The sequence below is a fragment of the Haliotis rubra genome, unplaced genomic scaffold (genome assembly GCF_003918875.1).
Source record: "Haliotis rubra isolate DU_JTF1 unplaced genomic scaffold, ASM391887v1 Scf20, whole genome shotgun sequence".
Lineage (NCBI taxonomy): Eukaryota > Metazoa > Mollusca > Gastropoda > Lepetellida > Haliotidae > Haliotis > Haliotis rubra.
Window position 1 is genome coordinate 692,724 of NW_025766003.1, and position 72,089 is coordinate 764,812.

The window sequence follows — 72,089 nt, forward strand, 5'->3', positions numbered from 1 at the left end:
ATAAATGGAGCATTAATCTAAATTACTGTTCGGGGCGGTGGGGTAGCCTAATGGTATATATTATAGCGTCCGCTCGTCACTCTGAAGACCCGGGTTCGACTCCCCACATGGGTACAACGTGTGAAGCCCTTTTCTTGTGTTCTCCGCCGTGATATTGCTGGAACATTGCTATAAGCGATGTAAACCATACTCACACACTATTACTGTTCAAAGCAAACCACGTTAGATCTACAGCAACATTGTAGAGGTTCTACCGATTGTTCTAATTACATGTGAATTCAGCTAAGGGCACTCCTTGCGAAAATCGACTCAAATGACCAACCCACAAAAGTTCTCTCTCTCTCTCTCTCTCTCTCTCTCTCTCTCTCTCTCTCTCTCTCTCTCTCTCTCTCTCTCTCTCTCTCTCTCTCTCTCTCTCTCTCTCTCTCTCTCAATATATATATCTAACACCTATATTACACTGTATTTAGACACCACTCGACACCACTGCTTGGTGAACAGAGGCATATTTCATGACAAGTCATTAAGGAGACGTATGCAGGGTAGGACCGAAGCCTTTAAAATCCTCGAGTAACCCATCACATTATTCTCCCATACCAAAGCTGCTTATGCAACTTCGCCTGATTTGTGACCCATGCGCCTCAAACGAGACTTTGGTCATACAAAGTAATAAATATGTATGAGCCATGCATAAATTACGAGCAGTTTTTACACAACGTCGTTCCTGTATTAATTTAAAAGACCCTCTCGCTAACGTGCTCAGTCATCCATTTCATGTAACCTGGATCATTGAAATTACCCAATCTAAATAATACATCTCGGTCGCTTAGCAGGAAATATTTGAGTTAATGTCGATTTGACGAGGATCATAATCATAGCGAGTATGTGATCCCCACCCACGATCATGTGATCTTGGCCCCAGCAGAAGGAATACATGGGAGGAAATGTTGAAGTGGCGGAAGTCAAACCGAGAAACATAAATTGGTTTTAAAGGATGCCTCTAGTCCATTAACATGAATAATAAAATATAAATATGACACACTGGATAATCTAAGAGCATACAATGATAAATGCCATAGAGTTTGTAATTAGGTAAATGGCGTTTTGAAATATTTGAATCAAACTTGCAAAAACAATGCTAATCAGAAAGTGCTTAAATGTAACATATGTATGCTTGGGGTAACACTTTCTCGGTAAATCACCTAATCGCCAGCACACAAAGCCATCCATCTAACCCACTCAGCCACCGTACTTTCCACAAACAAGGGAGTTGGACAACTGGTAGTCTAGAATCACGGACTTTGTGTACCCCTGTGACAAGTGTAAATTGGCACTGCTCCCACGGCCGATCCCGAAAACTATGAAAACACAATGCAATTTTGAATCAAGTTTGCTTTGTAGTGGAGTTTCCCAAATTAAAGGTAGCCAGAGTGCTCTCATTCCAAGTGCTGCTTATTCCAAAATGTTTACGTCAACGGGTCGTCAGTGGCTGTTATCGCAAGTGAGTAAGTATAGTTTTACCCCGTTTTTAGCTCTGTTCCAGCAATATCATCGCAGGGAACATCAGAAAGGGGCTTCACACATTGTACCCATGTGGGGAATCGAATCCGGGTCTTCGGCATGATGAACGAACACTTTAACTAACCACTAGGTTAACATACTCACTCACTCACTCGAGCTTCAGTCACCTCGACCAGTGTTTTACGTATTCAACGTATGGACGAGCATTATCCGGTGACAACGATTTGTTAATCCTATCTAGGAGTGAGTGAGAGAGTGAGTAGGGTTTTACGCAGCTTTGGGGTTTTTTCGTTCCACAAAAATATCTTATTAAGGTGATCGTAAATCACATACATTAACATAGGTTTACGGTCGTCTTAGTGCTAAGATCGCTGTTTGGAACGAGGAATTGTCAAAACCATTGCTTGTCACATGGAAACTAGCCTCGTCCGTAATTTCAGCGCGAATAAAACGTGTACTCCCGAAAATAATAAGCGACGACCAAAAAGGCTTCATGAAAGGTAGATACATTGGCGAATGCACGAGATTGGTCAGTGACATTATGGTATATACAGACTATATGAATATACCAGGATTACTGATAATGATAGACTTTGAAAAAGCTTTCGATTCCGTGGAATGGTCTTTTGTTGAGAAATGTCTTAACTTCTTTAATTTTGGACCATCAATCAAACACTGGATTAAAACATTTTACAACAACATAAATTCTAGCGTTTCAATAAATGGTTTTGCATCAGACTTCTTCCACATTACTAGAGGCTGTAGACAAGGTGATCCTCTATCGCCATATCTATTTCTCATAGTCGCAGAAATCCTTGCTCACATGTTACGTCAAAATAACAAAATAAAAGGGATACAAATGTTTGACTTAGAATATTTGCTAACACAGTTCGCAGACGATACAACTATAATCTTAGACGGGTCTGAACGTTCTTTTCAAACAACATTAGAAGTGCTTAAACAATACGCATCCCTCTCTGGTCTTAAAATAAACATTGATAAAACTAAAGTATTGTGGATAGGTTCTAAACAATTCTCAAGTACACAGTATTGCAGAGACTATAATCTGGACTGGACGCAAAGACCTTTCAAACTGCTAGGTATCATATTTCAACATAATAAGGCAGAAATGGTGGAAAGAAACTATAAAGATAAACTAAAGAAAATGGATAGATTAATGAAACTTTGGTCACTTAGAGATCTCACACCATTCGGCAGAATAACTATCCTGAAAAGCCTAATATTGCCCACACTTAATCATCTATTTTCCTCACTACCAAACCCCAAAATGAATACAATTCAAATGATCCAGAAAAAGATCTTCGCATTTATTTGGAGAGGCAAACCAGACAAAATAAAAAGATCTCTGATAATCAGAAACTATAAAGAAGGCGGCTTGAAAGTTCCAGATATACTCGAAACTATAAAATCTCAAAAAGTATCATGGATAAGAAGGCTGTTTACAACAAATTCTAAATTCAACAATATCTTAAATAACATGGTAAAAAATACAAACCCAATAGAAATGGGCTCAAATTACTTGAAAACACACATCATCCCAAAACTTAAAAACCTTTTCTGGAAAGATGTTCTGGATGCTTGGGCTGATTTACAAGAACGGTATCCTTACACGAAATCTGACTTTGCAAACAGTATATTTGGGCAAATAACAATATAAAAAATGGAAACAAATCTATACTATATGAACACTACTTAAAAGCAAATGTAAAATTTATAAATGACGTACTAAAAGATGATGAATCCTTTCTGTCTTTCACTGAGTTTAAAGAGATGTATAGAGTAGAGACAAGTTTCTTAGAATATGCGGGATTAGTATCTTCAATAAAACAATATTCAAAGCAAGAAGCTACGCTATTGACAAAGCAAAGACATTTACCCTTTATTCCCCGAATGTAAAAATACTCTATGAAAATAAGAGAGGCTGCAATATTTTCTATACAACGCTACTAAACAAGGCTAAATCTATTCCAAGTTTAGGATATCAATGTAAATGGGAAAACGACCTTCATCACAGTTTTCCACCTGACTTATGGAATACCTATCACTTTATACCATTCAGAGCTGTTCATAACACTAATGAAAGATGATTTCAATATCGTATTGTCCACAGAATTCTCACAACCAATAAAGACTTATACAACTATAATATATTAGAATCACCACTATGTACATTTTGCAAGGCTGAAAAAGAAACAATTGTTCATTTGATGTTTGAATGCAGATACGTAAATAGGCTGTGGCAAGACCTTTTAAATTGGATTGAAGATAAAACATATACTATAAACCTGGATCCGAAAACAATCCTTTTGGGCTTTCATGAAAAACGTAACGATGTTCTTGAACTTGATATTTATCATAACAAAGGAATATAAACTCTGTCAAAAAAGAAACGCAACCCCTGTATTTTAGAGATTTTGATCTGAAGTTTTAGGACGACACGGCATTTTATTATTTAAGACAGAAGTCTGAAATTTGGCAGAATAATAACCCAGATGGGCATGTTTAAAATTGTCATTTCAAAAGTCATCTCACAGACACCAGTTTGTCACCAGGGGGCGTCTTTCTCAGTATCTCGTATGAGCACCACGCGCTGCAATCACTGCACGGCATCTCCTTGGACAAGAACGGATAAGACGCCGGATTCTTTCCTGGGAATGGCTCTCCACTCCTCCTGCAGTGCAACGGCGAGCTGTTGCAGCGTCTGTGGCGGCGGCTGACGTTGACGTACGCGTCGATCCAGAGTATCCCACAGGTGTTCAATAGGGTTGAGGTCTGGTGATTTAGAGGGTCATGGCAAGACACTGACGTTGGAATTCTGCAGAAAGTTCATTGTTGCACGTGCAGTATGAGGCCAGGCGTTGTCCCGTTGAAAATCTGTGTCTGTTGGTCAATAATCGGGAGAAGGTGAAGCTCTAACACGTGGTTGATGTAACGTTGGGCTGTCAGGTTCCCTGGAACGATCACCAAGTCTGATTTCTGGTTGTATGAGATGGTTCCCCAAACCATGACGCTTTCTCCGCCAAATCTGTCCACCTGTCGGACGCAGATGGGCGCAAAACGTTTATGACGTCTCCTATACAGACGCTGTCTTCCGTCGTGACGTTGCAAAAGAAAACGTGATTCATCAGAAAACCAGATTCGCCTCCAGTTTTGTAAAGTCCGTATCCTTACGTTGTTGCAACACCTGAGTCGTCGGCGTCGATGTAGGGGCGTAGTACAGGTCCAACAACTGGTCTACAGGCACGTAAACCCGCTTCTTTCAGACGGTTCCTAATCGTTTGAGCTGACACTCTCCTCAAACCTGGTATTTGTGTGGCAGTCACGGTTGGTAGGGCATGCCGATTACGCAGGTGATGGACCCGGATGTACCGATCTTGAAGGGGGGTCGTGATTCTTGGCCTTCCACTTCTCGGGCGATCGTTGGTCAAATTGAAGTTGTTGTAGCTGCTCCAAAGTCGGGATATCGTTGTTTTGTGAACATTTAGGTGCCGTGCAACAGTTCAAAACTTTCTACGGCTTGAACACGACCAATGGCGATATTTCGGTCGGCAGCACTCAATCGTGGCATTTTAACACAGCTTTTCGGCGACAAATGAATGAATATAATACGGAAGCACATGGGCTTTTATACACCCCACATTAACTGCCATTTCATGATTTGCATGTGTTTTTTTGTGCGAAGTCACCATGAGGTCATTTCATGCGTTGTGACGGAATAAGCAATAAAATACACTTATGCGTACAAATGCAGTTGTTTGGATGGTAATCTTCATTAATTACGTGTATCATTTCAATACATTCGAATAAAATTTTAGTTTGGAAGCAATAACTTCATTCAAACGAATTTTTCATATCTGAGGACAGGGGTTGCGTTTCTTTTTTGACAGAGTTTATATATCCAGAAAACTAGCAAATATACGTCCAACCCTTGAAAGTCTCAAAGCCAAATTAAACCACAGTTACAATCTCCACAAATATAATGCATACTCTGTATGCAAATATAGCAAGTTCACGACTTTCTGGTCATCATGCCACAACTTATTTACATAACCTACTCGATCTCACTTATGCTTGTTACTTATTGTGCTGTGTATTTGAAATAATGTTGTGTATGAATGATAAAACTGTACCAATGGGTAAAAAAGAAATAAAGTGAAAAAAACCAAAAAAAACACAAAAAAAACAAAACATGGAAACCTCAGGCTCGGTTACCCTCACGTGTGAAGTCCATTAAAGTTGAATACGGCGTAAATAGAGAATACTACACGAGGTCTTATACATACGAATTATACGAAACGAGTGTCCTTCCAATGGTATCTGACCCACGCTTTCGCTCGGTCAGATAACATAGGAAGGTCACGAATTTCGTATAATTCGTATGTAATGAGACCGAGTGATTTTATTTATTACCCACGTCTTACATGCATTAAATTGACAAAATAGCGTATTTTTGTTATGTTTTTGGTTTCAAACCGAAACCGGTTTCATAAAGAGGTTGCGGAAGAGTTTTGTACTATAGTACAATATTTGCATGACGTCACACTGTAATGACGTCACTGCCTTGGTAACCGACGTCACGATGCATGTCAGTTGTCATCGCCTCGTACAGCCTTCTACAGTAAACTACTCTGTAGCACCTCGTTTCTTGGTTTCCAGTTGCTTCATTCGGCTAACATCACTGGTGGAAAAATTGCGTTTATGTTTTTCGACGGATATATTGTCTCAGTTCACGGCAACGTTCGCAATGTTTACATTCCCACAATGCATTTAAGTTGTAGAATGAATGAATTCACGTGTTTGTTATGAATGAAAAAATAGTTACGTCAGAATGTGACCTAATTGAGAGGTCATAGGTTATCCAATCAAATCGTTAGAATCTCAGGTCAAGTCGTTACGACACAGATCAACGCCATACGACACTCGTGTGACGTACGAGATTAGTATGCAACTACCCATACGTTGACCTCGTGGGAATTAAACAGTATATATCCACTCCTCAGTTCAGCGGGAACTGTTTTAGGACAGATGTACAAGTACATTTTCCTCCAGGGCAATTTCCTTTCATTGTTCTACACTAAAGAAGTCTTGATCGATGTCTGAAGATCACGTGAAACTGAACCATTAATTTAAATCTGTTATTAAGCTGATGTAATCGGTTATGGAAAAATAATGCTTGGGGGATTATGGATGAGGTCTGGCGACGTACGTGATGATGATGATTATGATGATGATGAAGAAGAAGCAAAGCGTAGTTAACTACGTGACAATATGGACTTAAATGTTACAGCGTCTCTTTCGCTACATTTAATTTTAACGGTTGTAAGATGACTGATCTAATTTGAAGAAAATATGACTAAGTGCATTTCTTGTGAGATATCTCCCCGACCGCGTCATACCAAAAGACGTTAAAATATGGTACTTGTTGGTCCCTGCCTGGCGCTCGGCATTAATGGGTACAACAAGGACTGGTCGGCTCGGAGTCAGTATAATGTGTCTGAGTGGGGTATTCATGCTTCACTGCGGCATGGTATCTCAGTGGGCTAGCACTATAAAACCAGCTTCAGTCTGGGCTAGTACAAGCAGCCGCACATACACATACACACGCATGCACGTCGTCATATGAGCGAAATATTCTCAAGCACGACGTAAAACCCAATTTCACCTCACCTCTTGTGAGATATTGTAAAGTAAGTCTTATTCGGTTAGCTCGATACATCATTTAAAGGGGGTTATGCTCCACAATCAGTAACCCAGTCACCAAGGCTGACCACTCAATTTTCATTTAGACTTGAAGAAATATGATGTATCGTCATCATGCTTGGGCAGATCCGGTAGACCCCCAGTAGATATGCTTGTAAGCGAAGGCCCCGTGATGTCGCTGATCTTGACTCGACACGTTACTTGATACCGCAGCGACGTTGCAGACTGTAGTTGTGGTGTTGAACAGGTTTTACTCACTCATCCATTAGGATATCATATTTCACTATTTACAAGCCGCCATAATCTATCTGGAACATCCCATTTGCGTAGATCGATGCTCTTGCTGTTGATCACTGGATTGTCTGGTCTGGTCAAGACACGATTACTTACGACTACGATGGGATACGACTACATGTGTCAACCAAGTCTGAGCCTGACCACCCGATCCCGTTATTCGCCTCTGAGCATGAGTTGCTGAAGACCCGGATCTTCACGGGTTGGCGAATATAGGGATTTGGATGATGCTTGTAGCGTTGATTTGTTTGATTGTGGAACTTGTAAAATGTGGCTGCTACGGTTTGATTTCATTGTATTTGAATTGCCCTTTAGGTGGGTGAGCTCTACACACACAGGCATGCGCATGTATTTAACAACAAATCAGCATTCGCTTTGTTTACCTTGGTGTATAACTTGTTTGAGTGGCATTTAGAAGTTGGTGTGATGAACAACGAGGAGAGTTCTATGGATATACAACTTCTTTAATAAAATATGAGCGACGTTTCGGTGTAGCTACTAACGGCGTTGACAACGGTGTTAGTAGCTACACCGAAACGTCGCTCATATTATATTAAAGAAGTTGTATATCCATAGAACTCTCCTCGTTGTACCTTGGTGTATGTTCGTATGTTCGAGTGAGAGACTATATCATATCTGTATGAACTGACCTTTAATCTACTCGTAGCCGGCGTAGATAAAGACAGGGAGAAACATCACGAACACAGGCACAGACAACGCCAGGCTGATTCTCACTAGAACTGTACATGTAGGTCGGCATTGCTTACCACACCTCAAAGCTTTGATATGGGCATTCAGGACAATTTTTGCACACGACTGAATGACACTAACATGGCGTGGCGTGCGTGCGTGCGTGCGGGATGTGTGTATGTGCGTGCATGCGTGCGTTGTGTTGCTTGTTTGACTTGTGTGAGTTCTGTTTAAATTCACTTTGAACAGTAGTGCAGCTTATTGTAGGAAGAAATCGCGACTTGAAGATATTTACAACGTAATGTTAAACCCATGAACACTGGCTGTATCAGAAATATAGTGGGGCGACAGAGAGATTTGAACTCACAAGATGGGTGCCCCGGCACAGCGTATTGCGACGCTTTAAATAGACAACTGCTACCCCCTCATCCTCTACCCCCACCCCCCTACTCCCAACACACATACACAACGCCACCACTACTATTTCTTACCAAAACATCATCTTTGTATGATTGTAAACAGTTTAAGCGCCTAAACGCGGCGATTTTGACTTTACCCCTTGTTTTAGAAGCGTTTGAAGAAATATTCGCCAAAACGTCACCAAGAAAACATGCAAAGCAAAATGAACGTGTAAGTAAGCGGAAAAGCATGCGGTATTAATCACTGTAAAAAGGTAAACGATGTGTTCAATTTTGTCATTCGTTTTTTGCCTGGAAAAGAGGAAATTATAATCATGCCGCTGCCAGGCGAAACATCGCCATAGGTCGTCTTGAAGCTGGGGAGTCGCAGTCTGCAGTTTCCCGACATTTCAACTGTCATCAGAGCACCGCCTCAAACACTTCTACAACTGGCCGTCGCATTACTGGAAGAGTGGGGAAGAATTCCGCAAGAGCGACCTCGATCCAGTCTGTGCCGAGACGGTGACGAGCAGTAATTGCTGCTATGCAATTGTGGCCATACAAAGTATATACTGACTTTCACTCAAAGTGCACTTGTGGACTCAAGTAAGCAGAAACACAACAATACAGGATGATGTTGTGTTGGCGAACTCTTTGTCTATAGACGTGTGAATTAACACCCTTTTACCATTGCAATTACAAGACAAAATTGCTGTTAAACTAGCGCAAGAAATTCTTCTAAGAATGGCTTATGCGTTTCTTTCTTTTGAAGAGTGTACATATGCTTGTCCCTGAATTTAAAACTGTAAATGAAACATAAATTTTACTCGATATGTCGTGCTGCTTAAGTTTGCAAATAATCGATCTAAATGCGTGAAATTGATGTTTATTTTGTAAACAGGGTTTAGTGTTTCATGGGAGAAAAAGTTACTGACGTATTGTCCTGAAACTATAGTTTAATGTTAAATGAAGCACAGTTATGTTTAAAGAAACCTTTGTGACTATACGAAACTAAATCAGGAAACATTACTAATCATTACCACTTGGAGGAAACATTACGATACCTAGTGGTTTGTTTATAACATAGCCGAAAGACTGTTTCCAATGTTCTTTTTTGCAAATGTTATTGATGTACAGAAAAAAATGCTAGAGAAACACACGTTACGTAGCAACCGCCATTGCTGATTTAACAGTCATGCAGTTCGAGCCGTGACACTGGAGAAAAGACTTCTGAAGGTCATGACTGATTTTACTGAAGATACTCTCACATTTCTGGATGTTGGCACAGGTATTTTTTAATACATGAAATTGATATTTGTTGTACGATTTTTATGTCCTAACATTTAATAATATAGATGCTTTTGAAATTACAGATAATACTTGAAGAACAAACTGATTCACTTTTTCGTTTACGACCTTGTAATTACAGAACAAACGACATGTTGGAACGTATGTGTCACGTTCCTTCCTCTGATGAAAAAAAAGAGAAAATTGAATGTTGAAACAAGGCGAAATGTTTTGTTGATTTTGTTGACACAGTTGATCCAAATTTGCAACAATTTTCAACAAGAAATAGTTTAAATGCAATCGCGGTTTTGTTGTAGTGTGGTTGGTAAAATAGTTCGTCGGTTTTATCTTTTGGTAACAACAACGAAGAAAAAGTACGTTGAGGTTTTGGTTTTGGCTTTGGGGTTGGCTTTTCGAGAAATTGTCACTCTGTTACTTCAAAAGATATAGAGACGAATGTATATTTGAATATTGTGTGTTGTTGTGTGGACTGGCGAGTGAGTGAGTGGCTAGGTGGGTGTGTGAGAGGTCGGTGTGATGTGTGGACTGGATAGTGAGTGAGTGGCAGGGTGAGTGTGTGTGAGAGGTCGGTGTGATGTGTGGACCGGCGAGTGAGTGAGTGAGTGGCTGTGTGTGTGTGTGTGTGAGAGAGGTCGGTGTGATGTGTGGACCGGCGAGTGAGTGAGTGGCTAGGTGTGTGTGTATGTGTGTGAGGTCGGTGTGATGTGTGGACTGGCGAGTGAGTGAGTGAGTAGCTGGGTGTGTGTGTGAGAGGTCGGTGTGATGTGTGGACTGGCGAGTGAGTGGCTAGGTGTGTGTGTGTGTGTGAGGTCGGTGTGATGTGTGTACTGCCGAGTGAGTGAGTGGCTGGGTGGGTGTGTGAGAGGTCGGTGTGTTGTGTGGACCGGCGAGTGAGTGAGTGGCTGTGTGTGTGTGTGAGAGAGAGAGAGATAGAGGTCGGTGTGATGTGTATACCGGCGAGTGAGTGAGTGGCTAGGTGTGTGTGTGAGAGATCCGTGTGATTTGTGGACTGGATAGTGAGTGAGTGGCAGGGTGAGTGTGTGTGAGAGGTCGGTGTGATGTGTGGACCGGCGAGTGAGTGAGTGAGTGGCTGGGTGAGTGTGTGTGAGAGGTCGATGTGTCGTGTGGACTGGTGAGTGAGTGAGTCAGTGACTGCATGGGCGAGCGTCTGAGATGACGGTGTGTTGTGGGGACTGGCGAGTTAGTGAGTGGCTGGGTGGGTTTGTGAGTTGTTGAGTGAGTAAGATGTGGAGTAGGTCCTTGAACAAACAAGTAGATATACTCTGTTGATGTACTCACGTCCATATATGTTACCTTCAGCTGTGTCGACCAGGCGAAACAAATTATCAACTTTTTAAATCTTGTGTCAAGGTCATAAGAAGCAGCACTAGATATCAAACCAGACGTTAACAACCAAGTAGGTTGTCATGTTATACAAGAGGCTCATTCAGACAATCTGAAGTTATTAGTCTTGATTACAAACACCCCTACTTATGTAACATATGAGCATTGCCTACCGTCACAACATGCTGACTAAGTGAATTATGTAATACAAATAACGAAGTATTCATTGTTTTGGGTTGGCTTAGGGTGGATTCGCTCCATGTAACGCACCCCACCCCCCTCCTACCCCCAAACACACACTCCATTTTGTAAAGAAACCATTGACCTCCCCCAGGTACATCATTAGAACAAATGTATAGTCTCGGCAAAAGTGAACGTAGATTTCAAAATTTCATATCTGAAACCTAGCACCTGATTTGTCTCAGGACCTATAAGACCTTATGCTTGTTTGTTTGTTGTTTCATGCCTCACCCAGCAGTATTCTAGCTATATGGCGGCACAAGTCCTTAAGTGAGGCTGGTCAGTTAAGGTCACACGACGGACCATCTTTGGTTACCTTGCAGATACATAGCGTTGGTTCCTCACGCCGAAGGCCCGGGTACTGTATAAAGTCCGTTCTTGGTATATATATCCCTCTCCGGTGTAAAATTAAATGCAACAACACTGAAACATAGCTTCAGTAACCTCAATTTGGCGTAGGAAATGACGATAACCATTATTGCTAAGAATTTTAATGAATATTGAACATGTGGCAGGTATAATCAAGGTCCTGAAGCTCGTTGTTGCTCTGTGTTGATTACTTTTTCCTTTTCATATCTAACATCAGCACAATTAGACAGATAAGGTCACAATGATATGGCAAAACTGTACTCTTCATACCTGGTGGTGACCTCAACAAGATCCTCATGTGTCACTCATGTGTCACACGTGCTTATATCCATCACATTCCACCGACGCTATTTTATCCACCTCCTGCTAACACGATCACAATGAGATTGTTGGGTTGATCACCGTTTAAAACAGCATTAAGTTATCTCAAGTTTAACACAGGAAGAACGCTAGTCTGTCTCACAGTACAAGAACCAACTTATTTTCCCTAATGCCTAGCCCTCCCTGCAATGCTAAAGCCCTAAATAAAGCAAGTCTAGATTTACCCAGGTTCAGCCTGAATCTCCCAACTCACTGGAGCTCCTTTTCAATTTAAATGGGTTTATTTGTTACTATCAAAATTATACATTTTCAGTGACTAAGCGTTAGTCTAGATGAACGTTTAAAGGGAAGAATGTGGCTCAGCTGCACTGGTTTAGTACACCAGCGGATACGGATTGTCAGCTTAACCAAGGAAGAAAACCCCAAAGAGATGGAGGTCATTGTGTTTTACTGCTAAGGTGAAACCAGCGATTACGGATTGACAGTTATCCTTGGAAGGAAACCCATAAGGATGGCGGTAGTTGATCTTTACTGTATAAAGTGAAACCATCGAATACGGATTGTCAGCTTAACCAAGGAAAGAAAACAAACGTGATGGAGATGCTGAGTTTAACCGATAAGGTTAATCCAGCGAATACTGATTGACAGTTTATCCTAAGATGAAAACCCCATAAGATGGCGGTTGTAACTTTAACTGCTAGGGTGAAACCAGAGATTACGGATTGACAGTTTATCCTTAGATGAAAACCCAGTAAGATGGCGGTTGTAACTTTAACTGCTAGGGTGAAACCAGAGATTACGGATTGACAGTTTATCCTTGGAAGGAAACCCATAAGGATGGCGGTAGTTGATCTTTACTGTATAAAGTGAAACCATCGAATACGGATTGTCAGCTTAACCAAGGAAGAAAACCCAAAGAGATGGAGGTCATTGTGTTTTACTGCTAAGGTGAAACCAGCGATTACGGATTGACAGTTATCCTTGGAAGGAAACCCATAAGGATGGCGGTAGTTGATCTTTACTGTATAAAGTGAAACCATCGAATACGGATTGTCAGCTTAACCAAGGAAGAAAACCCAAAGAGATGGAGGTCATTGTGTTTTACTGCTAAGGTGAAACCAGCGATTACGGATTGACAGTTATCCTTGGAAGGAAACCCATAAGGATGGCGGTAGTTGATCTTTACTGTATAAAGTGAAACCATCGAATACGGATTGTCAGCTTAACCAAGGAAAGAAAACAAACGTGATGGAGATGCTGAGTTTAACCGATAAGGTTAATCCAGCGAATACTGATTGACAGTTTATCCTAAGATGAAAACCCCATAAGATGGCGGTTGTAACTTTAACTGCTAGGGTGAAACCAGAGATTACGGATTGACAGTTTATCCTTAGATGAAAACCCAGTAAGATGGCGGTTGTAACTTTAACTGCTAGGGTGAAACCAGAGATTACGGATTGACAGTTTATCAAGATGAAAAGCCAAAGAGATGGTTGTTAGCTATATTGCTATGGTGAAACCAGCGATTACGGATTGTCAACTTTTCCCAGGAAGAAAACCGAAAGTTGTGTGGAGAAGATATTCTAATGGCTAACCTTGGACCATCATCGGGCCAATCTCGAATGGGTTAACTGATAACGAATGTCACTTTGCATATCAAAGTGTACCTCAGTCCAATAATATGTAGCAAGTTTCTTTTTTGTGTATTCAATAAAAGACACAACAGGACATGCAATGTGAGTCATTTAATTCACTTCAAACAAACAACAACGTACATGATCTTGTAACACAGTCATTGTCCAGCACGGTTGTCAGTGAGCCAGTTGAAACAGATATACGGACATGCTATTTTAAAAATATACATTTTCAAATTTCGACACCCATTACAACAACCACTAAAATACAATCTTTCGAGTGCATCCTGAATTGCTTTCACTATAAGGCAGATGTTAGCGACGAGGCGCAAGAAGTCTATATCACAATTCATTAAACCACTGTTGAACAAGTTTGTAAAACTTGATGTCACATATCATGTTCAGCTTAAAAAACGTCCGAGTAAAAAAAGGGTATGCCAGGAAACAATGTAGTTACTTTTTCAGGATGGTTGACTAGCACGCGTTTGCTGTCATGATAAGGCATAACGTTTTAAAACAATACAAAAGGAATATGCTAAACTAGTGCAACTGGTGTTGCATCCTGCAGGATGTAAAGTTTGCCTAGAGGCAGTAACCATTTCAGGTTATCCTTTTTGATTCGGATGCATGGTGAAGTACGGGGAAATTGTGTGATGAAAATAATTACGTGTTCGGTATAATTCTAAGAAGATAATTCATTTTCCATTCGTAGAAAAATCGTTTGTCATTTGTTTAGAAAAATCAGGCATGTACGAACAGTCATTTTGGATGAATAGGTGTTGATTTTATGAGAAATCATTTCGGACTGTCAGAAACTGTACATGTGGAAAATCACTTCGGATGATGAATTTGTACGTAATCGCAAAGGATGACTTGTGGGCAATTGTATCAGATGTTAGGGGGCGTAATGCGTGAGCAGTTGTCCAAGGTAAGTGAGAACTGTCCTTATGGACACTCACTGCTCATGGTTAGCACTTAACTTGTGAATTATCCCTTGTCAGGAAATGAAATCATCACTTCGGATGGTAAGCACTATAATTGTGGTCAGTCACGTCGGATAGTAAGCACTGATGTTGTGGCGAGTCACTTAGAAAGGTAAGTACTAAACACGGGATCACTTCGGAAGGTTAGCACTGAACTTTCCAACAGAATTGAACTTATGGACAATCGCTTCGGTTGGTCTTGTATTAATGTTGAAGCAAGTGTCCAGGCAGAATGCAAATTGCAGCAGACGCTGGAAGGGACGAAACTTAAATTTTGTTTTAAGCCACGCCCTCCTGAATCCCCGGTTGGCTGCATGGTCCGACGTCTCCGTCGGCAACCCCATCTGGATGGCATTCTTGCTTTCTAAGGGCTAAGCACGGGACATCCGGTCGTCCGACATGTTTGCTGGCTGTCTCGAATCTCCAAGTAACACACTGATCTAAACAAGGAGAACGTTAAGTTAGAGAGTGGAGAAACATATTCCAAACATTGTCATTTGAAAATTATATTTTGGTGAGGCCATTACAAATATTTATATCCCTCATACGATCAGGCCGCAATTAGTAATGAAAAGGTCTTTTCCCATTTTTCGAGCTTAATCCTCTTAATCCTTTGCTTAGATAAAAACAACAACTGATTTCTGATATCGATATTGTCAATGTATGTATAATCGTTAATACTCTGTTTAAGTTAATTTTGAATCACAATCAAACAGTTCCAAAGAAGGGCCTTATAGTTGCCCCATCAACAATTTGAATAGGCGACGTAGACTCTATAAAAACTCCCGTTAGGTCATACCTCTGATGACGAATGCATTTGGTTTGTGGCTTTCATGTCTGCATTATTGATGTAGTTCAAATAGGAATCTAGCAGGTTTTGCATTATCTTTTGTTGTACATCAGTTATGGCTGCTGGGTCCATGAATTCGGGGATTTGCTTCCAGTATTTCATTAAGAGATAAGGTGAGATAGAATCAAACACCTGTGTGTTCCATACACCTGCCACAGAGGATGGTACTGCAGACTTATATGTGTCTTTGGAAACATTACCAGGCTGTTGTGGTGGCCCTTGACACAAACATAGTCCTGTGACTTGAATACATTTACAAGTACACTCCACATCAGACTCCGAATCGGAATCAGTTGACATACTATAGTTTTTAGCCCTCCTTGACCACTCTGATATTGTCTTATTGTCATATGCTCTATCGTAAAGAACCTCAAACGCTTTGCTAATTTCCGAGAAGGACTGGTTCTCCTCGTGTTGTTCGTAAACATCCCGAGTCTTTACAGCGTTTGGCAGCGAGGCAGAAGTTACGTCGCCTTTCAAAGGAACCTTTCTATGATTTGAGGTGCCACTGTCCTTGGATGTCCCTTTGTTTCTAGTCTTGTGTTTGTTCCAACACTTGCAGCTGCAATCTTGACCATAAAGAGAAAGTGCGCGAGTGTTTGTGGGGTGCTGTTGGGACCTTGGAATCGAGGGGACGTCTGCTGAATTGTCCACTGTTGCACTACCTGTGGAATATTCGTTTGATGGAGGCTGAGTCACAGAGTATGTTTCATCTTCTGTAGTCTGGGACGGTAAATAATTCCTTATCTCCTGACCACAAGAAGATGTCATTGGCGATGTGACGGTGCTATTATTACCCTCAAAATCCTGTTCAAAAACACGCTGATTCCCCGTGGAATGATATTGTTTTCCTTGCTGCCAAGATGACGGAGAATTGCTTGTGGTCTTACGAAACTTCTCAAACATAGCGTGTGTAAAGCTTCCACTATAAACATCATAGTTGTGACCAACTTCCGGTTTTCGTCGTTTACCCCCGTTATCTTCCATGCTGCTGTTGCTTTTGCGACGAAAGCTGAGCGGGGTGGATGGCCTCTCGAAGTCTTCCAAAAGTTTTAACATTGAATCGATTTCATCACTGGACATGGAGTAAAGTGCTGACGGGTCTGTCACTGAAGCTTCATAACCAGTAGAAGTTGTCGATGGACTGCCCTGACCGGGACATTTAGATTCCGCTGGGAAAGCGGAGGCTCCTTCCAATTTGTAGTCACCCTGTGCATCGTCCGGCTCGGTTTGAAACGGATGTTTATAATCTTCTTCCCCATCTTCATATGTACTGTATTCAGATGTACTTGTAATAGTTGAAGATGTCTGAGGTGGAATGTAGAGGGAGCTTAAGGATTTAAGTGACAGCTTGTCCCTTGGCAAGCTTGTGATCATCTGTTGCAGTGTGTATTTTGTCCTCAAGACATCAGAACCATTCATCCCTGTGGGAGTGGGTTTCGGACGGGTTCCTGGTTCATCAACAGCCGAATCTTCGTTTGTGGGCAAAGTGTAGTTGGGAGGAGATGCTGAAGCAGGAGGATTTGGTCGGACCTTTATCTCCAGCATCTCAATCTCGTCACTAGAAGCACTTTCATTTGAGTGTAAAAATAGGATCTCCTCAGTTTCGCCTATACTTGTTGGGTATCCAATAGGGGGACTTGTTCCTTCTACTCTGCAGCAGTCCAGGTCCTTCTTTTTAGGTCTACCCATCTTAATAGCTGTAATACAAATGAAAGGAATTATAAACTAAGGTTTATGGTAGTAGCCTCATAAGAGATAAGGTGAGATAGAATCAAACACCTGTGTGTTCCATACGCCTGCCGCAGAGGATGGTATGGCGGAGTTAAATGTGTCTTTGGAAACATTACCAGGCTGTTGTGGCGGCCCTTGACATAAACATAGTTCTGTGACTTGAATACATTTACAAGTACACTCCACATCAGACTCCGAATCGGAATCCGTTGACATACTATAGTTTTAGCCCTCCTTGACCACTCTGATATTGTCTTTTGTCATATGCTCTATCGTATAGAACCTCAAACGCTTTGCTAATTTCGAGAAGGATTGGTTCTCCTCGTGTTGTTCGTAAACATCCCGAGTCTTTACAGTGTTTGGCAGGGAGGCAAGTTGAGACACAACGGATAGTTAATCTCTGACGTGATTGATGACAATTGACAGATTCCTTCCGGACAAGATATGTTGAGTTATAACCCACAGTGATCAAGGTGGTTCCACCACCAAGGTAATTCTGCTTACCGTCACGTGACATTCCAACGCTGAGGCACTTCCGGTACCGGCATGACCTGCATGTGTTTCGGCTTCGAGGATTTATGACACATGAGTTGTCACCCTTGCATTGATAGGTTCTATTCTCCACAAGACCGCGTCGAAAGAATTTCTGAAATATCATGTCATATCAGATCTATATCGGTTTCATGGATTGGGTTCATTTTAATATACCAGCACAGTGAACACCATACACTGTAGTGCGCACAATAGAAATATGCATGATATACTAACAAGCTCAAGCGCATTAAACATGGAGCCAGACAGCTGTGGAGTTCACGCAGTTGGATTGAAATAAACTAACATAAACTAACTGGCATAAACTAATATCAGAGATATTCTGTAGGTAAGGTTATTGGTGCGAAACGTCAGCTTTATACAGTAGATACATATTGACAGAAATGACTGGACACAAGTAAACAATAGCACTTTATCCACATCCCCATTTACTTCTCCATAGCCTTCTCTTAGATCTTTTCTTCCTATTTAACTACAACTGTTTGTGATCTCCTGTCTACATTGTACATAGACCTACCCCTTTTGTAGCGCTTTGAGCGAGCATTGAATGCACGGATACAGGTGCAGTTATAAACACCCACTATTATTATTATTATTATTATTATTATTATTATTATTATTATTATTATTATCCCTTCGTGCAGTTGCAGCGGCCATGCAATTTACCAGTGGCGTGATGAGATTCAAACAAGGACATTTTCATCAGAGTTCGGGCACCTTGCCCACATGACCAAGGAGGTACGTTGACAAGGTGAGGATGCCACCAATGGGATGACATCACACATACCATCTCATTAAACGCGGACAAAAAAATCATGATCAAACCCTTTTTGTGTTTTAGTCAAAGACTAAATAAAGACGGAATAAATACATTTTTTGCTTAAACTTATACATATAAAGAAGATCTTAATTAAAACCTGGGTATTACAGATTGATAAAACGCCAGTGTTATAGTGTAACTAAGTAATGTTTCATTCAGAACATATATTTATACAATACACACCTTACAACCCTCGCATGTGTAAACTCCAAAATGTATGCCATTGGCCAGATCTCCACACACCAAGACACAAATACTGACCCTCTTCAGGTTCGATTCTCTCCGGTTTTTCTGGGAATGAAAATCAATATTAGGTACCATTTGAACGCTAATGTCTGACACCCCTTCATAGAACCGATCTCAGTCTTAAGACAGTCGTAATTCCCACACAACATCATAGACTTACGATTATCGTTATACTGAGATGACTTCGTGAAATGGACTGCCTGACTGAGTTTGGTTTTACGCCGCTTTTAGCAATATTCCAGCAACATCACGGCGGGGGACACCAGAAATGGGCTTCACACATTGTACCCATGTGGGGATTCGAACCCGGGTCTTCGGCGTGACGAACCAACGCTTTAACCACTAGGCTACCCCACCGCCCCTTGTGAAATGGACCCATAGAATAGGCGTATAATATTTAATTAAGGAATATATTGATGGTACACGTGTTTTGAGATTGTTGTGAAGACACAGTTTGCCGTATATAAATCGATCATAGTAATTTGCATAACTTTAAATGGAATTAGTATAGGCCCATAACAAGTTTGATATCTTTTACAATTAAGTAAAGGAGATACGACTGTCCGGTGCAAAAATGGCAAATTTGTTTAAGACATCACCAGCATTTGATGTTTATTGACAATATTTTGGGTTATATGTTTGGTTTTGTAACGGTGACCTATCACAAATTAAAATGACCAGATATTCCAGAGATCGATAACATTATAAACCACCCAGGCTACTCAAAGTCGCCTTGGGGGATCATGTGATCCATGCAGTCACCACTCACGAAAAGCATAGGTTAGGGGGGATCAGATCAAAGCAGGGACCCCCAGGGATGCCATGTACTCTGTGAGGGTCCGAATACACCCCTGTATAGCCTGCTATCAACCAATGGGTTGTCTGGTACAGAATTTATTATTTACAGGTCGCCGTCACATTATTCAGCTGGCGTAGAATGCACAAAAACTAGAAAATGATTAGCTGTTCAGTCTGTACAATACTGAACTAATACTGAATTTTGAATTGAATATCAATATTATCATGGTCATAGGTCACCATCGGTTTTTCGCTCGAAACTGAACAGATTCTGACATTCTGTGATTACTAAGTTAGGGAATACATATAAGTAAACTAACCTCTTCTTGTCATTCCAGCTTTTAGACACTTTTGGTATCGACAGGATTGACATCGAATCCGAGCTTGTTTCGTGACGTCACAGTTGCCATGACATTTACTGGAAAAGACCGGTTCCCCTTCTTTCGTACAGCGTATGTAAAAGCTCTGCGCACAAGAGAAACATAACATAGACATACAATATGAGCTACGGTTCTCACATGTAATCAATATTATAGACATGATAAGCCAAAACAGGAATATTTCATCGTCATGTTTTATCCCAATTAACAAAATAGCACAAATTATCATAGCGGGGTGTTGCGAATGTAGTTTTGATATACGTTCCTGTCGACATAGCAACACAGTGTTCTTTTTCAAGGTCGATTTACATACATATTCATGAGTAATTGAGTATAGATCCAGCACTAATGGCGGAATGGTAATGGGCTTACACAGACAGGGTATTGATCATGCCGGAAATACTCAACATGATCAAGCTAATAGAATCCTTGACCCGTAAATGTTGATTGTGTTCGAAATTATTGTCAAATGTCTGTCAAAACAAGACTGACAATGAAACCACAAACGTTTAAAATGTCGTTCACAAATGTCACAAGGATGGGTTTGTCTTGTACAAATTAATCAGATATTATTTGTGGTCAATATTGGTGAGGTTTTAACGCATGAATGGTCTTTTCTTGCATAAACCATGTGACAACTTTGCCAAAGAAAATAAATAATAAGAAGAGGGAAATCCTGGCTGCGATCGGGTCACATGCTCAGTTGGCTTCCTAGCATTGTATATCACAATAAAGAGTGTATGACTTTTTAATCCAATTTTTCTATGTGACTGAAAAATGTATATTATCTTTCGGGCAGTTTTCCCACACTTCTTGAGAAGCAGAGGATGCCTAGAACGTCTATTTTGGGGTAAGCTGTCATCAAAGACGGAAGGAGCTAATTGTTTAGGGTTGAAATAAACTCGCTGAATTGATAAATCTGTGTTTCATCTCTCCCTGTACATGTGCTGATGAACTAATCTGTGTTTCATCTCTCTCTGGATTTGTACATGTGCTGATGAACTAATCTGTGTTTCATCTCTCTCTGTATTTGTACATGTGCTGATGAACTAATCTGTGTTTCATCTCTCTGTACATGTGCTGATGAACTAATCTGTGTTTCATCTCTCTCTGTACATGTGCTGATGAACTAATCTGTGTTTCATCTCTCCCTGTACATGTGCTGATGAACTAATCTGTGTTTCATCTCTCCCTGGATGTGTACATGTGCTGATGAACTAATCTGTGTTTCATCTCTCTCTGTACATGTGCTGATGAACTAATCTGTGTTTCATCTCTCCCTGGATGTGTACATGTGCTGATGAACTAATCTGTGTTTCATCTCTCCCTGGATGTGTACATGTGCTGATGAACTAATCTGTGTTTCATCTCTCTCTGGATGTGTACATGTGAACTAATCTGTGTTTCATACATGTGCTGATGAACTAATCTGTGTTTCATCTCTCCCTGGATGTGTACATGTGCTGATGAACTAATCTGTGTTTCATCTCTCCCTGTGATGTACATGTGCTGATGAACTAATCTGTGTTTCATCTCTCCCTGGATGTGTACATGTGCTGATGAACTAATCTGTGTTTCATCTCTCCCCGGATGTGTACATGTGCTGATGAACTAATCTGTGTTTCATCTCTCTCTGGATTTGTACATGTGCTGATGAACTAATCTGTGTTTCATCTCTCCTTGTACATGTGCTGATGAACTAATCTGTGTTTCATCTCTCCCTGGATGTGTACATGTGCTGATGAACTAATCTGTGTTTCATCTCTCCCTGGATGTGTACATGTGCTGATGAACTAATCTGTGTTTCATCTCTCCCTGGATGTGTACATGTGCTGATGAACTAATCTGTGTTTCATCTCTCTCTGGATTTGTACATGTGCTGATGAACTAATCTGTGTTTCATCTCTCTGGATGTGTACATGTGCTGATGAACTAATCTGTGTTTCATCTCTCCCTGGATGTACATGTGCTGATGAACTAATCTGTGTTTCATCTCTCTCTGGATTTGTACATGTGCTGATGAACTAATCTGTGTTTCATCTCTCCCTGTACATGTGCTGATGAACTAATCTGTGTTTCATCTCTCCCTTAATGTGTACATGTGCTGATGAACTAATCTGTGTTTCATCTCTCCTTTAATGTGTACATGTGCTGATGAACTAATCTGTGTTTCATCTCTCACTGGATTTGTACATGTGCTGACGAACTAATCTGTGTTTCATCTCTCCCTGGATGTGTACATGTGCTGATGAACTAATCTGTGATTCATCTCTCCCTGGATGTGTACATGTGCTGATGAACTTATCTGTGATTCATCTCTCACTGGATTTGTACATGTGCTGATGAACTAATCTGTGATGAATGTTTTCCGTGCCAATATGTTTAGCTTTGAGGCGTTAACAGATCTGTTACAAATGGGTTTTACGTCAATTGTTAACACATCTGTTAACCCTGAGGGTACGTTTCACCTTTTTTTTTCTACGGATCCATTCCTCGTGCGAATGGATTCTACTTTGATCAACCAACATTTCTGTCAACCTGCCAGTGGATTCTACTTTGATCAACCAACATTTCTGTCAACCTGCCAATGGATTCTACTTTGATCTACCAACATTTCTGTCAACCTGCCAATAGGTTCTACTTTGATCTACCAACATTTCCGTCACCTATGCTAATCGGTTTTTCAAAGTTGTAAAGGGATCCGTTTCACTTTAGGCTATCCTCTCACGTTCAGTGGAAGTTGCGTTTTCACCACGTGACCACAAAAACGCCAAACATCCATGTGCCAATTCTATCACTAATAAATGTAAATATATGATAAAAAACCCGTCAGAACTTGTGAAAAATGTCCCAGACTTTCTAACGAAACATTTCATTAGGCGTACAGAGCATAGTAGCCATGAAATGTATTTGTATGGATCCGGTGGTCACACAAATTGTGAGGTATGCAATGCTGCCTTCACCTACGTCTAAGAAAATGACGTTCAGGTCAAAGACTTGCTCATCTACAGTTGATAACATAACGCCCCATGAAATCACGTAAAATAAGATTTACATAAATACTGGTGTTTTTGTGCTGAAGAGAACACAGTCAAATAATGTGTTAAAAGAATAAGGTGTGATGGGTTTGCAAATGTTAGTAAATGTTTTACATCGTAGCATATGTTTAATAAATTCAAAATTTATATATGTTTCTTGGAACAAATGCCATTTTTCACACGAAGTCCCATGACTTAAACCTAATTTGCAAGCGTCCTAGACATTGTAACCAAAAGGAAGCTGACAGCGTGACAGCCAGAAATATCAAAGCAGGGTTAAACTTCAGTCCCTCAGCACTCACTGTATGCGTTATCAACCTTTCAAATGAGTGTCTTACTCCTTGTACTGTTACACTGCTAAACTAAACAGTCTCCCTCAGTTTGCTGCAAAACAAATATCAGCTGAATTGTATTAACTTTGCACCTTTGATAACGTTTATTTGTAACGTCATTAGGTTCATAAAGTACAATTAATCGGTCTGTTTGAGCCAAAATTGGATCGACTGAAATTAGCCCTGACAAAGACTAGTATGCAGAAGAAAACACGCTATGATCGACCTGTGGAACTGGGTCCCTGGATAGATCAGCGACTGCCATTGTCTACATATCAGGCCACTGCAAACATCGATGGTTTCTAGGTACGTACATAATTCCCAACGAAGTAAACATCAGCACTTGTACTCTCTGGATACAGATCGATATGTGCTGCTCAATGAGTGCCTTGTGGATTTCTGGTTCTCCCATTGTGGGAATATTTGTCCATTACATCTGAGACGACTGTAATGTGCCATGTTAGTTGTGTCGGCTCTGTCACAAATGAATTTATAGTTCTGTCAGCATTGTCACAGGTGAATGTGTAGTTGTATCATTTCCGTCACAGGTGAATGTATAGTTGTATCATTTCCGTCACAGGTGAATGTATAGTTGTATCATTTCTGTCACGGGTGAATGTATAGTTGTTTCATTTCCGTCACAGGTGAATGTATAGTTGTATCATTTCCGTCACAGGTGAATGTATAGTTGTATCATTTCCGTCACAGGTGAATGTATAGTTGTATCGGTACTGTCACAGGTGAATGTATAGTTATGTCGGTACTGTCACAGGTGAATGTATAGTTGTGTCATCCCCGTCATAGGTGAATGTATAGTTGTGTCGGTCCTGTCACAGGTGAATGTATAGCTGTATCGGTACTGTCACAAGTGAATGTATAGTTGTGTCATCCCCGTCATAGGTAAATGTATAGTTGTGTCGGTCCTGTCATAGGTGGATGTATAGTTGTGTCGGTCCTGTCATAGGCGAATGTATAGTTGTGTCGGTCCTGTCACAGGTGAATGTATAGTTGTGTCGGTCCTGTCACAGGTGAATGTATAGTTGTGTCGGTCCTGTCACAGGTGAATGTATAGTTGTGTCGGTCCTGTCACAGATGAATGTATAGTTGTGTCGGTCCTGTCACAGGTGAATGTATAGTTATGTCGGTCCTTTCACAGGTGAATGTATAGTTGTGTCGGTACTGTCAAAGGTGAATGTATAGTTGTATCGGTACTGTCACAGGTGAATGTATAGTTATGTCGGTACTGTCACAGGTGAATGTATAGTTGTGTCATCCCCGTCATAGGTGAATGTATAGTTGTGTCGGTCCTGTCACAGGTGAATGTATAGTTGTGTCGGTCCTGTCACAGGTGAATGTATAGTTGTGTCATCCCCGTCATAGGTAAATGTATAGTTGTGTCGGTCTTGTCATAGGTGGATGTATAGTTGTATCGGTCCTGTCACAGATGAATGTATAGTTGTGTCGGTCCTGTAACGGGTGAATGTATAGTTGTGTCGGTCCTGTCACAGGTGAATGTATAGTTGTGTCGGTCCTGTCACAGGTGAATGTATAGTTGTGTCGGTCCTGTCACAGGTGAATGTATAGTTGTGTCGGTCCTGTCACAGGTTAATGTATAGTTATGTCATCCCCGTCACAGGTGAACTTATAGTTGTGTCGGTCCTTTCACAGGTGAATGTATAGTTGTGTCGGTACTGTCACAGGTGAATGTATAGTTGTATCGGTACTGTCACAGGTAAATGTATAGTTATGTCATCCCCGTCACAGGTGAATGTATAGTTGTGTCGGTCCTTTCACAGGTGAATGTACAGTTGTGTCGGTCATTTCACAAGTGAATGTATAGTTGTGTCGGTACTGTCACAGGTGAATGTATAGTTATGTCATCCCCGTCAGAGGTGAATGTATAGTTATGTATTCCCCGTCACAGGTGAATGTATAGTTATGTCATCCCCGTCACAGGTGAATGTATAGTTTTGTCATCCCCGTCACAGGTGAATGTACAGTTGTGTCGGTACTGTCACAGGTGAATGTATAGTTGTGTCGGTACTGACACAGGTGAATGTATAGTTATGTCATCCCCGTCACAGGTGAATGTATAGTTGTTTAATCTGAATGCATAGTATCACAGGTCATTGTTACCCAAGGTGAATGTATAACCCTGTCATTTACAACACTGAAATATTTTGCGGCGACAGTTACAGCGAATTAATACATGTCTGCATCAGTAACCACAGGTGAATATATTGTCATATAAGTTTAACAGGTGAGTATATATCGTGTCAGCTACGCCAACACCGAGTATCGGTGTAGCCATTGGTGCAAATGCCTGACTTTCTAAGTATCCTGACTGAAGTATATATGTGACATACATTGTTGGAACCCAAACCCATGGTTCCAGGTAACGGATTATTCATGATAAATGACAAAACCATGTCCAGAACTACAAGAAATATCTACTGAAGTCCTGTATCCTGCCTTACCGGGGACACACGTCACACACACATTCCCTTTTAAAAGGGAAAACAGGGTATGTGTTAAATTAGGGAATTGATGCCTCCATACGCATGTCACATCCTAGCCAAGTGACCACAAACCAAGTTGTAAAATTCCAGCGATAACAGAAATATTTAGTTATTGGATGATTTGTTTGAGTTATACAAAAGTTTCAGAAAGACAAGGGAGATAATAATTGTTATTGTGGTGATGCATATGTTGGCCAATTTGTCTCTTTCTGTCTTCAATGTTCAAAGGATGGAATTCCGGTAATCATCTGGTATTCAATAACATAACATCATGGGAATATATTTATGCATGTTATTTGGCGACCTCGAACCTTAATTAAGTGTAAAAGCTTTAAAATATATAACTGATCCTTGATTGTCAATATGTCTAATACATGTTAATACACATGCTAAAATAATTCATTTCAGGTTTCTTTACTTCTTCGAGCCATCATCAGGGATAATCAAATATGTATTAAATACATAGGTTCGGTTTACGATCTTTGGTAAACCTGTGAGGACGGAGGAAATCGAACCTCACAACGCAACGGCGTTGACGCGTTAACTTTATCTGTTTCGGGATGCCGAAGAACCGGGTTCGATTCTCCATATGGGTACAATGTGTGAAGCCCATGTTTGGTGTCCTCCGCCGTGGTATTGCTGGAATATTGCTAAAAGCGGCGTAAAGCCATACTCGCTCATCCATCTGTTTTCCGTGTATTCAACATTGAATTCCCCAGGCTTACAACTACATCCAGTCAATGCGCCACACTGTCAGACAAACTTTGCGAAGTAGATCCCTTCACTATGTTTGCTGTGGACTGTACCTGAGCTACAACTCTCACTAAGTAAATACTGAAATCGACAACAGCGTCACACGCAACCCCCTATTCATTTCTTGAATGCTAAAAGATAACCAAATTAAGATGGGGCGACCAGGCTCTGTCTGCTATGGCCTATATATCATCATATCTCTATTGCATACACTGCCGTGTCAAGTTCGGTCATGATTATTTGCATTAGGAATGCTGTTTGTGGGAAACAATGAGAAGATTTGTCACAACAATTTTAAGTGTTATTATGTATTTGCTGACGACAGGTGTATCAATTATATATCTCTTCTTGCCAAATCTCCTTTATATCTGCACAAGATCTTTCGCTGTTCAACGGCTCTTCAAGTGAACAATGAAAGCTAAGTGTCGTCATAAAGTTAATAGCTCTGTCGTCAGCATGCGTATGATGTTATAGTTAGTGACAATATAGCAGGTGACGTAAAACGTAGTCATGGGTGACAGTAAGATTACGTTTGTGACGTCATCATGTTTTGACGTCATAGTTAGAAACAATAGTGTAGGACGTGTATGCACACTCTCCTACCCAGAGTTCCATGCGGCAAGCCAGCATAGTACCTCTGCCACAGGCCAGAAAAATGTGACGATTCGTCACATCTTGCACCGTCCATTCAATATAATGTACAGATTTCTTTTACTATTTTATTTTTGACGAGTCTACACATCTAACTAAACATCTTTAAAAGAATGAATTAGTTTCACTGAGAAAATATCCAAAAACATGTAACACTATTTCGATTTGCGTAGCGATCCTTTGTTTACATAGGTTGGACGGCTGCACGTGCTGTCATCGATACCGACGGAGAGCAAACGATGCAGCCAGTTTGATATCTAAATACGTACTGTCATAAACCTTACTGTCGCAGTTGTGGAAGAATATATATGTAACAATGTAAAACATTATGAAAAGAGCGCCGAAAAGCTTTCGTGAGTCCAGTCTCTTCTTATTATGAATATGCGCTTTTGATTACAAACGTGATATGCAAATTAGCCTGTGGCAGTGATGTTATGTTAAGTCATCGCTGTGCCTGAGTGTGGTGTATGCATTATGGTTTCAGTGTGCAAATACATACTAAGTTACATTGAAAAGGTTACAAAATTATAATATACAGATATTAAAATATTAAAGGCATTAAGCACTTAACTATCAAACTAAAATAACAATTTACCTCCAGGCCGACAAGATCACAACGGTGGAATGAGAGTCAGATGTATGCTAAGTCAGCAATTTATCTGTTCCTATTTATGTCTAAGGTTACACAAGCATATATATAAGGTCCTAATGGATGGCCTGAAGCCTACATCTGTCCATCAAATGTACCTATTTTAATCTATCAGTGTCCATGTGTTACCTTTCTGGGACATCACTATAACGTTATGTAGCATAAAGAAGCACAGAGAGCAGAGGATGCATACAGTTTTGTATCACAGACAGACAGACAATATTTTATTTACGTCTCACTTCTGTAAATACAAATGATATTTACAAACACTCAAAACAGTAAAATGTACAGAACCATTCAAAAGAGAATTATGAGAGACAAAAATAATTGTAAAAACTTAAAAATTATCAGAACATTATAAGCATAAAAAGTGTTTTCCTTTTATTGAGGAGTAAAAAGCAGATTTTGGGTAAAACATGACAAAGATTAGGATTGTTGAATATAGAACATAATTTGTCGAAATCAGATTTATCTAAAAAATATGGACATAAATTATCACAATCATTTAAAAGTAAGACCCTGATGTCGTAATATAACACGCAGTAAAACAATACATGTGATTCATTTTCAATATCATCAAGACATTTAAAACATTTCCTGAAAGAACATTTTCTGAAAGAGGTGAGGTGAGGTGAGGTGAAATTGGGTTTAACGTCGTGCTTGAGAATATTTCGCTCATATGACGACGTTTTTCTGAAAGAATACTTTCATAGCGACCAGTTTCAATTCTGAAGGGGGCTACACCACATCTAAATGCTGCTAGTGCAGATGACACATACAGCGCAGAGGATGGTTACCATACTGGCAAAGTGTCAGGTACAATCATACAAAGGCGAGTTGACACCAAAGTCTCTCAAAGGTTCAATCAGCCGTACATTTGTTTATGTTACATTCTGTTTCAAGCTGTCAGCATATACAAATGTATATCAATACATGTTCATATAAAATTTTGATGCGAATGATAAAGAGAATCTCACCCGAGTGTCTTTTGATATCAAATATATCACCACGAGTTGACGAAGTTACAAATATTATACTGTTTACTTTTATCAACGAGTGTTGATATATTTGATATCAGTAGACACGAGGGGGAGATTCTATTTATCATAAAAAATCATTCTTCATTAGTTTTCAAAGAAAAATGTACTTCTCTGAACACGGTACTGCCATTAAACTTGCAGTGCATCGGTGTCATTGCATTGTGACGTCATAAAGTTCATGACGTCATAACATTGTACAAAAACTACTGTCAACAATCTCACACAAGCGATATTTTCTCCCGTGGAACACAGTGTTGGATGATAAATGATTATCTTTCTTAGACTATGAAGTCATTTGCTCGTTGCTTTTTCGTAAACCAGTCTATGCGAGAACACTGGATGTTTATATGTACCATATTACTAAGACTGTATATGGAAATATTTGGCAACATTCTAACCTAACGGCTGACAATAACTAAAGTATGTAATTACGAGTGTCATAACTGACAGACTGAAACAATCACATAAAACTAACTTAACTTAACCTTGATGTAGCAAACAAAACAAAATGTATTTAATGGTTTCGGAAGCTTTCCTTTCCTTTATGGTTGGTTCTGTACTACCGTATACCGGGAAATTTTCGAGGTATCTAATTTTCGAGGTTTTCGAGGTTAGAAACGCAACCTCGAAAATATTATATCCACGAATGTTTCCGAACTTCGTACCTTTGGGCTAGATTTCCTATCGATAAGCATTTCAACTGCTGGCAAACAATGACTTCCTGACATGCGCATTATCTCTGTAATGCCTGTCAACAACCACGCTATTAGACTCATTTTGTCTCGTCAAAATGTAACGACATCGACTGAAACAAACTTTTAGTTTGGAAGGTATTTCTAGCTCATTAGCTCATCCCAAAACAACTATCGTATCTGAGAGCTGTAATAAGCAAGGCGTACAATATTGCTACCTACATATATTACCTAACACGATCCTTCGTCTTGATGCCCGTTAATAATGCTTATAGCAAGATAATGGCACATATTCATACAGAATAAGAGGAACCCCCAAACCTATCCCGTTAGAAACCCATATCAGAAAATATACGAGGGGATAAAATAAGGGATCACATGAAAGCACAAGTGTTCCTTTATTTTATTCCCACGTTTCTTCACAAGCTTTGTGTCGCACAATTTATGAAGAAACCTTGAAAAAAATAAAGGCCACTTGTGCTTTCATGTGATCCCTTATTTATTTCCCTCAGTATATATAATCCTCACTACAATAATGAGCTGCAACAATGGTTTAGGAAAGAGTGTTGCTACGTTGGACTTGGAGCAAAAACGTTTTATTATTCGTTCTTCAGCTACGGTCTTCATCAAAATTATTGGTAAAGTTTAATGGTTTCCATGCCAATGGCGGAGATTGTGAAAGCTTCAGTAAAGGCGGAATAGATCGTCTTTCTGATCAGTTCATATAAAGCACTGCATTCGTGGAGATTTTGTATTCAGGTAAAGATGCATTGCATTGGCAATGATGTTGTATGGTTTCAATGTTTCATTAACCGCCTTATCGTAAAAGACACGGATACACATTGTCCTACTTAGCGTTTCACGGGTTTCCATTCTGCTCTACAAGTATATGTTATAATGCTGATAATTTTCATTTCAAGTTCATCTTAAACGAAGTAGCAAATTCTGTAAGTGGTGTTCTACTTCTTGCTGATCTGTAAGAGGCGACTAACGGGATCGGGTGGTCAGGCTCGCTGACTTGGTTTACACATGTCATCGATTCCCAGTTGCGCAGATCGATGATCATGCTGTTGATCACTGGATTGTCTGGTCCAGACTCGATTATTTACAGACCGCCGCCATATAGCTGGAATATTGCTGAGTGCGGCTTAAAACTAAACTCACTCACTCACTCACTCTTGCTGATCTGATTTTATTAAAAAATAGAAATATCTTCTTGGGTCAAGGACAAGGACATTTTGCTTGAAGTGTTTTTGCTTAAGCTTCAGGGGTATATCACTATCACTATATCACTCACTGATCCATCCATCCATCCATCCATCCATGAAAACATATGCAATGTATCATGATGTTTCTCTGTTTCCGGGTGATCTGTCTCTTGTCATTTTTTTGATACCCCTGACTGTTTCATTAAACTACGATTAATTTCTCTTTGAAATGTTCTTTCGTAAAGACTCTGTAAAGACAAAACAGAGATGACTAAATATTCACCCATGACAAGTGGCCCTTGGTTTTGTTTTGTCCCCTTATTGCAGGGAACCAGGCAGGGAAACAAGCATTACATTGCATGTTGGGGTGATGTGAACCAGGACCCACTAGTCTACGGACATACACTCTATCCACGGGACCACAGAGGCGGTCCTGAACATGATAGGCAGAGGCAGGTGAAAGGTCAATGATTACGTCCGAGATCTGGACCAAGATCTTAGTACACAAACAATTTTAATCTAATCGAGACTGATACCCTGCGTACCGAATGCCCGAAACATTAGCTGATATATCGTGACCAGCAACATCAGTGTGTAAAATAGGAGTCCTCTAAGACAGCTGCTGAGAAAACGTGTGTCCCCATTTCAGACAGTGGGCATTACGCTGAAATATAAGAGTGAGTGAGTGAGTTTAGTTTTACGCCGCACTCAGCAATATTGCAGCTATATGGCGGCGGTCTGTAAATAATCGAGTCTGGACCAGACAATCCAGTGATCAACAGCATGAGCATCGATCTGGGCAATTGGGAACCGATGACATGTGTTAACCAAGTTAGTCGCCTCTTACAAGCATAGTCGCCTTTTGTGGCAAGCATGGGTTGCTGAAGACCCATTCTACCGCGGATCTTCATGGGTCCTGAAATGTAAGAAGGGCCGTAACTCTGTACAAAATTCATTTAAGACACCAGTTTCCGCGTTCATTTTGGGTCATGACCAGTAGAATTGTAAATAGAGTTTTCGACCTTGGAAAGATTTTGAGAAAACGTGTCCCAATTTCACGTTGAAATCATGTGATGTGGAGCCTTGCCTCGTCAAGCAGAAGGCCCGGGTTTGATTTCCCATATGGGTACAATCCGCGAAGCCAGTTTCTGGTGTCCTCGCCGTGAAATTGCAGGAATTGATAAGATTGTGCTTTCGTGATATGTTAACTTTCAAAAGATGCAAATCAGAGTAACAAAAGACAATAACCGATAGTTGCGACCTGTGGTACAAGTACAACCAAAACACTGAGGGGAGACGGACGAAAACCGCATTACATTACCTAACGCTGATAACACTGTCAGTGTGACCTTAGTGCAATCGCTCCTACTTAAATCGGTTGTTGTTGTGCAATATCTACTGCTTACTCTGTTATTGAGGTTACGCTTTTATGGGTCACCATCGGGACTTGGGTCAGGGTTCGTAATAAATAATCTGTCCTCATACATGGTGGTCGCCGCATCAAGACTGCACCATAACATATCCAACATAAACGCCAGACAATTATCAGTCTCGATTATGTGGCGACGCAGATTCCATCGGTGAATGAGTGAATTCACTTTTACGCCGCACTCAGCAATATTACAGCAATATTCCGGCGGTCTCTTAAAAAATCCAGTCTGGACCAGACAATCCAGTGATCAATAAGCGTCGATCTACGTAATTAGGACACGATGACATGTGTCGACCCAGTCAGCGAGCCTGACCACCCGATCCCGATAGTCACCTCTTACGACAAGCATGGGTTACTGAAGATCAATTCTAACCCGGATCTTTGAATTTAGAACTGATCATTGAAGATCAGTGATGTCATCTGGTCGGTAAGAGTGAGTGAACATGGTTTTATGCCGTGTATGGTGAGCAATATTCCCGCAATATCACGACAGGGCCCCAAAAATGGGCTTCACACATTGTACACATGGGGAATCGAATCCAGGTCTTCAGCGTGGCGAGCGAACACTTTAACCACTAGGCTACCTTACTGCCCTCTCTGGTCGTTAGGAAAAGCAACAAGCAAACAGTATTATGTCTTTCCCCGTTATGGTCGCACATTATATTTGTTACATATACTCTGCAAAAGAATAGAAATGCTAACGTAGGAAAATTGATATATCTGACGGAGTTTGGTTATATTCATTCAAAATGAATACCAAACAGGAATTTCGTATGTCTGAATGCATCGGGAGCGATTTGTGCAGTTGAATTAGAGTACGGCCAAAACATATCACGAAAGTGGGAGTCTCTTCCACGTCTCACCATGCACTATTAAACGACTATATGGAACCGTTCTCACACGCAGGGATCAACACTTGACCTACCCAGATCCGAACGACCACGTGTCACAAGTGCAGCGCTGGACAGATTCATACGGATTCAGACGACCAGTTCGATGCGTCATTCCGACTAATCAGCATCGTCGGCTGCGACGTCAATGGTGTCAAGGACATAGCGTATGGCCACAACAGCGATCGGTTTGGTCACAAGTCATGTCTTTTACGCTTCCCCATGCAGGCAGAAGACGTCGCGGGGAAGGTTATATTCGAACTACATACAGGAAGTGGGCAGGTTTGGTGTAGAGGTGTAATTATGTGGGCCGCTATCTCCCACACCAGTAGAACAGATTTGATACACGTCAAAAGCGAATTAACGGCACAGCGTTACACAGATGTTACACGTTATTCTGTACATTATGCAACAAGCAAACGTCGTTTCTCATTATGCGACAAACAAACACCATTCTTCGACATGACACGGCACGGCACGGCAAGTATGACAACGGCCTTTTTAAGGAAACACAGCATCCCGATCTATACCCATCAAACACTTACGGGATGCACTTGATCAACATCTGCGATTAAATCAGCAACTGACACAGAACCTCCAACAGTTGGCACAAGCACAACAGAAAGAGTGGGTGAACGTTCCCCAGGCCAATCTGACTGGTTCCATGGAACGCTGGTGAGGAGGGGGGATACAAGATTGTGAGATTGTGAGAACAGATCACCTTCAGTAACTGTTGTTTATTTGTGTAAGAGTTTTCTAAAAAACCACAATTTTCATATATTTTTTTCAGAGTATAGTATTGAATCATATGTAAGTAAATGTTATGCAATGTAAACACAAATGTCAGGTCTATATTTTGAGAAACCCATTCCAACATCGATCAAAATGCACGGAGCATATCTCTGTAATGAATCATTTAAGATCGCGACCAGTAACGTCAGTATACTTATGTAATATTTGCTGTCTCTAACTTGAATAGTTTTTTAGAAAACTTTTAGACCCCATTTTTAAAGCATGCACTAACTTGAATGCAATGGAACAAAGGCCGTAACTGTGGCAGGGGATAAGATAAGATAAAACTGAACTTTAGTGATACGTTCAGAAGATGTATGTGGTTTGGTTGGCATCTCAATGTTTCACAGTTAAATCCCTCATACATTCGGAGAGTGAGGGGTGGCACTTGAACAATGCTAAATCCCTGAGAGAGAGAGAGAGAGAGAGAGAGAGAGAGAGAGAGAGAGAGAGAGAGAGAGAGAGAGAGAGAGAGAGAGAGAGAGAGAGAGAGAGAGAGAGAGAGAGAGAGAGAGAGAGAGAGAGAGAGATTGCACAATATTGCGTCATGCACTGAGCATGAGCCGTTTATTCCTAGTGTCAATCCACGAGTCCTCTCATCGTCGCTAATCACGCCCACAGAGCCTAATTGCTATATATGGATGTTTTCATTTGTATTTTACCTTTGATCCACCTATAATTAGCCTGCTGGTCATCCTACCACGGTTGTCAATAGCAATTGGTATCAGCACACGGGATGACCTACTTTTCTCGTATAAATTGACTCCGTTCTTTTGACTGGAATGTCTGCCGATCAATGTGAAGGACATTCGAGAACCGGTTTAGTTGAAACTGGTTTGTCGTCGATCAGTCAGTGCAGACGAGAATGCAACCAGCCAGAGCCCCATACAGACTCATCAAGCACATCTAGAATATGTAGAGAGCAAAATATATAAAGGTTTTTACTATAGTTCATCTTGTTTCAAACGATGCCATGTACTTGGTCTCTGCATGTCGTACTGAGGGAGGTCATTGAAAATAGGTCAAGTGGGGTAGGGTGTGTTGAGACTGGGCGAAATTATTAATTCCCCCAAAATACTTGTAACAGTTTTCATGACCCCTCTCCATACAAACGAACAGCATCTAATAATATTCAATAATGCTTTTTTTCTTAATTTGTATGTTAGAACTGTCATGTTGTCATGCGATCCCAACACAACAAGCTTCGCTTGGGTAAATCATAAATGTAGTCGACGCCATCTTTCTCAGCGTTAGTATTTACTGACTCCCCTTCCCCAGAAAAAAATAACCAGTCCCTCATTTAGCTTCATCATCACTTAAAATGAAATGAAATGAGTAGCTTATGTTATGTACGTATTTAGGAAACGATATCGATATCAAAGACTGTGTTTTGTATTTTTTACATCCACTATTCCATGTCTTGCTCTAAAATGCCCTGTCATTAAAATATGCCTATTGTTCATGAACTGTATGCTATCATTAAGAATTTAGATCGAGGTGACGTTACAAAATACATTCAATGTTATCGTATCCCATCCGTTTTCAAAATGCTCAGTTGTATATTTGTATATAAAAATAAGAATAAAACAGCTTTGAAATAGAATAACATGTCTTAAGGACTGGAGATAGTTAAAAAACGAAGCTACCTCGTTCTCCCGTTCGTTCGTGTAACAACCTGGCCCTAGGACACCTTATCTGAACATCAGAACAACAACAACAAAAAAACTGTTGGTGAATGTACACAATAGACAGCTGTAACAAGTCCTCTCACTTTATCAGGTTATTCTTATCATGTGTGATGTGTCTGTTGTTCGTGGTCACTTAGCCTGAAACAAACATATCCAAGAAAGCCCATTCAAGTCTAATAAGTCCAAGATATCCACAGAATCAGGAATGAAGAAAGTCTCACAGCTCCTTTTCATAATGTTTTATTTCTTTCATTATGAACTGTTTTATTATGTAAAATATGTTCATTTCAGAGACTAGTTGTTAGTCTAGTCATTGGCATGTGTGATGGGTTACTGCCAGAATATATATTGTATTTTCCATTGCTCAAAAACTGTATGCATTTTGGCTTTCCTCAACTCCGCACAGCTGTCCCTAAGTACAGCAATAGTATAATCCTATTCCGTTTTAACCTGTTCAAGTTCATGTTCATGATAAAATTAGGAAACTTAGACCCACCAACAAATTGAAAACCATATAAGGTGTTTTATCATCTGAAATACTTTCTTTTCAAGTTTAGTTTTTGGTTGCCAAATGGACCTGAATCATCTTACCTGACCATTTACATACATAAACTTATAAATAGGTCTATGTCCAAATCATGTACATACACAAACTGTAAATAGAATATCTTAATTTAATTAAACATATATTATTTAACCATGCAGATATGATAGAAAACCTCTTCATTAGTTTGATGCCAAATCAACGAGTTAAACATGTGATTTTCTCCTTTCTATACATTAGATACTGCCATGTCTATAACCATGACAAATCTCAACTAAAATCAGAGTCCATTGTGTAATTCCGATGGTAATATACTGAGCATGTGTTTATAACCACCATTAAACAGAGATGCACTATCAAGCGCAAAATGTGCAAATATCAATGGAGTTGCTACTATAAGCTACACACACAGGGGTACCAGAAATAAAACCATATGTTTGGAAGAAGTTAGAACGTGAATCTTTTTGTTTGAAATAGAAGTTGCCGTCATGTTACACATAGGTAGAGTTAATGATATCTCGAAAGACCACCCGAGGACTGCAATCAACTGCAGCTCAGTGACCTCAAACTTTTTTTCCCCTGTCGGTTGAACAGTTTGGTGAAGTTTTCGATAAGTCCCCGGGTCAACATGACCACTGGAAGATAAATAAACACGTGTATATGAAAGCGACACAAATCATTTCTGTGCCCCAGGGAATCCATATTTTGTCTTTTGTGAGATTCTGATCATAGTAGAGATGTCTGAAGAAAAATTGCTTATCTAATCTATGCTCTCATAAGTGCTGGACACTTGAGAACTTATTTTGGTTGATCAAATTCTTTTACCTGTGTGAACTAGTGAGAACAACTTCCTCGGCATTTAAAAAACAACAACCATGGTATAATATATTGCATAACCAGCTTGACACAAGCTCAGGAAGGCCAGTTACCTACACAGCTGGATGTGACAATGTCTTTGTGATGCGTCTTTTCTAAAAATGACATACGAGGGGCGATCAAAAAGTATTTAGAATCACCAAGAAAACGATACAAATGCAGTTATTTTGATGTTTTATTTTTCTACATATTTCTGTCAAGCTCAAGCAATTTGGTTTTGCTATGTTCCAGTCTCACGATCCCCATTTTCTTTGACCTTTTATCGTGGTACCCTCAAAAACGCAAAATCTACAATAATTGCATCAAAAACTTCAGGAAACAAAATATGCAAGAAATATTTTGTGTGTTTGAGATTGATAGAAGTCCCCTAGAATCACACTTAGATATTAAAGTTCATAAAAAAAGCAATTTGAAATTACAATCCCTTGTTAAAGTGACTTCCCCTTCCTGTTGACTGAAAGAGCTTGTTTTGGAGACACTACCCATCCCCCTTTCAGATGACGTAATCATAAGGTATAGTTTATTCTAATGTATTCACTTAAGCATACATGATGCCAAGGGTTCAAACTAAATACTGAATGGTCACACAAGTGTCAGCTCACAATACATTGTAAACAGTGCCAGCTTGAATATCTGGACACAATGTTTTTAAAAGTGTCCTTAAAAAGTTTGTTAGAAATATTATACCTCAATGTGATGTGATGACAAATATCTGGTTAACCACATTACCCACACAGGTTTGAAGAGGAAAAAAAAAATTCGAACCCCTGTTCCGATCTGCTTGTTATGTCTACCTTGATTATCTTGGACCTGTGTCTTTTGTCTGCGTTTGTGTTTGCATATGCGTTGGTGGTTGTGTCATTGTGAGTGGCTTCGGGTGCGCGTATCTGTTTTAATTAATGTCTAGCTCACGTCTGTCATGTCCGACAGGTCGAAACACCCCACTGTTCAACCTTTGAAACAGCCATATGTCATCCGAATGATTTTTGCCACTATATCGGTATCGATCAAACTGAATTGAAGCCACGTGAATGCTTGTGCATTAACTCGTTAAACACTAACTCAATACACAATATAAGACAAAGATATACCTAAGACAAAACTCCCTGACTTAAATGTCCGTGTTACTACCGCTTAGTAGAAGTGTCCGGTGTTAGCAGAGCGGCTATTTGCCTCAGTCCGGCACTGTGTACTATGGACTTTAGCGTTTGTCTTAAGTTTGACACTCCTAAAAATTGGTTTGTAAATCTAGTACATACCCCATTTAGCTGGATTTACATTACATCCGCATATTTTGACGCATGCGTTACCGAGTGCATTTTTTCCAATACACTAGGTGCGATCATCTGCGATATAAGACGATGAATATTAGATGGAGGCAAAATCCTAGCAGTTTCTGTGCATGAGGAAGAGAACAGAACACGGAGATGGTGGGTACATCCCTTAAACCAACAAAGATTATTTGAAGGAGCCTATAATCGTCTTATAAGGGAATTATTAGGGAATTAAATAACATCAATCTTTTATGTGTTTTCGAAATACTGAACTAAACTTATGTAGAAAATATTTACTTTCATACCAACATTGTTCTCTCATACACTCAGGCATTACAAATTCCACATATACAAAATTTGAGCAGTACTGACTTCTCTGGGGAACATAGTTCTGAGGGTTCTGTTGACGTGAACCAAATTGAGCCTCATGAAATATCTGGGCAATTTTATTTTTCATAAGACTTTTAGAAGCATCTTGAAGTAGCTTGTTCTGAGAATGAAATTTATCAAAGGTTTGTCATATTATTGCATATGTTATGCACAGACAGGCACAGAAACACATTATAAATAACATCTCATCAAAAACACTGCCTGTCTGCAATTGGAATCGCGTATTTTTATCGAAAGATGAGGAAATAACTTTACCTGATTGTCAACATGTTGGGGAAATACCTTATTGGAATGACGTCATCAGGGGAATTCCTCATGCGAGTTCATTTGCGTTGCGTCAAAAATAGGAGGCCTACCTATCTAAATCGCTTCGGATCGCAACGCATGCAAAATTCGCACCTAGTGTATTGTCTAAATGGAAAATGTACTGCTTGCGTTTTTTCGGACGCAACGCATGTCGCAACTCAGAGAAAATCGGACGTAGTGTAAATCCAGCCATACTAATTGGCTTTTCAATTTATGCACCCACAACTCCATCGACGGGTGTGTCAGCTTGTAACTCAATCAGATATTTCGACTATCGTCTGTTATGATAAAAACATGTATTCAATTACTGCTTTCAAATACCTAACCCGCACAGCTGACGAAAATGATTGGGTACGACAACTACTGTTTCTGCTACTTCTACTACTACCACTGCCGCTTCTGCTACTGTTGCCACTTCTAGTATTAATACTGTGCTAGTACTGTAGGAAAGCAGCAGTAGTAGTAGCTGACTGCATGGCTGTTTGAACGTCAGCTGGAGGCCATGAGACAATCTTCCGGCGACGTATATCAGACAGCCGTTATTGCCGTCGCGATTAGGCGGGAGTCTTGGAGACTGCGACGTAAATCAACATCCCTTCACACATTTACAGACTGCATCAAATTAACCTACCTTGCATGGCAAACATACAGTGGCACCAAAGTATTGTCCGCTTGCGTTGTCGGCGCACACAACACATTTCAGTGACGTCTTCAGCGTCACACCCATCTTCTCTCCTCTACAGCTGACGTTCCTACTCCTTTCGTGAGAAGGACCGTGTGTTTCACCACTATTGTCACGAGAATTAACAGCATCTACCTCGATACTTTCAGGACTACCCGAGTCAAATGAATCTGGGTGCGACCCGTCTTCTCTGCATCCTGAATACGGAGAATACAGCGGGGTCGAGGTAGTCTGTTCTGCCTCTAGGGACTCCTGTTGTTTCTGGCCACGTCCTCTTCCTCGTTTAGAAGCCATGTCTATTTGCACACATCCGAGTATCGCATGTCGAAAAACCTAAAAAAGATGAAACATCATAACTGTCCTAATATTTCGTCACGTGTGTGTCTAACGGAAACCGTTGAATAAAAAGCTTTAAAACGGTTGAATGAATGATTAATTGTCACACATTAATTATGTTTTACTGTTAATATAGTGTGTAGATCTACAGAGATGATTAACAGAATCGAATAGCCAGGGTCAGTGACTTAGTTGATGGAACTGTGTTGTCAGAATTGGCATTTCACAGACTATACAAGACAAATGTTATGGATAACAACTTCTTTATTTGTTTAACACGACGTTTTAGGGCTTGGTTCTTGCCCTTTCTTTAGGTGGATATGAAAATTATAACTATCCACCTTAAATAGGGGCACGAACGAGCCAAGAAAGGTCGTGGTATACAAACATAGAAGTTGTTATCCATAAGATTTGTTTTGTATTACTACACCAAATTCTAACTGCCTTTGGAGAATTTCATTTTATAAACTGGGCGGTGGGGTAGCCTAGTGGTTAAAGCGTTGGCTCGTCACGCCGAAGACCCGGGTTCGATTCCCCACATGGGCACAATGTGTGAAGCCCATTTCTGGTGTCCCCCGCCGTGATATTGCTGGAATATGTTAAAAGCGGCGTAAAACTAAACTCAGTCAGTCAGTCATTTTATAAAGTGTTGTAATACAACAGGGATGTTGCTGAGTGTGACGTTGATAACAAAGAAAGAAGTAATGAAATGTAACTTAATCACACATCGTATTTTTGGTAGGCATCCAAAGATATGAAGAACATGAAACAATGACATCTTTATGGACGACAATAGATTTACTGCTTGTGACAACGTTTCAAGGTTACTTCTTTCCGTTCGTCACCTGATGAAACAGTGAGCTCTGAAACGCCATGTCATGTCTGACAGGTGGGGACACCCCACTGTTCAGCTGGTTAGATAGGCTGGTTGATAGACCGACATAGTACTTTCATCTTTTGAACATATGTCATCCAATTGATTAGAGCGATGTTTTCAACATATGTCATCACATTGATTAAAGCGATGTTTTCACTGTATCGGTATCGATCAAACTGAATTGAAGCCTAATAAATGCTCATGCATTAACTAGTTAAACACTAACTCAATACACGATATCAGAAGGACATATTTGAGAAATAATCCACGGGGTAAATGCCCCCGATGTTCCCCGCGTATTAGAAGTGTCTGGTGTTCGCAGAGCGGCTATTAGTCTCAGTCTGGTATTGTAAGGGCTTTGACGTTTGTCTAAATTTTGGCACTCCTAAAAGTCGGGTTGTAAATCCAGTACGGTACGTCATGATAACAGTCTAATTTACAATGCAAATTTTATTGTGGAATAAGAATATTACATATCCAAGCTGCAGCGACATCAATGAGTAAATCCAGACTCGGCAGTTTAAAAAGCAACGTTTCACGATTGTTACATAAATCGGAGTTGCTGTATGTAATTCTATATTCCACATCTTAATTGTTCTTAGAAAATGTTGAAATATAATAATCTCCCGACAACAAATGGAACTACATGTACTCAACTGAGATGTCATAAACAACGAGGACGTCATCTTCGATTGTGTCCTTGAAATGCCATTGCTAGTAAACCGATCTCCCTTAATAACTCGCTGTTAAGAAATAAATAACAGATAATATATTATCGACGAAAAAGTGTGATACTGTATTTACCTATCAAAGTTAATAGCATGGAAATTGTTATTCTTCGCGGCATTCTATTACTGAAAGCAAAAACAAATCAAACACAGACAGCCAGACATGGAGTGCACAGAGTGGAACGACGTTCCACAACTGCCTAGGTCACAAACAATAACTGTTTTGTATACGTGACACACTTATTTGATCTATGGCTCGTAGCACGGAAACAACTCACACTTATTCAGACAAGCAGTAGGAGCCAAGAAAATAACATCAGTTTTACCAGTTTGTAGTGTGACTAATGTGGGAGTCGAACCCATGATAAGCGGATCCTAGTACATATTAAGGACGTAACTCGCCACATTGAACAGAAATATATTAAATACGTCTGCATTGAAATATATTTCGAGCTGATATTATACCTGTAAAAAGGATTAACCTCAACAGAAAGCTTTTCCCTTTTATTTCCCTTCATGATAAAATTAAATGGAGTAGCCATAATCATTTGTTTGCCCTTCAGTTTAACGGGGGTTTTCTAATGGACTACAATTCTTTCTGCAGAATTTCCTAAAGCGTGCCACAAATCTCGAATCCTAAATCCACATTGTCGTGTTTCAATATATGTCAGAATCAAACCACATTCGTGGTCTTCACTGAACTGGGCCGGGTTCGATTCCCTACTTGGGTACAATGTGTGAAGCCCATTTCTGGTGTCCCCCGCCATGATGTTCCTGGAATATTGCTAAAAGCGGCGTAAAACCAAACTCACTCACTCACTCACTGAACTGGGGAACATTTACGATCTGCGACTTCCGGTTTTTCTGTTTAATGCAAATTGTATGAGTAACGGGCGCTAATGATAAGGCAGGATACACACACCCTGTTCACGAACACATGGTAGAAGCCGTGGTGGCTGAGTGGGTTAGACGGCTGGCGATTAGGTGCCTGACTCTCAGGATGTGGTTTCGAATCCCGGATGATGCTCAGCCCAACGAAAGTACTAGAATCTGTACTTCACTGAGAAGGTGTAATCCCTAATATAACAAATGTAACATTTGACCACTTTCTAAATGGCATTGTGTATTCACAGTCTATACATATATGTATGTACATATTTTACCCCTAATCATGCCTACTGGCCAGCCTATATGGATACATACATATTTCATATAGTACATTAATACCATCAGACATGCCTACTAGTCTAAACATGTGTACACAAATATCTGTATGCACATATTTTACCTTTAGTCTTGCATGTCAGTCTATACAAGTATACACAAATATTTGTATGTACATATTTTACCTTTAGTCATGTATACCAGTCTATACATGCATACTCAAATATACGTATGTACATATTTTACCTTAAGTCATGCATACAAGTCTATACATGCATACTCAAATATATGTATGTACATATCTTATTATAGTCATGCATACAAGTCTATACATGAATACTCAAATATATGTATGTACATATTTTACCCTAAGTCATGCATACCAGTCTATACATGCATACTCAAACATATTATTGTACATATTTTACCCTTAGTCATGCATACCAGTCTATACATGCATACTCAAATATATTATTGTACATATTTTACTCTAAGTCATGTATACCAGTCTATACATGAATACTCAAATATATGTATGTACATATTTTACCCTTAGTCATGTATACCAGTCTATACATGCATACTCAAATATATGTATGTACATATTTTACCCTTAGTCATGCATACCAGGCTATACATGCATACTCAAATATATGTATGTACATATTTTACCCTTAGTCATGCATACCAGGCTATAAATGCATACTCAAATATATGTATGTACATATTTTACCCTTAGTCATGCATACCAGGCTATACATGAATACTCAAATATATGTATGTACATATTTTACCTTTAGTCATGCATACCAGGCTATACATGCATACTCAAATATATGTATGTACATATTTTACCCTTAGTCATGCATACCAGGCTATACATGCATACTCAAATATATGTATGTACATATTTTACCCTAAGTCATGTATACATGCATACTCAAATATATGTATGTACATATTTTACCCTTAGTCATGCATACAAGTCTATACATGCATACTCAAATATATGTATGTACATATTTTACCCTAAGTCATGCATACCAGTCTATACATGCATACTCAAATATATGTATGTACATATTTTACCCTAAGTCATGTATACATGCATACTCAAATATATGTATGTACATATTTTACCCTTAGTCATGTATACCAGTCTATACATGCATACTCAAATATATGTATGTACATATTTTACCCTTAGTCATGCATACCAGTCTATACATGCATACTCAAATATATGTATGTACATATCTTACCCTAAGTCATGCATACCAGTCTATACATGCATAATCAAATATATGTATGCACATATTTTACCCTTAGTCATGTATACCAGTCTATACATGCATACTCAAATATATGTATGTACATATTTTACCTTTAGTCATGTATACCAGTCTATACATGCATACTCAAATATATGTTTGTACATATTTTACCCTAAGTCATGCATACCAGGCTATACATGCATACTCAAATATATGTATGTACATATTTTACCCTAAGTCATGCATACCAGGCTATACATGCATACTCAAATATATAATTGTACATATTTTACCCTTAGTTATGCATACCAGGTTATACATGCATACTCAAATATATGTATGTACATATTTTACTCTAAGTCATGCATACCAGGCTATACATGCATACTCAAATATATGTATGTACATATTTTACCCTTAGTCATGCATACCAGTCTATACATGCATACTCAAATATATGTATGTACATATTTTACCCTTAGTCAAGTATACCAGTCTATACATGCATACTCAAATATATGTATGTACATATTTTACCCTTAGTCATGCATACCAGGCTATACATGCATACTCAAATATATGTATGTACATATTTTACCCTTAGTCATGCATACCAGGCTATACATGAATACTCAAATATATGTATGTACATATCTTACCCTAAGTCATGCATACCAGTCTATACATGCATAATCAAATATATGTATGTACATATTTTACATATCATGTATACCAGTCTATACATGCATGTACATATTTTACCCTTAGTCATGCATACCAGTCTATACATGCATACTCAAATATATGTATGTACATATTTTACCCTTTAGTCATGCATACCAGTCTATACATGCATACTCAAATATATGTATGTACATATTTTACCCTAAGTCATGCATACCAGTCTATACATGCATACTCAAATATATGTATGTACATATTTTACCCTAAGTCATGCATACCAGTCTATACATGCATACTCAAATATATGTATTGTACATATTTTACCCTTAGTTATGCATACCAGGTTATACATGCATACTCAAATATATGTATGTACATATTTTACATCCTAATGTCATGCATACCAGGCTATACATGCATACTCAAATATATGTATGTTATTTTAATTCATATTTTACCCTTAGTCATGCATACCAGTCTATACATGCATACTCAAATATATGTATGTACATATTTTACCCTTAGTCATGTATACCAGTCTATACATGCATACTCAAATATATGTATGTACATATTTTACCCTTAGTCATGCATACCAGTCTATACATGCATACTCAAATATATGTATGTATGTATGTAATTTTACCCTTTAGTCATGCATACCAGGCTATACATGCATACTCAAATATATGTATGCACATATTTTACCCTTAGTCATGCATATCAGTCTAAACATGTGTACACAAATATCTGTATGCACATATTTTACACTAAGTCATGCATATCAGTCTATACATGTGTACACAAATATCTGTATTCACATATTTTACCTTTAGTCATGTATGTCAGCCTATACAAGTGTACACAAATATCTGTTGTACATATTTTACCTTTAGTCATGTATGTCAGTCTATACAAGTGTACACAAATATCTGTATGCACATATTTTACCTTTAGTCATGTATGTCAGTCTATACAAGTGTACACAAATACCTGTATGTACATATTTTACCCTTAGTCATGCCTACCAGTCTACATGTATACACAAATATATGTATGTTCATATTTTCCCTTAGTCATGCATACCAGTAAATATATGCATACATATATTATTTCATAAAATACATTAATACCCTCAGGCATACCTACTAGTCTATACATGTGAACTCAAACATATGTACCCGGGTTCGAATCCCCACATGGGTACAATGTGTGAAGCCCATTTCTGGTGTCCCCCGCCGTGATGTTGCTGGAATATTGCTAAAAGCGGCGTAAAACCAAACTCAGTCAGTCAGTCAGTCAAACATATGTATGTACATACTTTACCCTTAGTCATGCCTACCAGTCTATGCATGTGTACACAAATATTTGTATGTTCATATTGTACAGAGTAGTGTTGAGAGTAATACAGCTGTATAGGTGTTTAACTATACAGCTGTATTACTTCATTAGTCAGTGTACAAATTCACTTTTCTGGATAGATATATAGAATAATTGTGTCACAGCCTTGCAGTATTTCCTGATATTTCGACTGAATACAACCCCGTGAACTGCGTATGGATTAGAATGTTTAAAAGAAATGAAACTCCCCATACAAACAGAGCAAACTCCGTAAATCACCGACAGAAAGGATAATTATGGATATTTAACATTTCAGTTGTGGTATAGATTAGATTGTCACATTCTACTTCTTATTTCCCTTTGCTCTTAATATTCATCAAGGAGTAAATCTGAAAAGATCAAATCTATAAAATCCAATGATTAAATAGCGAAATGTATTCACATGGAGTATAAAAAGGTATTTGCATCCATCAAAAACCGCTTACTTATTACAAGTATACCTATAATATATACTAATTCATATATCTATACTATATACCAAATTATATATCTATAGTATATACTAGATTATATACCTATAGTGTATACTAAATTATATACCTATACTATATACTAAATTATATACCTATAGTATATACTAAATTATATACCTATAGTATGTAATGTGTTTCGCTTCAGAGAACAACCCATGTACAAAGTGATCACTCTACTTCAACATTTGCACTCAGCTAATGACGTCTCTGTTGTGCAGTGTTAAAAGCGCAGATTATTTATTATCACTAAAGTTAATACTCTTCTACCACATGCTGTTTCTAACACAGCTTTAATATAAAACCATTTACATTACATGAAAAGGGATTTTTGTTGGCGAGACTGATGCATCGGTAATTAAATAGACCCAAGCTTTTCAAATGCCAAAATGTCCATTAGTACATCGCCCTATTAAAGACGCATGCATTGGAATTGAACAGTCACTTCTCAACTCGTCTTTAAATTGTCATTAACCTAACATTCAGATACCCTCCTACGTTTTAACAAGACAGTTGTGATGAACACACACCAATACTGGTCGATTTCAAATTATCAATGTAATGGATCAGATGTTTTATAATATGAGTAAATACACGTATATGCTTCGAACAAAATGAGCTTTCCATTGTGACCATGACTACTAACTCGCACCTACATCATCTGTAAATGAAGGTGCGATGAAACACTTTCCATAAGAAATATGTGCAGTTTATTTTGAGATGGAACATTTTCACACCTGATTTTAAAATAAAACGCGCAAATGCAGTAAATTTTAAGGAGCGGCTATATGAAAGGTGTGTAGGCGACTCTCCAATAGCCTGTTTGAACAGAAATTGAAATATAAATACCATGTATTGAAAAGCCTTTTCCAGGAGAGGACATTCGATTTCTTTCCAGAAAACAAAGTTATACGAAGGAAAGATGGCGCCGACCTTATCAACGTTTTCAGTTGTAGCCTCTTACCAACCCAGTGTATTTTGAATGTGAGTGGGTGAGTGGGTGAGTGACTGAATGGCTGAGTGGGGAGGGAGGGATGACAGGGAGAATGAGCGAGTGAAGAAATGAGTGACCCATTTAAGTTATCGAATTGGGACCTTCGGCTTGACGAGGGAACTCGGTAACCACTGGTTCACCCAACCTACCCCGCATATAAAGTTTCGTCATGTATCCTTGACACAAGGGACCAAGCAAAGTATTGTTAATGATTAAGTAATATCGTCATAACCAAATTCATTTTAGTCTTTCAACTTTCAAATATACATAGTCATATACTTACTACTTACATTATGTTACTACTTACTACTACTAGGCGACAGTAAGCAATTAATAATTCTACATCACACTGACTACTTCGATTGTTTGTTTGCTTAAAAACGACACATTCCAGCTGCATCACGACTATTTGTACAAAAACAACTCCGTACCATAGCGTCCACGGATCGACATCATGAGCATCGAACCATGCAATGTGGATGCAGTGGCATACATTACGAAACCACCGGATCCCTCGGTCGCCTCTAATACGAACTAACGTGAAATGCACACATTGTACCATTGACTGACTGACTGAGTTTGGTTTTACGCCGCTTTTAGCAATATTCCAGCAACATCACGGCGGGGGACACCAGAAATGGGCTTCACACATTGACAAATTGGGACATATTCAATTAGTTTAAGCTTATGTTTTAAACAAATACCTACATTTTGACAACAAATATAATCTTACCATTTTAACACTATGAAGACAGCAGAGTTCTGTCCACAATCATTAGAGTACATTGTATGAGATCATATATGACATCTGACAGTGATGGTATAAGGTGTTTAACTACAAGGTGTTTTCATTAGTCAATGTACAAGACACTTTTCTGAACAAATAATTAGAATAATTGTGTTTTAGCCCTGCAGTGCTTCCTCATATTCTGCTGAATGCAGTCCCATGAAATTGATTAGAAAGTTTAAATATATAGAAACTATAAGGTGTACAAAGCAATCTTTGTAAATCAAACAATGGAAAGGACATGTTTAATCACGTATATTTCATACTCCATCTATGGTTCATATTTGGATTAGATTGTTATATTCTACTTATTATTTCCCTTGGCGCATAACATTCCGATGATTAAATAGCGAAATTTATTCACATGGGACACAAATAGGTATTAGCATCCACCAAAAACTGCTTACCTAGTTAATAGTTAAAATTATATGCCTATAGTGTGTAATGTGTTTCGTTTTAGAGATCAGTTCATACACGAGTGATCATTGCTAATTGCTTCCATGTTAATCTCTTGACATTGTCTTTTATTATTTAATGAGCAATTTGGATGCAATGACATGCATTAAAAATACCAGATCTCCTTAGTCGCCTCTTTATGAACTAGCATGAAGTGCACACGTTGCCTACCATTGACAAACTTGGATATATTCAAATAGTTCGAGGCTCATAATATGTTTGAAACAAATAAGTATATTTGGTGAAAATATATATCTCTCGATTTTAACACTATCCTCGTATCGGATTACACACTGTACAATAACGAGATCTTCCTTATGGTATTCATATCTGGTGTTACCCACCGTGATATTGCTGGAATATTGCTAAAAGCGGCGTAAAACTATACTCGCTCACTATACTGATTCATTTTGTTATCAAGACAAAATACATGAATATCGATCGTCGTTAACCTCTGTGTAATTATTTTATGTATAACATTAATGTTTTAATTACAAACTGATATTTGTCACCTATTTGATGGTAATATGACATACACATGAACATTTAGTATCATAAACAATAGGATACAACTCTGACAACATAAGCCGAATATATATTGATTAAAGGCCATCAATATTGGTGTATTTTGTGCTGATAATAAAAATATAATGAAGTCTTTATCGTACAAGGTATGCTTTTGTTTATCATGCTGAATGTTTCAATATATATATAAAATGCAGGATATCAAAATCATATTTATTATATATGTGTGTGCTTGTCCTGCTTATCTTGTCTGAGTTGTATTGAAATACCCATTGCGTTTACCTGTCTGCGTATAGCGTTTACCTGTCTGCGTATAATGTACCTGTTATAAGTGTACATTTGCTCAGCTCATTTTGTTGGTAGTGTTTGTGGATAGGGATATGATCTACTTGAAGATAAGCGGAAACGGTTTGGTTCTATACGACACAGCATCGGCTAAAAACAATAACTTAGAGAAAACAATCACGTGACTAAACCATACACTAATATATTGACACTGACAGCAGGGTGAAAACAGTTACCACAAATTATCTTTGACAATTTCTGCAGTTTAATGAATGTTATAAAGTGAATTGCTGTGAAATATGAGTAATTATTTTAAGTTAGGTTCACATTGTCCTTTACATTGTGTAGTTGATATGAATAAAAACAAAAACACACGCTGATTGACTATCATAAATAAATAAAACAAGAATGTCTCAATGCTTGTTATGTGTCATAATCTAGTTGAATCGGGTATCTACTCTTCAGCAATAAAGCCCATTAGCATAAACAGATTAACATTAACGAATGTACGAAAATCATCCCGTGACAGAGCTTCACAAAACTATGAAAATAATGACATTGATCTCGCATTAATAAACTAACAATATATTGGTGGTGGTGACGAATGTCTAAGGAAATAAACGACAATGACACCTGCTATTTAAAACAGAGGCTGTCTGCAAATATATGTTTCTCTGCCACGAAGTTCTGTGCACTGTACATATATGTGTTAAGGGAAATATATCGCCGACATGTCCGATTCGCTTGGTGACATTGTCTCATATCTATGTTGAACATACACAACGGAAATATACACATCAACATACGTCTAAATGTTATTGAGTGTTATTACAAGGACAATAGGTCTTACCTTCCACCTGACATGACTGGCGCACAGGTGTGTTTGAAGGCAAGTGCGAACAGCATAACCTGAGCTACAGTGTGTCAGTTAGCCCTTATCACATTGTCGTCACATCTGTGTCATGTAAAGACCTTGACCTTTGGACTCATTGCCTCGAATCGAGGGCATGTCAGACACGCCCCCTGCCGGCACACACCTTTTGCGAGCCCCGTTTGTCTTTGGTGCTGTAGATCGACCAGGCTGCACGCTACATTTGCCGGTTTCGATTAATTTCGATATTGAGCCGACTTTCAGAAATGAAATCAGTAAAATAGACGATAGGGTAAATTCATAGTGTCCTCACTATCGTCTTTCGCTGACTGTCAATGTTTTCCTTGAGTGGGGTGTGGGGTGGGGTGGGGTTGGGGTGGGAGTTGGGGTGGGTGCAACTTAAATATTTCGTACGATAAGTCTTACAGGGTGGGCATGCATGTTAATCTCATGTAAACTTCAGTATGAATACAAGCCAGTGAATGCTATGACGAATGTAGATAGGTGTAGAGGCTCGCTGTAACACATTATCGACAGTCGTCGTGGAAAATATTTATAAGGTGATTGGATCCCGAGTTGTTTCAAGAGCTCAGGATTTAAACCATCAGAATGCCGCGCCAGTATGTATTTGAATGTATACCTTGTGTCCGATATAATGTGCACTATACATATTTAATTCGACTTTTGGGATGTGATGATATTGTTAACTGCATATAAATGAAATGAACAACACAGCGCAATTGTGTCTGCCTTTGAATACTAATGTGATCGCGTTTGAGTGACATGTATTGGTGTGTGGGTGTATGAAGTGACGTTAGGTTCGTGATTATTGACCCATACCACAGCTAAACATGAATAGTGTATCTATGCTGACTAGGTAGCTATAGTTCCTGCTTTCGTCGTTTATGCCGAGCGTCAGACAAAATATAAGCGCTGTGGAAGTGTGTGTTGTGCGAGTGTGCGTGCATGCGTACATATGTATGCGTGTGTGCAGGGCCTGTGCACTGTCATCTATCATACACCCTGTTCATGCTAACTGACCATTATGTGAAACCCCTTTATTAAATTTTAAGTTTAAACATATTTGAAAAATTTCGCCATGAACCGAAAAGGGCTCCACACCACCGACCGCCCCCTTCTCCCGGCAGACGACATACCGAAGTGCTGTCGAAGTACGGATATGCTAGTGTGGGTGCAGGCGTACATATATATGCATCTATATGCGTATATATGCGTGGGCGGTGGGGTAGCCTAGTGGTTAAAGCGTTGGCTCGTCACGCCGAAGACCCGGGTTCGATTCCCCATATGGGCACAATGTGTGAAGCCCATTTCTGGTGTCCCCCGCCGTGGAATATTGCTAAAAGCGGCGTAAAACTAAACTCAGTCAGTCAGTCAGTATATATGCGTCTGAACAATTTTCGCCATGGCCCGAAATGGGTTCCACACCACCGACCGTCCCCTTCTCCCGGCAGATGACACACCCGAGTATTTAATACGCCTTCAGGTTTGTGTGTAAATCTCCAAGTGGGCGGGTCGTGTGTGGTGTGAAGAACAGGCATGGGTGAGTGTTAAACTGAGGATTTGGACTGAATATCATATGACTCAAACGTCATAACCGTTTCTTTATGATAGTAGTTTGTGTTATACAAAATAATTAAAATAAATAATTAAATAAATGAAACAAATACAAAACAATTTACAGATTTACACATGTTATTATGTACTCAACCTCTCGGACAATGGCGGAGCTGATAATCGAATATTTACAACACGTCAATAGTTCTTGTTGGAGTTAAGTGTAAGAAGCATGTGGTTCTCTGCTACATGTTTCGCAGGAAGTTGAGAATGATATGATATTGCTCCCTTCACTGAGTGTCCAGTGAAGGGACCTGGACGCACACTGTGGGTTGGATACGTAAAGCAGGAAATCTTTTTGCATGTTATGGTTACATGTTAAATGAACAAAACAGTAGATTACTGGGCCCCGAGACAGAAAGAAAGTGCCCTCACGCACGCACGCACGCACGCACGCACGCACGCACGCACACACACACACACACACACACACACATACAGGCACGCACTCGCGCACGCACGCACGCAATAAGAGTATGATGTGTGATAAGTCAGCAATCTATCTGTTCCTATGCATGTCTGAGAGTTACACAAGCATATATATTAGGTCCTAATGGATGGCCTGAAGCCTACATCTGTCCATCAAATGTACGTATTTTAATCTATCAGTGTTCATGTGTAACCTTTCTGGGACATCACTATAACGTTATGTAACATAAGGAAGCGCAGCTAGCAGTTCATGCACACAGTTTTGTATTATAAGACAAATACAACGCAGAGGATCCAAGTACAATCATACAAAGGCGAGTTGACGCAAAAGTGTCTCAAAGCTTCAAACAGCTGTACCAATATTTAAGTTACATTCTGTTTGAAGCTGTCAACATAAATAATAACATGTCCATATCAAATTTTGATGCAAATGATATGATTATCTTTCTTAGTGAGTGAGTGAGTTTTACGCCGCACTCAGCAATATTACAGCTATATGGCGGCGGTTTGTAAATATTCGAGTCTGGACCAGACAATCCAGTGATCAACAGCATGAGCATCGATCGATTATCTTTCTTAGACTATGAAGTCATTTGCTCGTTGTTTTTCGTCCACCAGTCTAATATGTTAATCTGACCTGTTTTGTATGTCTATATATATGTATACTGCGTGACACGCAAATAAAATATCTGCTTACTCACTCACTCACTCACTCACTCACTCACTCACTCACTCACTCACTCAGGGAGGCCTGTAACAATGACAACGCATAGCTTAGGTAGATGGGAGGGTTAGCACGCGAAGTCTACAGTATGATCAAAGGGATAGTGACGCCTGTAATATACACAATGGGATTATGACTGATGGTGATCTTTGATGAGTTGGCAGTATGCAGGAGGAATGTAATAGTCTTTGTAATATTTGGGAGTTGTCTGGGAGCATATTAGTTGCTCTCATCATTGTTCCAAACAGTATTTTTTTCACAACGAGACGATATAAGGAATAAGCAGGACAGTAGGCCTACAGACAATCTAAACCAAACTGGGGTATATAGCAACATGTATCTTCACCCACACATAAGGTGGCCATACACTTGATCTCGTCATCACCAAGTCAGATGACGTCATAGTTTCGTCAGTAGACGTCGTTGATCATGGCCTCTCTGATCACTTTAGTGTGTTTACCTCCCTTAATCTACAGAAGTCTGGACCATTACGGAAATGTGTTACATACCGGAAGACACGTGACATTGATGTCGACAGATTTGTCACTGACGTCAGTGAGTGTTTCTTGAGCAGACCAGTTTTAGATTCCAGGTCAACAGGTGCACACATTGTGGATAACAAGCCTACAGCATACAACGATGTATTGTCTGAAGTTCTTGATCTTCATGCTCCAAAGAAAAGTGCAAGAATTGTCATACGACCAAAATCAGTTTGGATTACTAAGGATATTCTCAAAGCAAAACATGAACGGCGTCGGGCAGAAAAGACCAGGCGAAGTACCAAACTGGAAGTTCACAGGCAAATATTCCAGCATGCTCGTAATACAGTTAATGAGATTGTTAATAAATCCAAGTTAGTCCACATCAAAGACAGTATTAGTCAAAATAAGCACAACTCCAAACAGTTGTTTTCCATGGTCAAGAAGTTGACCGAGGTGAAGGTGATGACTGCTGACCGAAGTGAGTCAGAATCCAAACATCAGGCTAACACTTTGTTGAGTTCTTTACCAACAAAGTTGACAAGATAGTGTCGGACATTACCAGACAACAATCACATCAGGACCCTTTGATGTATGACAGTAAATTTCACGGTTTAGGACTTTATCATTTCTACCAAATCTGTGGATCAGATTTCATTCAGCTTGTTCAGGAGGCCCCATGCAAATCGTGCCAACTTGATGCAGTGCCAACGTGGTTATTACCGGTAGTGACGACAGCAGCATGGTCTGTGATCAACAACTCTCTTGACTCTGGTATAGTACCTCACTGTTTCATGTCTTTTGGGTATTCCAGGTTTAATATATAGTAAAATGTTTATTATATGAGATAATTCGTTCTTTGTTGTTAAAATACAAACGAAAGCTTTCTATATCGCATAATTGACATAATTCGGTTTTCAATGGAAAGTTTTCTTCCTTTTTTACATATAGGTGTCATTAACCAAGCCGATGTATACACTTCCAACTGACTGACATAACCCTATAAATCCAAAACCATGGGAAAATAGAAGATTCCTTATATACGATACCCATGTAGTTTTTCCCATGTTATCTAAATGTTATAAGCTGTTTTGGGGAGACGTTGTTCGTGCATTTGAAGAATTTTGAACCAGAATTTTAAACATTTAATTTGAGAATTAACATATAATATGTATCCACCAAATTCATCATACACCATACAATTTGGGTTGGAGAATCCAACACAAAGGAATCTTCTCCATGTTAATAAGTGAACATTCTCTAAACAGTTAATATTATAACGCTGAAATCCCATTACTTCAGAGCCATATGGTAAAATTGGTTGTATCTGGGTATCAAAGAGCTAAAGAATATACTAGGTAGCATCGTTGAAACTTCCAACTTTGTGGAAATATACATTACACTTATATACTTCAGTATATCTATATGACTAGAGGGGTTCAGTACTGGCCGAAACTTATTAATATAAACGAAAATAGGCTGCCTTTGCAATGCTATAATATGTTGCTGTCACAAGATGAAGGTGGAAGAACAAATTGGGTTACACATTTCCAAAACATTTTGTTTAGACTTGGCTTTGGAATTGCTTGGGTTGCACAAGATGTAGGGCACCTCGATACCATTATTTCAGCATTTAAGCAAAGGCTGTTTAATAATTTCCATCAAAACTTGGACTCAGAATTTGGGTGTTTTATCAAAGACACAATACTACAAGCAGTTTAAATAATTATAAAATGTTGAATTGTGTTTATCATCAGATTTTCCTATTTGTATTAGGTCTGCCATCGCAAGATTCAGATGTTGTAATTATGGACTAGCAGTAGAAACAGGCCGTTATGATGGTACTGAATATTTAAGGCGATTCTGCCCTTTTTGCCTTAAAGAAGGATTATCTTTTGTGTAAGACGAATACCATATATTATTTGTGTGTAAACAATATGCAACCTTAAGAAGCTCATACATTTTCAAACATGTGACATCAGTATCACATCAGTCTTTTATAAATATTATGGCATCAGATAAATGTAGTGTTGTCTATGATATTGGTCAGTTCCTACTTAAGGTGTATAAACTTAGAATTGCCCTTACATGTGAAATGAGGTGTGTGACATGTAAATCCATATGCATGACAACTCTTGCAGGGAATAATTCATGGACTCTACTGTGTATTTATGCGCAGATTGTGAAAGTTAATCCATGACTGTATTTTGGGCCAATGGCCTTGGTACTGGAATAAAATGTCTGTCTGTCTGACTTATTAAAGCTTTCTTTGCACCCACTGATATATCGTGGACACATTTGTTCAACTTCATTGTGTGTGACAGATTCCTAAATATGGATAATGATCGACTATACTGACTAACTGTTCAACAAATAACCATATTTCTTTCAGCGATTGGAACACCTTTATTAACGATCACAATTTTTAGTTTTTTTCTAGATTCACTGATACGTCCAGTTCCTTTGTGTATGCATTTAGAATAATTAGTAGTCTTTGAAGACTGATAACAGTATCTGACACTAAAATGACATCGTCTGCAAAAAGTAACATCAAAATTTCAATTCGGTCTGGAAACATTTGGATACCGTGTTAACCATTTGAAGCTATTTCAAAATATAATTCATTAATGAAAAATGAAAATAAGATCGGACTCAAAATACAGCCTTGACTTAACCCCAAAGGACAATCAAAGAAATCTGTTTTACCATCCATGTCACGAATACATGACATCACATTATAATATATTGCTTTTATAATAAGAAACATTTTCCCTCGCAGTCCAACTTTCCGTTGACATTTCCATAGCTTAGAGCTATTAACTGAATCAAAATCTTTTTGAAATCTACAAATGCTACATACAATATATGCCTTCGTCGTGGCAAAGTCTTTTGGAAAAGTACATAAAGTGTAAATATATGATCTGAGGTAGAATAATTCTTTCCAAAGCCAGCATGAAATTCAGAAATTTTATCTCGCATGTTGACCCATTTAGGAATTCTATTAATTAATATTGTTGTAAATACTTAAAAAAAAAAAAATACCTATGTAGTTGTCGGGATTACTCCGGTCACCTTTATTTTAGTTTATTTATTCTATTATTATCATTATAGAACATAACCAACTGTTTGGGAAAACACCTTCTTCTAATAGCTTATTAAAACATTTGAAAGAAAATGCATAACTACAAACCTGGAACACTTCAACAATTCAATAATTATACCATCAACTTTGATTTCCGAAAACAATTCTTATATTTATTCCTACCTTCACAATATTTCTTTCGGTCAAAACTAGTACGAGTTGTTCTAAGTTTCGTAGTACTATCGGGCGTGACGTCTTGCTGCTCTACATTCAGTATTAAGGGAAATCCATTTATCCATATTCCGTTCTAATTCTTGTCTCATACAAGATGATGAATCCAGCATTATATGAACAAAATCATCAATTGCACCCTCAATGCTATTATCGAGATACTCGAATAATAATAGACGTTATGCTTTACTTGACGTTTTGCTTTACTATGATACTTGTCAGATAATTCGTCATTCCATATTAGTTTCATTCTAGTGACACCTTCCGGTTTTAGTTTCTTTGTTTGATTCATATAGAGCAATCTAAAGGCAATTCCACAGGTAAATAATCAGATTCCAGACGATCGCCAATTTTCAGCATGATAATATAATCAAAGAAATCGGGAGAACATGTGAAATAATCATTAACGCGAGCACCTTGATTTCCACAGTGGGTAAATTATCCCAATGTATCACCATACACTTTCCCATTGACAATGAACACCTGAAATGCATACACCATATCTATCAGCAGCTGGCCGATCTCCATGTTTTCATCTTCCGGAAATGGACAGCTACTATGAACAACATCGTTTTGTAAATCGGCGTGAGGATTATTTAGTTCACCTGACCGATCATTCCACATACCACAATTATGTAAACTTCGATTGACTATCTAATAAAACCTCTTCAAGCTGATCAATACTACAATCTGAGCTCACGTGGTTATAATACGGCGACCCAGCTGGTGGTATGTATATAGCAAGTTTACATTTTTATCTGTTTAAGTAACACCTTGATATGTTCAAAGGGCGGTGGGGTAGCCTAGTGGTTAAAGCGTTGGCTCGTCACGCCGAAGACCCGGGTTCGAATCCCCACATGGTAACAATGTGTGAAGCCCATTTCTGGTGTCCCCCGCCGAGATGTTGCTGGAATATTGCTAAAAGCGGCGTAAAACCAAACTCAGTCAGTCAGTGATATGTTCAAACCCAGGAGGTTATCTACATCTGGTTCAATTAACTTACAACATTTACTCACGAATTGATGGGCACATACACATACACCACCTGATCTGAGAGCCTGACGTACCCAGATATGTTTTTGGCTGGGCTGAAATAAATGCCATAGTCAACTAACAAGTTGTTGCCAAATCTGCTGTCCACAAAAGTTTCCACAAGACAGTATGATATTATTTGATATTGTTTTAGGTATGATATATAATCATCGTCAAGAGTTTTGTTTCGAAGTCCATTAATGTTCCAACAGTATCGCCTGGACAGTCAACGTTTAATGTAGCACCGGTGTTAACTTTGTTAGGTGCTTGTGGGATACTACCCGGGCTTCGACCAGTACCCTATCTTGCAGACACATTTGAGAATGATTTTCCGACCGTTCTTTTTGGTAATGATCGGCCTCCCTCTGTTGTTTTTGTAGTGCTAGGCATCACCAGACCCGTGAAGATCCGGGGTAGAATAGGTCTTCAGCAACCCATGCTTGCCACAAAAGGCGATTATGCGTGTCGTAAGAGGCGACTAACGGGATCGGGTGGTCAGGCTCACTGACTTGGTTCCCGATGTCGTCGGTTCCCAATTGCACAGATCGATGCTCATGCTGTTGATCCCTGGATTAACTGGTCCAGACTCGATTATTTACAGACCGCCACCATATAGCTGTAATATTGCTGAGTGCGGCGTAAAACTAAACTCACTCACTAGGCATCACCGTGGTTGGTGTTGTTCCAGTTGTGCGAGGCTTTGTTATCAACCGTCCATATTTGAGATGACTCGAAATTCCAAGTCCTCCTTCAACTGCTGAAACGTGGGTCTCGCTTTTCCAAGGCACCTTCCTTGACTTTCTCGTCAAACATAACTTTAGTCGTGCAAACATTGAACGAGAACGAGTTTGTGTTGCATTTTCACGTTTAACGCCAAGCCTGTGTGCAGGTGTGGTGTCCAACGATTGCCACGTTTTGAATTTAGCATGTTTATTGAGGGTGGATACCACAGTCTTTACACGCCATTGAGTTTTCTTCGCATGCAGGTTTAATGAATCCGTTGAATGAGAATATTGTTGCGTCTGCCATATGTCTCAGGTCTGTCTAGTATATTATCAATTCTTGACATGTGATCAAACCGTGTATCAACCTTGCCTGAAAGTGTGTCGATCACCTCATGCATTTTATCATGGTTTTGTTTCATGGTGTTCAGATCACTATTAAGTTCTGTAACAGGGCCTGGTTAAAGCGTTCGCTCGTCATGCAGAAGACCCTGGTTCGATTCCCCGCATGGGTACAGTGTGTGAAGCCGATTTCTCGTGTCCCCTGCCGTGATGTTGCGGCTAAAACCATACCCACTCACTTCCAGGTTTTTAACTTAGAATCAATATTGTAACACATAAATGGGCAAAAGAAGGGAAATGCCTTGACAAAAAACAAAGAACAACCAGCAAGACAGAACCCAACCTTTTTTCCCCCAAGTATCTGAAAATGCAACAGAAACTCGTTAGCTTGCACATCTGACGTCACTCGATTTGACGTCTGTAGGAAGCCAACGAGAACAATATATATCAGAACTATAACTACGTGATTCAACAGCCAGTTCTGATCACAATATACTAGTGATAGATCTTAGAATTAATAAGATCATATAACAACCCTTCCTTAAAAAGGTAAACGTCTGGCCTTCTAACAATTTAGTTCATCTTCAAATCATTACACCAGTCCTCATGAAGCTTCACTAGCTACCAGAATACGTCAAGGCAGACTTTCCTTCTTCCCAACAAATGTGTGTGTGTGTGTTACTTGGCTGATCTATCGGTAATATACAAACCCCCACGCCTTTAAGAACTGAAATTCTACTTTTCACTACCCCAGAGAAAATCTGGACAGTCAGTTGTGCGAGAAAGGATGGAGACGGCACTCTATAACTTTCTTGGCACTTGTGCATGTGCTTCTTGAACACCTGGCTGTCCGTTTCTTTGCACTCCTCCCTCGTAACGAATAGTGAACTGTAAAAATATTTTAATGATAGTTTGTTAAACAACTTTTTATTTTTAGGGCTTAAATTTTGCAAAAAACACACAGAGTTGGTCTGATGTTTGGTTATGATCAGCGTTTCATTGAGTATTATACGTTTATTAGTTTTCGAGTTAGATTATAATTCATCGGTCCGCTTTTGAGCCAAACAGACTGTATGTATGGTTGAATATAATAATATGTTTTCTGACGCATGTATTTCAGAATTATGTTGAGCATTCTGAACATAATCTGCCAACATTTCAAGAAAAGACCATTATTCATTTGTAAAACCAGTTTTATTTGTCCATTCATCTTATCTGCGAGCCTGTTTAATATTAAAATGGTATGAAGTGCGCATTAACATTGCTTTGCGATCCAGTCGCCACAGTCTAGGGGTGCTGTCGGCCACAGCGTGTAAGGGCTCAAGCGTATACAACAGAATAGTGACATTTGAAAGGTACTTCCTTCAGATAAAATATGCACAACTATTTATGCAACAGCCATAGTTTCCAGGCTGTTCTCATGTGTATGGGGTTCTGCTGACGTATAGAACACTTCTCAGGCCGCGGCGCTGAATGGCGGCATGTGGAATCACTGTTTGAAAGCCCCTGTCTCACATGTGATATCGCCATACGTAATCCAGGACGGAAGTTGCTACTTTCACCCATGAGCAAATGGGTACCCTTTATGATGAATCGTGCTTCTACATACACTAAACGTCAAAAGAAACGTTACCCTCCTTCCTTATTGACGGAGGTACCTATCTTCAGCTGGCGTTGTGATGCGTGGACGTCCACGTCTGTCTACGATGACCCCAGTCTGTCTGAAGCCCTGAATATGTCTTACAACCGTCATACGATGACATCCGAGGGCGTTGGCAACAGCATTGTACGTCGAACCCATCTGCACCATCCCAATGGCTCTTTCTCTCTCTTCAGCTGTTAATCGTGGCATATTTCTCGTACTTGTGTATCATATCATGTCTTCTAGGCTCTCTTTATATCCTATAGAATCATTTTCAGTGAAATGGAAGCAAATACTTCTTGAATATTGCTGCGTTTTGGCGATTGATATTGCTATGTGTAAACAGAAAATGGAAAAATGTTACTTTGCAAGCAAAAATGTTAACAAAGATAATTTTAGATGTTCCTAAACAATTTTTTCACAATATCACAGACACTTGTTTTCACTAATGCAAATCAGCAGAAAATGTTTTTAAAGACTGAAATCATAGGAATGATTATTTTACAATTTTACACACTCTACAACAGTTGTTTCTTGTTTTAATAGTTGACAAATGGTGACTTTAAATGGTTTATCTTTGTCCCAAAGTAGAATTTTATTTCAAGCTTTCTTTTGGACATCTAAATCACTGTTATTGGTTTATTTCGGCATGGACGAAAATAGGACAATTTAACTCTTCTGAAAAAGATGCATTTCACCTAATATGAATGCATTTGAGAATTTCTTTTTCGTGATTTGCATAAAGATGTGTTATTCAGCTTTCTTGTAAACTAATCCCTTCTAACATATCTTTGATATCTTCATAAAGGTATGAGGGTAACGTTTCTTTTGGCGTTTAGTGTATTTTCATGTTAATACATGTTTGAATCGGAGCATCGACTATTAACTTGACTCAAAGTTATATGTTATCCTCGGATGCGTTAAAAGTGTTGCTCAATCCCGTCCATTTTCCTCAAAATGCCTTCATCATATGAACTGAAATAAATCGAATCTACTGTTCGTAAATCTTGATGTGATCAACTGGCCAGAAACTGGTATACAATGCCAGGCCTCCATCGTTAGTTCAGGTCTTTACACATCCCTCTGATTGAGAGTTTAGTAGAACTCTGAATCTGTTTTTTGTATCACTTTATTTCTTTTTGAAAGGTACAGGGTATTACATGTTTATAGACACAATCAATTGAATAATTTGAGATACATGTATAGATAATATGATATTGTATATAATATATAATTTAATATTTTCATTTCTACATTGAGCAAACTTCGAATGAAAGAAATGTGAAGGGGTTTTCCAATGGCAACCAAGGATTGAAGAATAATTTATCATATGAATCTTCATTCAGACACGTAAACAAGAAGCAGACGAGGTGGTTTCAGTTTTGCCATTTATTCCCGTGTCAGGGAATGGCAATTTGAGAATAATGGAACAATATAATATCACCTATGAAGCTTGGGTTTAACTTCTTGCCCAAATTCCCTTACATTGATATTACCTGTATGAACAGGTACTCCTATTCATCTGTATGAAGAAAGAGGTCACCAATATTTGACATATTGTTTTGTAAATCATTTCATTTTATTGCTTCATTTTCTAGACATTGCTCTGAAGCTCTGAAGACAGGTATTTAACTATATCAGGGGCCACAGCGTTTAGAACCAAATGTCCCATGGGTTAAACAATGATGTTTGTATCAGGTTTGTCGGGATAGTAGTGTATCATATCAAATAGTTTCACAGAATCGAAACTGAATACAAAATTTCAAGCAAATCCACAGAGCATCAGCATGGAAAATCCAATTGGCAGACGGATGACGCACGCCGCACCCTTCCATAACCTTAGTAAACAGATGAGAGTAAAATGTTGTTGTCCCAGAAGCAAAGTCGACTAAGTATTTGGAAGTGTTCAAACTTCTACGTCATTAACTCACAATCCATACTGAGAGTGCATTTTGTGCAAATAGAAATAAGGGTCACCATTCAAAACTCTTAGCAAGATCATAATTCAACCACATCATGGTTGAAGTCGGGGAAATCACTCGGATCTGTTGATTCTCGTAATGACCCCATTACGAAATGTTAGGTTTAGGAAGAGAAACGTAGCTATGTGGGTTGAGGAGTACTTGAACTATCAACAGAGCCTCAAACCTGTACACGCCATCCTTCAATAAAGACACTAGATACTCTATTCTGATGTTATATTAAATGAATATATAATATGTAGTAACAATAACATTTGTCGTATTTGACATTTTGATCTCAGAGAAACAAACACCTAGTGAAACCAAACGACAAACAAATGCCAAATTCATGCAAGAAAGTAATGAGGAGGTAAGATGCCGCACGAGGGCAAAGAAATGCACAAGAAAGAGATTGAAGGTGTGGTTGACACAAGGAGTAGATCCGAGAAAAAGAACATACAAGAATGAGACAAGGAGTTGAAACACTACCACGAAGCAGATTAAAGATACAAAAGAAACATGGAATAGATCACAGGTAAGGAACACTCAAGAAGAAGAGAGGAGGTAATGAAGACGCAGGACACAGATCAAAGGTAAGGAATACACATGAAGCAGCTATGAAATAAGCATGACTCAAGCATCAGATAGAAGGTGAGAACAGAAACAACAACAAGAAGAAGAAGATCAAAGGTAAGGAATACACATGAAGCAGATATGAAGTAAGCATAACTCAAGCATCAGATAGAAGGTGAGAACAGAAACAACAAGAAGAAGAAGATCATGAAAAGTAAGGAATACACATCATGACTCAATCATCAGATAGAAGGTGAGAACAGAAACAAGAAGAAGAAGAAGACGATGAAAGGTAAGGAATACACATGAAGCAGATATGAAGTAAGCATGACTCAAGCATCAGATAGAAGGTGAGAACAGAAACAAGAAGAAGAAGAAGACGATGAAAGGTAAGGAATACACATGAAGCAGATATGAAGTAAGCATGACTCAATCATCAGATAGAAGGTGAGAACAGAAACAAGAAGAAGACGATGAAAGGTAAGGAATACACTCGAAGCAGATCTAAAGTAAGCATAACATAAGAATCAGATAGAAGGTGAGAAAAAACACTAGAAGAAGAAGATCGAAGGTAAGGAATACACACGAAGCACATTTAACGTAAGCATGATACAAGAAGAATCAGATAAAAGCTTAAGGTGATAAATGACACAACAAGCAGATGGAAGGTGAGGAATACATAAGAAGCAGTTTTAAGTAAGCATGTCACAAGAATCAGATAGACGTGAGAAAAGACACAAGAAGAAAGGTAAGGAATACACAAAATCAGGTCTAACGCAAGCATGATACAAGAAGAATCAGGTAAAAGGTGAGAAAAGACACAACAAGCAGATCAAGGTGAGGAATACACAAAGAGCAGATCTAAGGTAGGTATACCACAACAATCAGATAGACGTGAGAAATGGCAAAACAAGAAGAAGATCGAAGGTGATGAATACACAAGAAGCAGGTTAAAAGTAAGCATGGCAAAAGAATCAGATAGACGTGAGAAAAGACACAGCAAGAAGATCGAAGGTAAGGAATACACAAGAAGCAGATCTGAAGTAAGCATGACACAAGAATCAGACAGAACGTGAGAAAAGACAACAAGGAGGAGATCGAAAGAAGGAAGGAGAGACGAGAAGCATATCGAAAGTAAGGGAAAAACAAGAAGCAGGCCGAAAGTAAGGGAAACACAAGAAGCAGACCGAAAGTAAGGGAAACACAAGAAGCAAACCGAAAGTAAGGGAGACACGAGAAGCAGACCGAAAGTAAGGGAGACACCAGAAGCAGACCGAAAGTAAGGGAAACACAAGAAGCAGACCGAAAGTAAGGGAGACACAAGAAGTAGACCGAAAGTAAGGGAGACACGAGAAGCAGACCGAAAGTAAGGGGGGACATGAGAAGCAGAAGGAAAGTAAGGGAGACACGAGAAGCAGACGGAAAATAAGGGAGACACAAGAAGTAGACCGAAAGTAATGGCACAGCAAGAAGAAGATTGAAGATGATAAATACACAAGAAGCAGTTTTAGGTAAGCATGTCACAAGAATCAGAAAGAAGGTGAGAAGGACACAAGAAGAAGAAAATCGAAGGTAAGGAATACACAAAAAGAAAGCAAGTGAGACACAAGAAGTAGACCGAAAGTAAGGGAGACACGAGAAGTAGACCGAAAGTAAGGGAGACACAAGAAGTAGACCGAGAGTAAGGGAGACACAAGAAGCAGACCGAAAGTAAGGGAAACACAAGAAGCAGACCGAAAGTAAGGGAGACACAAGAAGCAGACCGAAAGTAAGGGAGACACAAAAAGTAGACCGAAAGAAAGGTGGAGACACAAGAAGCAGACCGAAAGTAAGGGAGACACAAGAAGCAGACCGAAAGTAAGGGAGACACAAGAAGCAGACCGAAAGTAAGGGAGACACGAGAAGCAGACCGAAAGTAAGGGAGACACGAGAAGCAGAAGGAAAGTAAGGGAGACACGAGAAGCAGACGGAAAATAAGGGAGACACAAGAAGTAGACCGAAAGTAATGGCACAGCAAGAAGAAGATCGAAGGTGATAAATACACAAGAAGCAGTTTTAGGTAAGCATGACACAAGAATCAGACCGAAGGTGAGAAGGACACAAGAAGAAGACCGAGAAGGTAAGGAGATACACAAAAGAAAGACAAGTGAGACACAAGAGACACAAGAAGAGACCGAAAGTAAGGGAGACACGAGAAGCAGACCGAAAGTAAGGGAGACACAGGAAGCAGACCGAAAGTAAGGGAGACACGAGAAGCAGACCGAAAGTAAAGGAGACACGGGAAGCAGACCGAGAGTAAGAGAGACACAAGAAGTAGCCCGAAAGTAAAGGAGACACAAGAAGTAGACCGAAAGTAAGGGAGACACCAGAAGCAGACCGAAAGTAAGGGAGACACAAGAAGTAGACCGAGAGGAGACACGGAAGGAGAGGGAGACACAAGAAGCAGACGGAAAGTAAGGGAGACACAAGAAGCAGACCGAGAGTAAGGGAGACACAAGAAGAAGACCGAGAGTAAGGGAGACACAAGAAGCAGACCGAAAGTAAGGGAGACACAAGAAGCAGACCGAAAGTAAGGGAGACACAAGAAGTAGACCGAAAGTAAGGGAGACACAAGAAGCAGACCGAAAGTAAGGGAGACACAAGAAGCAGACCGAAAGCAAGGCAGACACAAGAAGCAGACCGAGAGTAAGGGAGACACAAGAAGCAGACCGAAAGTAAGGGAGACACAAGAAGTAGACCGAGAGTAAGGGAGACACAAGAAGCAGACCGAAAGTAAGGGAGACACAAGAAGCAGACCGAAAGTAAGGGAGACACAAGAAGCAGACCGAAAGTAAGGGAGACACAAGAAGTAGACCGAAAGTAAGGGAGACACAAGAAGCAGACCGAAAGTAAGGGAGACACCAGAAGCAGACCGAGAGTAAGGGAGACACAAGAAGTAGACCGAAAGTAAGGGAGACACAAGAAGTAGACCGAAAGTAAGGGAGACACAAGAAGCAGACCGAAAGTAAGGGGGGACATGAGAAGCAGACCGAAAGTAAGGGAGACACAAGAAGCAGACCGGAAAGTAAGGGAGACACAAGAAGTAGACCGAAAGTAAGGGAGACACAAGAAGAAGATTGAAGAGTAAGGGAGACACAAGAAGCAGTTTTAGGTAAGGGAGACACCAGAAGCAGAGACCAGAAAGTAAGGTGAGAAGGACACAAGAAGACCGAAAGTAAGGAGAGGCAAGAAGGAAGGGAGACACACAGAAAGTAAAGTGGAGACACAAGAAGTAGACCGAAAGTAAGGGAGACACAAGAAGTAGACCGAAAGTAAGGGAGACACAAGAAGTAGACCGAGAGTAAGGGAGACACAAGAAGTAGACCGAAAGTAAGGGAGACACAAGAAGCAGACCGAAAGTAAGGGAGACACAGACAGAAGCAGACCGAAAGTAAGGGAGACACAAGAAGTAGACCGAAAGTAAGGGAGACACAAGAAGTAGACCGAAAGTAAGGGAGACACAAGAAGCAGACCGAAAGTAAGGGAGACACAAGAAGTAGACCGAAAGTAAGGGAGACACAAGAAGCAGACCGAAAGTAAGGGAGACACGAGAAGCAGACCGAAAGTAAGGGAGACACACAGAAGCAGACCGAAAGTAAGGGAGACACAAGAAGTAGACCGAAAGTAAGGGAGACACAAGAAGTAGACCGAAGGTGATAAAGACACAAGAAGCAGTTTTAGAAGCATGTCACAAGAATCAAGAAAGAAGGTGAGAAGGACACAAGAAGAAGAAGAAGACCGAAAGTAAGGGAGACACAAGAAGTAGACCGAAAGTAAGGAGACACAAGAAGTAGACCGAAAGTAAGGGAGACACAAGAAGCAGACCGAAAGTAAGGGAGACACAAGAAGCAGACCGAAAGTAAGGGAGACACGAGAAGCAGACCGAAAGTAAGGGAGACACAAGAAGCAGACCGAGAGTAAGGGAGACACAAGAAGTAGACCGAAAGTAAGGGAGACACAAGAAGTAGACCGAAAGTAAGGGAGACACCAGAAGCAGACCGAGAGTAAGGGAGACACAAGAAGTAGACCGAGAGTAAGGGAGACACAAGAAGTAGACCGAAAGTAAGGGAGACACAAGAAGTAGACCGAGAGTAAGGGAGACACAAGAAGCAGACCGAGAGTAAGGGAGACACAAGAAGCAGACCGAGAGTAAGGGAGACACAAGAAGCAGACCGAAAGTAAGGGAGACACAAGAAGTAGACTCTAAAGTAAGGGAGACACAAGAAGCAGACCGAAAGTAAGGGAGACACCAGAAGCAGACCGAGAGTAAGGGAGACACCAGAAGCAGACCGAGAGTAAGGGAGACACAAGAAGCAGACCGAAAGTAAGGGAGACACAAGAAGCAGACCGAGAGTAAGGGAGACACAAGAAGCAGACCGAAAGTAAGGGAGACACAAGAAGCAGACCGAAAGTAAGGGAGACACAAGAAGAAAGCAGACCGAAGCAGACCGAGAGTAAGGGAGACACAAGAAGTAGACCGAAAGTAAGGGAGACACAAGAAGCAGACCGAAAGTAAGGGAGACACCAGAAGCAGACCGAGAGTAAGGGAGACACCAGAAGTAGACCGAAAGTAAGGGAGACACAAGAAGTAGACCGAAAGTAACGGAGACACCAGAAGTAGACCGAAAGTAAGGGAGACACCAGAAGCGGATTGAAGTTAAATATAGCCAATGGGCACCTCGGAGGTAAGCAATTTCAGAATTTTAGCAGCAGGTCTGATATAAGGAAGCCACATGAAGCAGATTAAAGGTAACAAAGTAAGAAGAAGTTGATTGAAGGTAAGCAACACACACGAATTAGATCGGGGTGACAAAAGGATATGCGGCTTTTACTCAAAGTCTAAAAGATATGTATTTTCAAAACTGGCAAGAATAATTATCTATTTCAAGCAAATGTGACACTTACCTAATGTTTAAAAACAATATCCATACCGAATTCTATCTATCATGTTTAAATGTAACAAAGTATAGAATAAGTTTAACACGATTCCGATGCTCATCTCATGAACTTCTAATCGAGAAAGGTAGATATGTAAATATGGATAGAGAACATAGAACTTGTAAATTATGTAACACAAATGCAATTGAAGACGAGTATCATGTTCCTCTTGTATGCCCTAACTACAGTAGTCTTCGAAGCAAATATATAAGAGAAAAATATTATGTCCATCCAAACAGGCTTAAGTTTTCACTACTGCTAAACAGTTCAAATCCTAAAAAATTGAAAACCTGTCCATGTATATTTTCTGCTCATTTGTACATAGAAAACATATTGTTCCTTGAACGTGTATAAAGCAATGTATATGGTGTACTATAGGCCTGAGGCCTTTTCAGTACCGGAATAAAGATTGATATGCGGCAAACGAATGATACAACATGCAGATCAAAGGTAAGTAAGATATGTATAATAGGCCTTGGAACAAATGACATTGGAACCAGCTCGACCCTCAACAAAACAAACAGCAGATCGCCGGTATCGTAGTAAGACATTCATAGTAACATGACACAAGTACACTTTTATTCAGTAAGCCTTCCCAGAGACACATTTACCAACAGAGGAACCCAAAAGGAGCCTGACCCTACTAAACACACATCATGCCAGGCTCGAACCAGACCGACCCATTGTATACCTAGTAAGAGTAAGCATTACCCACCTAAACATATGTCATTGTTGAAGCCAAAACACACTATATTGATAACCTAATATATATAACAAAAACGACATGATCCGATTGTGTAACGATATATCTTCAGAAATAAGAAATTACTTCGTTATCAATATTCAAATCGAACATGAAAACATCCGTTAATTCAGCTCCATTGTACTTTTGTTACAGTATTAGAAAACTTAATATACTACACACGCAAATGTGGCTGGTAGTTAAGAAAAAATATTTCATAGACGTTTGTGATCGTAATCATGTGATTACATTATCTGTTTTAATGGTCTTGCAGATCAGCCTAAGCATAAAATGAAATTACATTTAAAAATGTACATTTTACAAATATATATAAATCCAACAGACTCCAGCAGGTTTCTTACACTGTGCCGTCTGTATTATCACATTTCCCCTTCAATATCAATCTTCCTCTATGTCTGTTTTAATAGTTTCTTGAGAAATAATTTGTTATTGTAAATATTCATGAAGAGTAGTTTTATATGTTGTACGAACTTGTCCACTCTCTGTTTCTTGAAAATATGTCTATTCTATATGAAAATAACCTGCGCAACTGGTAGCTCAGTATTAATAACTATGTAATATGATTGGTTAACAATTTTCACTTATCATTAGTGACTGTTTCAGTTCACGAAGTGTATGGCCATAACAGTTCGTGTCATTAATGTTTGATAGATGCATGGATTCTGCATATTACTGCGTCACTGATATAATGAAGATGCATCGATCCATGCTGCGGTTTGTTCATTTGACAGTTTAGTCTGCTTTTTATGGAAGAATAAGAGGCAGGTTTCGGTTATAACCGTTTGCTTTGAAAATGAGGTTCTAATCAAACATCGACAACACTGCTCTTTTCAATCACGAATGTAGACCAGCTCGGTGTCAGCTATTACCTGTGGCAGGATCCACTAAGTCTGAGTTCGACTCCCAATCCACCCTGGTCCTTTGTTTTGTCCCTTTCATACACATTATCATTCAGTATAGGATATTTATATAGAGCACATATCCACGCAACTAGTACAGGTTCAAGGAGACGTTTCGTCATAGATTCTAATGCCGTTTTTCCCGTCCATCAAGTCTTCCCTTACTGTAATGCACAAGCCCTTACTGAAGCGGGTCTAGCTGCAAATACTGACTACGGGTTTCACCAAAACTAATCACGGCCTCACGACCCCCAGAAACACTAAAACACAAGTGACTATTTGCAAGTGAAAGAAAATAATAGGACAATACAATCAACATTCAACGATTGGCAATACACTACATTCAAGATTATATCTAACGTTATAATAATAATAATAATAGTAGATTTGTATTGCGTTCGATAATATGCTCAAAGCGTTCGTTAAAAGAAACTTGTGATTCAGCTTTGAAGTGTATTTACATGTAAACATGTGACCTAAATGGACGAGTGAGTGAGTTTGGTTTTACGCCGCTTGTAGCCATGGCCCAGCACTATCACCATGAGGAATACCAAAAATCGGCTTCACACATTTTACCCATGTCGGATATTGAACCTGGGTCCTAGAGGTGTGACGGGCGGACGCTTTAACCACAAGGCTACCCCACCGCCCCTTAAATAAATCAGAGCATTTAGTTGTCATACATTTTGCATATCTACAGAAATTGAATAAATGTCTTTTGTATCTTTAGATTGCTAGTTTTGAAGCATGTGTGACGTAGTCTGTGTTGAGGCATTCGTAACTACTCGCCTCTTTCCGTGAGTTGATCACTGGATTGTCTGGTCCAGACTCGATTATTTACAGGCCGCCGTCATATAGCTGGAATATTGCAGAGAAGACTCAAGAAGACTCGTACCCCATTCGTAACTACTCGCCTCTTTTCGTGACCTAACACACCGCCGGAATGACACGAGTAGTATCCGGAATACTACTCAACAGGTGTCAGCATCCGGTGTACCAAATCCTGTAGACACCCTCTACATTGCGACTCCCTTCTCCGCCTGTGGCATAAGGCTTAATCTTACAGTTTAATTAATGCAAAATCGTTGCTGTACAACGGTTACATGCACCCAGAGCGGGTCGAACATTAAAGCAGTGATATACATTAACTAGAGCTGCAGATTATGCAGTTTCCTGATTGCAATGTATCCTGAGGCTGTGACGCTTAAACTACAATGGATTGATGTTGAGAAAATGACGCGATTTACAAATCAATCATTAATGACACACTTTAAAAACACATAAAACCTGAAGGCAGTATGCACGTCAAAAGGATATGAATTACTCTGTGTCTAGACTATTCGAAACAATGATCAGCGACACAGCACTGAACCACTCAAGCCATAGCTATAAATTAGCTCACCCGTGAAGATCCGGGTTAGAATTGATCTTCAGTAACTCCTACTTGTCGTGAAAGGCGATTAACGGGATCGGGTGGTCAGGCTCGCTGACTTGGTTGACACATGTTGAATCTCAATTGCGTAGATCGATGCTCATGCTGTTGATCACTGAATTGCCTGGTCCAGACTCGTTTATTTACATATCCCTGGAACATTGCTGAGTGTGGCGTAAAACTAAACTCACTAACTATGAATTTGCTTAACAGTGTACCTTCAAAGCTCAGACTTACTATCAATGGGTGTATGTTCTGAACATATCACAACTGGTAGGGAGAAATGTTGAATAGTCTAGTATGTACAGTGTTTGTCCGTCACGTCTACGTTCGATTCCATTAGGGTATAATGTCT

The 72,089-nt window shown here is 39.4% G+C and overlaps 1 protein-coding gene across 1 annotated transcript; it reads right to left on the reverse strand.

Annotated features, from left to right (window-relative positions):
* Positions 1–13,938: 13,938 nt before the first annotated feature.
* LOC124275562 lies at positions 13,939–50,926 on the reverse strand. The gene is made up of 7 exons (XM_046711141.1): positions 50,791–50,926; positions 39,909–40,292; positions 20,144–20,288; positions 18,963–19,070; positions 17,912–18,053; positions 15,623–17,373; positions 13,939–15,263 (listed from the first exon to the last, which is right to left on the reverse strand). The coding sequence occupies exons 5-7, from the start codon at positions 17,922–17,924 to the stop codon at positions 15,195–15,197; spliced, it is 1,833 nt and encodes a 610-aa protein (XP_046567097.1). The 5' UTR covers positions 17,925–18,053; positions 18,963–19,070; positions 20,144–20,288; positions 39,909–40,292; positions 50,791–50,926; the 3' UTR covers positions 13,939–15,194.
* Between the last annotated feature and the right edge of the window lie 21,163 nt (positions 50,927–72,089).

What these genes read in the sequence shown, in the direction of transcription:
- LOC124275562 (XM_046711141.1), bottom strand. An exon ending in AAATGCATTCGTCATCAGAG is followed by an intron (nt 15,264 to 15,622) that starts GTATGACCTAAC and finishes CTCCTTGTTTAG; the next exon opens with ATCAGTGTGTTACTTGGAGA.